Raw genomic sequence first — 60,948 nt, 5'->3', positions numbered from 1 at the left:
TTTAAGACTGGATTATAACTTTTAATACATTTGGATTCTGTTGAAATTTTACTTTATTATTTGGCTTACTCAATACTTACTCAACTAGTAACTTAATATAACCTAAAGTAATAAGTATCAGAAATTTTGTCTGATTGTGGGTCTAATTAAAGAATTGGTTTTTTGGTGTTTCTTATAGTGGTTCTGAAATCGAATTTCAGAACCACTTTAATTAATTTCTGTACTGTTTTCAATAATGTATTGTGGTAAGCCTCAATTGTTTATTATTTGTTTATTCTTATCGGTTTACAAACAATAAAATCATAAATCTATAATCTACATAGATCTAACTTATTATTATTACTCTAAACTCTATGGCAAACGAAATCGCAGGCTCGGTAGTCATTAATACATATAAATATTCATTAAATAACTATCACAGTGTACTACTGATAAAAACTTATGACGTATAGAAAAACAAAGGCTTTTCACACGGCCCTACTTCAGAGGCAGGCTGCAACCAGGCACAGTTGAAACCGCGTCGGCAACCAAGCACCACGCACCATTGGTTGCAGCACCCGCGAACGCTATCCAGGTCAAGTGTCAATATGGCCTGTGTTCAAGGCAAAAGCCTTATCATCTACTTCCAAGTGCATATCTTATTAAATTTGTGCTTCGCCGAACCCCAATTGGACTTACCCCCATTAAGCCAGTCGAGCACACCAAGATACGGTGGTTATGGATTACTATCCAGTACACAATCCTCAATAAACTCGCCAGGAAACCAGTTTGATAGGAACTTTCAATATTCAACAGCTCGCCCGAATCAGAACAGTCCCGGCGTATTCCCGGTGTCCTCAACGCCTTACAGCCAAATTAATCCTGATATCAGTAACAATGGTTATCCTAATAATAATTATGGAAGCTCCACGCTAAGACCTGATGATAGGAATCGGGATGACAGAATCGATGTAAACAACGATCCCAATTTCAGAAGGAATGACCCCAATTTTATAAGGAACGATCCAAATTACGTAGGTTCTAATCCATATGAGTTTAATAATAATAATATCGACGAGAGACTGCATGCAGTCAATTTGCAGCAGATAAGAGATTTTCTTTTGAAAGCTGATGACCAGGCATCGAAGGAGTGTACCAACAATGTGGCTGCCCAGTGGAACTTTGAGACGGATGTGAATGATGCTACTCAACATGCCGCAGTAAGTGTATAGTTTTTTTTAAAGAATATAAAATATATATTTGTGTACACAGAAACTATCTTGGGATTTTGTTTTATACATTGGAGTTTATTATTCCTTAAGTTTTAGTAGTAGATGCAAAATAATCGTAGATGAAAATCTAGAATTATTATTAGAAATTCTCACATATAATTTACAAATAATCCATTTGAACGGTTCTTCTAAAATTGCGGATTAAATAAAATTGAAGTGCAACAGCACTTTCACTTAATGCATATATACGGTACATACATCAAAAAATTGATTTTAACGATACATTTTTGTCTATTTTACTTGCTAATCTCTAAAACGGCGGGTTCTTTAAACAGGACTTCTCGCAAGGAGCTAATGTTATAGGGCACGTGGAAGAAGATTTGATATACTACATTACTAGTAGTCATGCGTCTAATCCCCATTACTGGGGGATGACGATTGTCAGCAATCTGCACACTGTGTAAAAACTTCATTTATAGCAATGTACGATATCAGGTTCAACTCCACTCGCTCCTGGAAACCATCTTGATAAATTCCTAGTGAATTTGCCTCGGCGGGGTAAGAGACCTCATGTCCATCTTATCATCCTTGTCACTGGTACACCCGCCAGCGTAAACCGATAGCGCAGGTGGGTCCTCCATTCCATTGTCATCTTCAAAAAATCCCAATTACTAATAATCCTTTCCCCTATAGAATAATATTACAATATGCAAATCGTACTCCAATAAATTAAAGTTTAGCAGCGGGCGGAGTTGAACTTACACCCACGCTAAGGCGGAGCCAGTAAATTAACTATAATACCATAGTACCTAAGCATTATCATCATTACATAATATAAAATAAAGTCGCTGTCGCTGCCTGTCCATCCCTATGTATTCTTTCTTAAATCTTTAAAACTACGCAACCGATTTTTATGCGTTTTTTTTTAATAGATAGAGTGATTCAAGAGGGAGGTTTATATGTATAATACATCCTGGCGAAGCCGGGGCCAGTAGCTAGTTATATTATATGTATAAGTAATAACCATTTGCTCTTCAAATATATTTTTCTTAATTTATAATTTACGTTCAATTATGATTCATTCAAACTTTGATTTTCTAATAAATATTTATTTATATATTTTAGTTATTGTAATGTGACAATTTTACACTACCAACAAAAATAATTCACGACATTTTTAGAGTAACAGATACACTTTATTACAATATTTACAAAAGAAAAAAAAAAATTCAAATTAAACAAGATGAATGCTTGTTAGTATGCCCAAGTATTGATACCACACCCTAATGGCCAAGCTAATATTGAAATAGAATTAGAAATACTATTTATATAAAAGAACTTAATATAAGCATTTTTGAATAGTCACCTTTTTTTAATCTACTCATTCGGAACGCAGACTCATCACAATTCCCCTGGTGTTGCGGGAGCTCATTGGCTGCGGTAATCACTTACCGTCACTTACTATCCGCAACCTCGTTTGTCCTCTGTGCTATAAAAAAACGTAAGAACAAGAACCCTGTGTGTTGCTCTTTAAATAGATGTTGTTCAGTTTCAATTTTAAGAATTTTCTGTTAATACAAATTGCTAAATAGAAAATAAATCAGTCCTAGTAATCAGAGCAGACCAGTCCCTACAAGCGGCACCCGTTCACGAGTATAACTGTTGATCATGATAGACTAAGTCTTAAATCTAAGGTATATTTCTACTAGAAATAACCTTAAAACTGCTTATTAACTGCCATATTCAAGTAGTTACAAACTAATCGCAGTGAATACACGAGATCGGTATCAAATAAACAATGCAGTAGCTCTTTATATTATATGACGTGTATAACAATAGTATGAGAGAATCACATGTTTACTGTTTGGATTTAACTGGTAGTAATCACATAATTCTTATAATATTATATGTAGACGCGGATGTTTGGTGTTTGTATCCGAATTCGCAATTAAACACCTTTTGATTGAACCTCGGTGGTCTAGTGGTTTAGCTAACTGCTTTATTTCCGATGGTCGCGGGTTTGATTTCTCGCACGTTGGCAACATTTATATTCATAAGTATGATAAAGTATATACAAACAATATAGGTTTGGGTATTTCTATGAATATAATGTATGTATTTGAATGAAAACGTATTTAAGTATTTGTATCTGTTGTCTAGTACCCATAACACAAGCTCTGCTTAACTTGGGACTAGATAACGCTCTGTTCATTGTCCAGGGTCATTATTATAGCTTAGCTACACTTACACATAACTTCGTATACAACTAGACCTCATTTAACATTAGGCAAATAAATACATAGAAAACACTCAGATCAATATACAATTATACTGATAGATACAAATGTTTGTACCGTGCGAGGAATTGAGCCCGCCACCGAAGTACAGCGTTGTGCTTATCCACTAAAACACCGAGGTCGTCTAATTATTTTGTAAATATAAATTCTTCTTGAATAATACGATTAAATACACTGTACAGCCGTGCGAACCCGTGTTGGATGGCTAGTACATGTATGTATGTACCACGTGCACTGGAAAGTTTCCGGGTGTGCACCGTGCACTAGTTTCTCACAAGCACACACAGAACAATGCACACGATTTCAATAGATATAAGTACAAGTTTCCTTGCAATATGAAACTCTCTTCGCATTTTTTTGTTCGAAGAGAGTCGGTATTGTACTGAGAAAATGTCAGGCCATCTTGTTTCTAATGGAAATGATTATTGTACTTGACGGGGGAAAGTTAATGAAGTCTAAAATAAGCGTAATTAACTGGCTAAATCCCATGGATTCGCGTGAAAATTCCGCTAAAAGCAGGCTGTATGTTATCAAATAAAAAAATCGTTTATTCATGTAGGACATTTTAGCTGCTTATGAACGTCAGGGTTTTTGTAATTAATATTTTTTTCCCTACCGTCCATTTCTATAGAAATCATTGAGAAGAACTGAAAGGCCGTAAACTCAACTGGTTTTTTTTTGTAAAAGGTCTGTTTATACGCGTTTTATGCTTATATAGGTTATATAAATATGTGTATGTATGACTAACATTAAATGACAATCCCGTGCATGAACGACTATTGCCATGCACGCTCGTCATTTAAGTAATCATGTAGTAAGTAATAGGCTTTGCTTAGTAAATATGATTTAACAGATGATTTAAATTTATTTAAAGATAATTCCAGTATATGCTTTGGTATTTTATTATAAAATTTTATATCCATTCCCATAAAAGGCCCATTGACTTTTCCTAAACAATACTTAGGTACAGCAAGTTTGTCTTTAAATCCTATACTAAGGTTATCGTAAGTTATAGTTAATTTTGTGTGACAAATATGAAATTCAAGTTTTATTGTTTTGCATATAAAAATACCCAGACGAATACATAAAACATACACATGTATAAAAATAGTTTCGAAAATCAAACCCGCGACCAATAAAACGTAAGGGCATATTTGTAACCGCTATAGGACCGTATTGAAAAAATATCAATAAAAACGTTAAGGACCTATCGCAGTTTGATAAGACTGACAAGTTCCCACGTTGTATGGTGTCATGCGTAACAAGAACTACCATAATCGAGCGAGATATTGATCTATGCAGACTCATGTGCGGTGTGAATAATTAAAATTATTAGTTTTTGCTCTATTATACCTTTATAATATACAAAAGTAATGATATAATTATTTACTTAATAAATAGCATGGTTAACCTACATAAAAGTAATTAGAATTGAAATAACTGTTTGTAATTTTAATTTAACAGCTTTACTTTGACAATGTGTATACTATACTTACGTAAATAATTTTGTCTGTCTGTTTATTCTTGCTAATCCCTGAAACGGCTGGGGTGATTTTGACGGGACTCTTACTAGCAAAAAAAAATGTTCCGTATTGAACATTTTTTTTAAGATAGCTATATATAATAAAAATATTTAGTATCTTAATAATGCATACCGTGCGAAAATCGAACCTGTAACCAGAAGTCAAGCAGTGTGTTGAACCGCTGGACAACGAATCGTTTAAAAAAGTAAATACCACTGTTTAAACTAAACTGTCATTCATAACGCGTAGGCCAATTGAAATCTATATCCTGAATGCTCCAGAACTAATTACAAATGATCAATCCACCATAAAGGTTAGCATGATTAGTTAATTTACTTACAAAACGTTCGTAACACCATTGTTTGGCGACAATGGACGCAATGGCGGACGTTGGGTACCAAATGGACAATATGACCGACAGAAATCGGTTATAGGACGCCTATAGTCTGTTACCTATATTGAAATTCATTAATCAGCATTAAAATCCAGATGTTCTAGATTTGAGTTGTTTGACTATGTAAGCTCAACAAAAATCTGCACATTTTGGTAAGCTGAAGATGAAACACCACTCTACATCTTATGTGTTTATAGCCCACTTATACATAAACAAAATTACTCCTTTGGTAAGTATATACTCTATCCTGAGGAAATAAACCATCGCTCCTAAGAATATCCTTCTATCCTTCGATTCTATCATTGGCGGATCTAGGTAGAGAACTTTGAAAAAGGTGGAGCACTGTAGATCTATATAGATCGCAGTGCTATAAGTCTAAAACAGATTGGTCCAAAACTAATTTAAAAAGAAATACTAAATGACTTGAAAATCAGTGTTTTTTTTTCATAATAATTAGGAAGGCAAAGAGTCTATTAGATTATTTGATGGAAAATGACAACCGTCGCGTGGTCTATATAAAAATTCAGGAACAACTGTTACTTAATGGATTTATACTTCTTTAGTTCCGCTACCATTCGCATGTGTGAGACCAGAAATATTCAGTGCGAAAATTTAATAGTCAACACTAGACTTCCAAAGATATATCCGATCTCTATTCAATTCCTGATGTTGATTCGTTTAGAAGCGAACAATGTCGCAATATGGGTGTAGATTCAATAACGGAATTTCACTAATAGATCACTAATAGAAAAGGTCGTGGCGCTTCCAGTAGCAGTAGTTAGGTTTCTGCACTGAATATTTGTGGTTTTACACATGCTAATGGTTGCGGAATTAATAATAAATAAATACATATATATAATAACAGCTAATTGAATAAATTATATACATGAACAGCAACTGTGAGAACATTAATTGTGATACCTAAATTACCTCATGTTTTGTCGTTTCTGAGAATTAAGGTGATGATGGGACTAAAAAATCGAAATATATATAACTCAAAGGTGACTGACATAGTGATCTATCAACGCACAGCCCAAACCACTGAACGGATCGGGCTGAAATTTGGCATGCAGGTAGATGTTATGACGTAGGTAGTAGCTAAGAAAGAATTTTGATTAATTCTACCTCCAAAGGGATAAATTAACGCGAGCGAAGCCTCGGGTAAAAGCTAGTATGGCATATAAATACAGTCTAAGTAGGCATATTACTTAGACTGTATTTATATGCCATATTTTTTAAACAACATAGCGCCATCTAGTCCCACGGTAAGACGAGCTTGTATTATGGGTGCTAGACAACTAATATAAATACTTATTTAGTTTTTATAAATATACATATAATATACATAGAAAACCAATACAAACAATCATAGTCATAAATACAAACGTTTGCACCGTGCGAGGAATCCAACCTGCGACCATCGGAACTAAAGCGGTGTGCTGAACCACTAGATCACCGAGACCAGCAATTTTACTCTTTATTAGATACAACTTAAAATCTTGCTATTGACGGCTAAATTTCGTGAAATATGTATTCATTGGTTAAAAGATAGAAACACTGTTACTGTTACCACCTTTTTCTCTTTTCTATGTTTTTCTATGACCTATACGTATTTTCCTCAGCTTATTTTAGATTCCACATATTCTTTAAAGAGTTCATCCTTTTTCTTGCAACCATTTTTATTCAGGTTAAACCTTAATACACGAACAGACAATTTTCGCTTAGTCACGATTTACTATCTTATTATATGTATAGAGAATATTATACTACAAATCGCAAATTTAACCTCGATAATACAAAATGGCTACCCAAAAATGGCGTCTGACCACACAAAATGGCGGTACGCCCTCGTCATTTATTGTCATATGCAACCGTAAGGGTTCGTGACCTATAAGGCCTGGGACCATGGAACAATAAGATAATTTATTGCTTCAAGGTTTGTCTTTGTGCGTTATTGTCTATGCGCTATTAAATGATCAGGTGTGGAAGGATTGTAACATGAATACAAAATGTAGTAGTCATCTTTGTATTATTGTGGTTATAAAAATAGTATCTTCAAATATTTTTGGCCAAGTTGCGTATATTATAAATGCGAAAGACTGTGAGTATGGATGGATGTTTGTTACTCTTTCACGCAAAAACTATTGAACGGATTTTGATGAAACTTTACAGTAATATAGCTTATATATCAGAATAACATATAGGCTATAAATTTCATACGGGTGAAACCGCGGGCACAGCTAATATATAATAATAGTATACGGTCTCGACTTTTATCCCAGATGGGATAATCTGTGGATTTTTGTTTTGCAGACGTCAAGATGAATGCAATACCTTGAAATAGCGTGTATACTGTGTATATGATTATTTTTTATTTTGTATTGGTGCAAAATTGACGCACTAAATGGAGCTAGCTACAATTGCGTTCACAATCTTTTGGAAGTAAGTCGGGGTATACATTAATTACTAGACTTACAAGCTAAAGATTATATTACATGTGTACATTATATGTAGAATAGAATAGAAAATATTTATTGGCCACAAACCAAAAATCAATGCACAACCGAGTAAACTCCATATGAAGTCATCTGGGCATACTTACCACTATCTTATAAGAAGCTAGCATAATTTAAAAGTTTCTGTAGTTGTCAGCATCTCTGCATTTATTCATTTAGTTAAACGGATTCTTATAATCATTATTTACCATAAAATTATTCTTGTTAAAACAAATAAGAACAATTTTATGGTAAATAAAGATGTTTATCTCTCTCGACGTTTCAATGCTGAATATACATATTAATAATGTGTACTAAACGAGAAAGTTAAAAAATAAGTATCTGTGATATTGTAGTTTCATTAAAAAAATTGCAATGACATGAGACTACGGGCATCACAATATACCTTTGCAATTGTTGCAATTGTTTGCAACTTCAGTTATAAAACAGAATATAAATTAATTAATGATTATCACCGATGTGATCAGAGGCTTTACTACTGTCGACGTTGTGACGAATGCAGCATTTGTTATGCCTACATTTCGCGAGTTTATATAAATCAATATCAAAATCAAATTATTTATGCAGATCTATTACAGACTCTTATGACATGTCAAATCTACCGTCAGTACGGAGTGTTTTCAAGCTGCGAAGAACTGACAAGATACTCAGCCCGTATTGTTTTCAAATAAAAGTGTACATGTTTACAATAATACAGATTTATTTTTAAATTTAAATTTGGGAGAATAGTATGCCCAATAGTGTGTGTATAGCATTGCAATGTTGTCAAAAGTAAATAATCAAATCAGTAATCCGAATTGACCAGGCCCCAGAAGCTGCAGCCATTCAGGAGTAAGACGGATAAAAAAATATTACGTATTTACCTATTTTTCTGTATTAGAAAAAAAAGTAATTGACGTAACAAAAAGGTATCTGGCCTGAATCACAATGGGTGCCTTAGAAAAACTTATACCAATAACAATATTACGTGATAAATAGCATCGTGTACCTACGTGACCGCACGCCGCAAGGCCCCTACATTTTTTCCTAATATTTTACTTTGACTTTTAGATAAGACACTTTTCTTATTTTTATCCAAAACTAGTTTCTCTTCGTGACTTTGTCCGAGTCTACACTCAAAATGTTACATATAATCTGTTCAGGATAACAAATAATGAGGATGATGGAATGGATTCTTAAGGAAGATCTAAGAGTTATCTCTTAGATCTTTCTAGATTTAAATCAGATAAGAATAAGATAAGATAATGCATCTTGGCGAATTAGACATAAATAAACCACCCAAATAAAACCATAAGGTTAAGAAATCAGGTCATGTAATGCGTCGTGGAAAAATAAATTGAGTTAAAAAAGTAAAACGACGGCAAAGCAATGTGCATCACAGTTTTATAATTGAGATTCAAAGTATGTAAGTGTGGTGAAAATATTCGTGCGGATTTAACACACTCAGCTCTATTACACCCTCGCCTTCGGCTTGGGTAGAAATTCCGCATCGTGTGTTATAACCATCATAACGCACTTCTATTGTGATATACAATTAGACAATATTTACTGAGAGGGGGAAAGGGGATTGTTAGTAATCTGGTTTCTTGATCACATTGCTAGCAATGTACCATGTTAGGTTGAACTCCACACGATTCCCCCTGAAAACCATCGTCACAAATTCCAAGTCAATTTATCCTGCTTCTGTTCTGTGCTAGCAGACCAAAATTAGAAATAACTGAAATATTGTATTATTTAATTAAACAATCCTGAATAGATAAAAACTATCGCTCCTTAGAATATCCTTCAATTCTTGCCCCTCACGGGTCTATGTAGCAAACTCTGAAAGAGAGCGAGCACACTTAATAGATCTATGTATTTCGCAGTGCTACAGGTCCAAGCACCTGACAAAGGGGGGAAGACGATAGTGTTAGTAATGTAAACTGATGATCTTAGCTAGATCTAGCAACGTACCATGTCAGGTTGACCTCCATGCGGTAACCATCGTGATACATTCTTGGTGAATTTGACACGATGGGCTAACTGACCTCATGCTCATTTTATCATCCACCACTGGTGATCCGCACCGTAAACCGTTAGCGAAGACGTGAAGCGCGTGCACAATTTTTTTATCATATATAAAAAAATAAAATATCTACTGAGATGTCACTACAGTTTCTAAACAATTAGTTGTACTTGCTAACGCGTGTGAATTACTTAGCCGTTGAGTGACGTAAGAGTTAGCCAATTCCACTCGACCGCACTTGTCATGTTTGTGCTCATTCATTCATAAAAAAGTGTTTACTGTGTCAAGTACGATTCTGTGCTGATTCATACTACAATTTATTTATGTTTCGCGTTATGTTAATTTAGATGTTCACAGGTTCTATCCTCGACAAATATTTACTTTTCGTATTTATGACTGTTTATATTGTCATAGGTGTTTTAATGTTTTTTATAAAATTAAATGATTTTAATTGATGGACAATTAATACATATATATATCAAATAAAAAAATAGCTTTAATCAGTTTGAGATTACATAGAGATAGTAGATATATTTTGTTTATTGTGAAAAATCTATTATTGATTTTTTTAATTATATTGCCATTTACTAATACTACAAAAAAATAATTCAGTTTTAATGAAGATATTAGAGTAACAGCGACAAGAGAACTAAGAGAACCGATATAGAATTAACAAATTTTTATCATACAATACAAAAAACATAAAAGTTAAATGCTAAGACTGACCCGTATTGTACCTGGCTTGGAGGTTCCCATAACACTCGCCGCATTTCCACGTTGAATTGCTAGGGAAATCCTTTGCGCCAGATACAATCTGGAACGTCGATCATGGCCTCTGTCGACAATATGCCGCCCCAACTCGTTTATAAATACTTTATTAACAAATTCCCTTAGGGATATGTATTTTATGCAGTGTGATCGTACGTCCACATAAAATGCAGATATATAAAGAATTCGAGGAGTCAATAAACATATAAGTTTGTACTGTTGAGGACCACAGCCGCAGTTACAAGTTGCATAAATGCCAACATCATAATGAGCAAAAACACCTGCTCGCCCATTTCTTGCTACTACTCCTCGTTAACATCTTCAACGTGATGCTGTCTAACGCCATACTCCCAGACTGCTGTAAAGAAGATATCCTCATGCCCGGTTAAATAATTTCGATCTCCACTAGCATCCTTAAGTCTACATTCTATCTTTGCAAATGTATCATTCTAGCTTACCCTCAAGAAGTACGTGCTAAGTTTACACCAAGGGCCTGCTAATCAGTGAGCAATTTGGCTGACCAATCAATCATCCATCAAGTGCACAGCATCCCTGAGCACATTTACCCTATACTTCGTCACTAAGTGCCCTAAAGGTGAGACAGATTCCTTACTTTTCGATGTCGCCAAAGCTTTCGACAAAGAAGCAACTCCTTAGAAAGCGATGAACATAAATGTAGCAGAAGGTCGTGCTATTAACTTAGTAACAGCATCAGTTAGTTATTTAATTTTTACGATTCCGTAACACAAATGATGTCACGAATTATGATGATCTGACTACACAATGGTGATGATGAATGTGACAAAATTATTACAAATGCACATAATTGTATCAAAAGAATACGAGAGAGAATTTCCCACCAAATATTTTGTGCCACATAATTTGGGTACCGCCTTCACCTTGAATTTAGCAATCTCACGGTCATGACACTGAGTACTGTGACGTCACATGCTCTCAATGGTTTGATTTTATGTTGTAGTAATATTTTATCACTATGATTCTAATAAGTATATATTAGAATTCTATACCAAATTATCCTATGAGCAGACGTGGAGAGCAGCTCCATCCAAATACTGACATCCCTGCTGCTCGAACCAACCGATTTGTATCATCTTTCCTCATGCGAGCAGCTAAGGAGTGGAACTCGCTCCCAACGTTAGTGTTTTCTGCTTCTTACAACATTGGGTCTTTTTGAAGATTTATACGAAGTAGAGAGAAGAGATTGCTTAGACCGCATCATCACTTATTAAAAGGAGAGATTGCGGTCAAACGCGCTTAAATTTAGAAATAAAAATAAAAAGAAAGAACTGACCCGATTTAATATTCCGAGATGACTTATTTTTTAGATATTATGATTATTTTAATCGAAATTTTTTTAACGTTTAATAATCGAACATTGCGTGTTATACTACCGAATATAATTACTTTATGGGCTAAGTCCTTTTGCCTTTCCCTGTGATTAGAAAACATATAAATATATCCAATTCCAAATTCAAATTTCCACACATATCTATTTCTTCACAACAACATTGTAGGATAAAGATTTATTCTGTACTACTCTACAATTTACTAAAATAGTTTGTTAATTATTAAGGATTTTTTAATAATATAAAGAAAATTTGAAATCTTCAATAACATGATATGACAGAAACTTCCGTGTCTCCTTAATGGGATATTTTTTAATTATAGCACGACATTTATTAACGACATCACATTTATTATACTCAAACTTACTAGCAAACGAACAAACGAATAATGGATGACTAGGTTTTGATGACGGAATGGAGAGTTTTTCTAATTAATGATGATGGAATGTTAATCCCGCCTGCGCTGGGGTCGAATATGATAGGCTAAGAATTGAAAAGTCTTTTAGTACATAGTAGCGAATTCACCAGGAATTAATCACGACTCATCATATCATCATCATCACAATCAATTAATCATTGATATCGGCTTGAGATAATAGATTATTAGCAATGGAGTGTAGTCCGATTATTATGTTGAGGATTATCAGGTCCACCTCCACGCGATGACATAACAGACCTGTCTTCATCCTCAAAATAATACTAAAGTCGTATCCGCCAAGCAGGAGGCAGTTCTTCAGCCGCTTAAGTTCTTCCGCTGGTTTGTGCAGTGCGATATGCTCTCGGTTTCTAACGTTTAAAGGGTAGCCTCATTTCTTCAATTACTCTTCCTCCAGCGTACAATTAGATGAACTACCTGCCAAGGTTTTCTCAAGAGACTACAGCATGGGGTTTTTTAAGAAGGTTTCTTAAGGGTCGACAACGCGCACTTGACACCCTACTCTTACAAGCGTTTATACGCTACGGTACATTTACCATTAGATGGGCCATAAGTTTGTTTGTCACCATCGTAGTATAGAAAAAATCAGACCGATACTGTGTATATGATAAAACTAACTTAAATAGCACTAGTAACAAAAAAAAGTACATTTAAATACAAAAGGATTAATAATAATTTAAAAAAAATCCCATTATAAACATCTCCTTTATATGAGTCTGTGGTGATTTTAGTTTTAGTACTTTTCAACTGCAGAATGTTCACACAGTACGAGTACACATACATACAAACATCTGATGTTAATTTAACGCTAATTACTTGCATCACAAGACAAGATCCTGACCTCTAAGTAATCGTAAAATATACCGCAGAATTCGACATGTACCGTACTAGAAATGGTTTGATACGTTATCAACCTTATGTTAATGAAAATTAGTGCTTTTATTATTTACATTAGGTAATATGAATATCTCAGATAACTCACACAGCGCTATCTAGTCCAAAGTTTAGTATAGCTTGTGGTATGGGTACCACTAATATAAATATATATGTACAAAGAAAACAGCCAGACAGATACAAATAATCGTACTGATGAGTAGGATGTTTGTACCGTGCAAGGAATCGAACCTAAATCGAAGTAAGGCGTTGTGTAACCTAAATCGAAGTAACCGCTAGATCAGCGTGGCCGTCGATAAGGGTATTATCAGTTCATTTTATATAGAGTTAAACTTATTACGCTATAAGTTTAACTCTATATAAAATGAACTTAGCTGATAGATAATTTATATTCTATAAAAAAGACAAAGTTATAAGTTACCTTCCTACCAACCGTAAATATAGATTGTATTGTATAGTAATACAATATGTATTTTAGAATTTTTTTTCCAAGATTTCAATAAGGATACGTCAAGAGTCGATAACCCTAGAGTTTCAGGCTAGTCTATACGCTACGATAACCGTTTACCATCAGATGGGCCGTATGCTTGCCATCATCGTTGTATAAAACAATCATCAGGATCCGTTCGACTGTTTAGTCCAAGAAATGCTAAGACACGACCAAACAGATGCACTTCCATTTTTTTATTTTGTTTTGCATTTATAATAAAAGTTTATAGATAGGATTAGTAATGGCGTTATACTGACCACATTTATTTAATGGATGATAATGGAATGGTGCATCCGTCTACGCAAAAGGTTTACGCTGGCAAGGGACAAGTGGAAGAACATCGTCTTAGATGAGCATGAGGTCAGGTTAGTTAACCCATCGTGGCAAATTCACCATGAATTTAATATGATGGTTTCCAAGGCGAACCGCGTCGAGGTCAACCTGATATGGTATATGGCTTGCAATAGAGTTTTTGACATAATCAATCATACATTGCTAGCAATAATTTTAAAGCAGATTACTAACAATCCTCTTCCCTCCAGTAATGGGTATTAGTGGCCTCTTAACTAGAAATATACTATTAGGTCGACCACAACGCTATTCTTCCAGGAAACCATCGCTTTCTGGTGAATTAAATACGATTAATTGATACGTTATCTGACCTGATGATACATTGCTCATCCCATCTTCCTTCGCTGGTATTCCACCAGCGATAAACATGTTTTCCTGGGGGGATGTTGATGTTGTTTGTGAATTCATGAACTCATTGCTAACAATGTGCGATATCAGTTGAACTATATGGTTCCCCTGGATACCACTGTGATAAGTTCCTGATAAATAGTCACAAGTAGTTGACTTGACCTAACGCACATCTTATTTTTCTCCCCTGGTGCCCTACCAGCGTAAAGCGGTAGCACAGGCGGGAGCACCATTCCATTATCATCAATTTAAAAAACATGTCATCCTTCTTTCGTATCGCCTTGACCTCATGCTCATCTTATCATCCTCCATTGGTGCCCCGTCAGAGTAAATCGTTAGTGTATTGGGTGCACCATTCCATTATCATCAATTAAAAAAACATGTTTTCCTTGTTTCGTCTCTCTCTAACGTCTTAGTACGTAACATCGTCACGTTTCGGTTGCGAAACAGCTTTGTGTCACTGTGGGAATGTCCTCTAATCTTCCACAATGGACACACAACGTACGCGTAAACTTTGTGTGAATTAATAGACGTCTCATTATTTTTATGTGCGGACATTGCTGATGGCATTGAATCCGGTAATTGTCATTTACTTGGTATCAAGAAATTGCTTTAAACAAATTACTTTATGTAATAATAGTAACAGTGCAATGTAATTATATTGTAATACTAAAGTAACTTGTTTTTTAAGTTTTTAATTAACTTTGTGATGTATTTCATCATATAATATAGAAGGGTCTCTTTAATTATGTATGTCTAAAACCTTAGTTTTATGTTCATTGTGTCTTTTTGTTTTATTGATGATTAATTTAATAAATAATAAAATAAAAATAATAGTGTTAATTATGAAAAATACAAAGAAAAGCTACAATATTGTTTTATGAAAAAATTGTATTATCCGAGATTTCGTCTTCTTTTTAGATATAAGGACGGACTCACGTGATATAAGCTAACTTCAAATGAAATTTCATTAAGATTTATGATATTAGTCAGAATTATCTTTTTGCTAAAAAAATTATAGTTTTCTATAATCTAATCAGAAGATCTAACGAACTTACCAAAATAAAGTTCGATATTGATTATATTAAGTATTTAGTCAAAGATATTATATTGTATTACTTAATCGTTTATATTATATTACTAACTTACTTATAATAAATTACTTACTTACTTACTATTACTTCCGCATAATCACAAGAAAGTATGGATACATATAGTTATCTTGGATTAAATCTATACATCTATACATATAAATAAAATTGGAGTGTCTGTTTGTAATATTGAAATAATCGTTTCTTACTATATGCATATGAATACGAATACGGTACATACGCCATAATAACATTTTTGATAATTTTTGTCTGTCTGTCTGTCTGTCTGTTTGTTTCGGCTAATCTCTGAAATGGCTGGACCAATTATGACGGTACTTTTTTTGGCAGGTATCTGATGTAATAAGGAGTAACTTAGGCTACATCTATTTTAGAAAAATACAGTTAAATTCCACGCACACGAAGTCTCCGGAACAGCTAGTATAAAATACATATTCTATTATTAGGATACGGTTATTTATAGACGAATTTAAAACATAAGAGTATAATAGGAAAAAGAAAATCCCATTAAAAGATGAATTATCAAAATGGACTAACTATTGATAAAGCACGCGCGTAACAGATAGAAAAAACACAGCCGAATTGAATTCCCATTTTTTAAATTGATTAAACTGTATTGGATTTCTTTTCTATGAATTTCTATTCTCAGTATATCGGGGTCCTGTGGACCTCATTAAAGTAGCAAAAAAAAGTTACTGATATGAGCAAAAAGCTATTGTGTACTTGTTTTCCTTGTCGATGCGAGATCGTGACAAGGCGAGGTAGATTAGATTTAATATACTTAAATAATTAACATGCAGGTTTCAAGATCAGCGGTGTGTCGTGGGAAACTGGTGTTAATAACTCAGAGTTATGTAAGATTTCCCAAAGTTACACTGCCATCTGTTGGGGTTTTCCGGTATTTAATTTTGGGTGGAAAATTTGATGGTTCTAAAAATATAGTAGGAATAGTTAGTTCAAATATTGTGATGATTAAATTTGAATTCACTTTTTGAATGTAAACTGTGGTAGTGGACAAAAGGGCTGATGATGCTTCCGTCTCCGTGTTGAATTGTTTTTGAGAATTTGCATAGAATGCAAAAGGTTTTTATTTTACTTCTTCAATCTTAATTTTACTTAGGATAATGGAAGAATTTTGAATGCATATGTTGCGACTGTAGGCTATGATGTTTTTGTCTTTATGTTTAATTGGTTTTGAGAATTAGCATAGAATGCAGAAGGTTTTTTCTTTTTCAATCTTAATTTTAATTAGGGACTTTTCAATGCAGAAATTGTGACTGCAGACTGTTATATTTTTTAGTTTAATAGTTTTTGACAATAATCACGGAATGCAAAAGGTTTTTCCTTCTTTAATCTTAATTTTATTTAGGAACTTTTTAATGTAGAATTTGCGACTGTAGACCATGATGCTCTTGTCTTCATATTGAATTATTTTTTAGAATTAGCACAGAATGCAGAAGGTTTTTTATTATTTCTATGTAGGGACTTTTGAATGCAAACGTGGCGACAGTATTCATGTTAATTGTATTTGAGAATTAGCATAGAATGCAGAAGGTTTTTTTCCTTTTCTATCTTAATTCTATTTAGGGATTTTTAAAAAAGAGAAGAACAGGAGTTGTTACTGTAGGCCGTAATACTTTTGTCTTAATGCTTAATTGTTTTTGAGAATTAGCACAGAATGCAAAGTTGCGTCTGAATCAGTATAATCCTAACAATGATAAGGAAGTAGTTATCTTACCATTTTAAACTTAATACAATTATCAATGATCACAAAGTCATGACTGGGAACAACCGTGAAGATCATTTAGATGGCTCATTATCTCACTCGACTTAATATCAAGTCAAGGTCGCAGCGTTAATGAATTTGGGTTTTGGTTATATAATTAAAAGTATTAATTAATACGTTTATTTTGAGAACATTAGAACTTGTCACTTTTTACATGTTTGTTTACTAGTACTGTTTGTATTACAGATAATTATACATAATTAATGTATATTAATAATAATTATTATTATTATGGATACTGGACAACTAATATAAATCTTATATATAAAATTCTAGTGTCACAATGTTCCATTCATTCACCATCACCGTTCACCATACTCCTCTGAAACGGCTTGATCGACTTTTATGAAATTTTATATGCATATTCAGTAGGTCTGAGAATCGGCTACTATCTATTTTTCATACCCCTAAGTGATAAGGGTTGTCCACCCCAAATACTATTTTTTTATTTTTTGGGCAAAATTTTTTATTCATATTTTTTTATTATGTGTCTTTAAAAAGTACATACAATCCTAAATTTTGACCCTTCTATCACCAACCCCTATTTTTTTATAGCGTTAGTAATTTATTTGGCAAAACAACGTTTGCCGGGACAGGTAGTACATAGATATTTTTTTAAATGCATACGTAATATACATAAAGAACATCGAGACCCATACAAACAATCATACAAAGAATACAAATGTTTGGACCGTGCGAGGAAACGAACCTGCGATCATCGGAAGTAAAGCGGTATCCTAAACCGCTAGACCGCGGTTGCAGTGATTTTTATATATAACTAGAATAAATATAAACTAGCAACCGTCTATATACAATGTATATTATACATGAATATCATCCATTATCATCTATAAAAAGTTTATATATTATTATATAATTACATGTCTGTAATAATAATTCTGCTCCTTGCAAAGATTGTCGTATGACAATAAATATAATGATTCGTCATCGTGATAATGACTCTGAGTGCAGCGATATAATCTGAGTCACCCAGTAATTATATGGTTAGCTGAAATGATGGTGATTACACGGCAGCCCCTACAGGGTGATGTCATTTAATCTATCTCAGTTTTAAGTAGTACCTATTGTTTTCTAGTTGACAGGCGTAATTTCGACTGCGTCATATTTTCCACGTATTTTCAACATTTTTTTTAAAACAACTAGAATCCTTACATAGTACAAAACAAAGTCGCTGTCGCTGTCTGTCCGTCCCTATGTATGTTTAAATTTTTAAAACAACGCAACGCATTTTGAAGCGGTATTTTTTAAATAGATATAGTGATTCTAGTGGAAGGTTTATATGTATAATACATGTATACCTGTGCGAAGCCGGGGCGTATAGCTAGAACTATATATAATCGTATGAAACTATATATGTCTGTACCGTACAAGAATCGAAGCCATTTTTTTTCGAACTATTCTAATGCTGTTGGCCGTAACTGGCCTTCAGCTTAACCGAACGATAGAGAGCAAGTTCAGATAACATACCAAATACACGTAAGGACTTATGGAGCGACGGAAGACCGACTCCTGACGGATACGACTGTAGTGTTTGAAATTAACGGATGTAACTTTAGTACTGAGGGCACTGTTAGGGGTTCGAAGCATGGTTTAAGCCATCTTAATTTCGATGCCCCTTGAATTGGACGGGAGATCGATCGGAGGGGAGGAATAAAACTCGCGACCATCGGAAGTAGGGCGGTGTACTAAACCGCTAGACTACCAAGGCCGAAAGTATTATATGATAGAAACAGAATACTGATATATAGAAATAGAAATAATGTTTATTCAAATAAACTTAATATAAGCACTTTTGAATAATCAAGTTTTTTTATTCTACCGCTTATTCGGAATGCAGATTCATCACAAGAAGAATAAGCAAGAAACTTGTGTGTTGCTATAGTCCACATAAATGGCAACACAAGCGAGAAACCTCAAGCATCACAATCTGTCCATGACGCCTGCAGTTTCTAACAATACAAATTCTCGAATTCGTAAAAACAGCTATTTCTAAGTCAGTGCTATGTATTCTCATGTCTTTGCGACATTATGCAAATTGTCACCTCGGTACACCATTTATGGATGTCATAAATGGTCTACAATGAGTACTGTGACGAACAGTTGCCAAGACTTGTTGACTGTTAGCAATCCATCACGATGACACTCACTGTTTACCATTGCGACCTTCATTTTGTTGTGGTCCAGTTAAATGGTGTAATGCGTGTATTTGAATGACGGAATTAATAGGTTTTTACTCCAATTTAGATGTGTTATGAGATATCCTTTAGGTACGTAATCTAAAGGTACATGTAAATATACATGGCTAGACCGATTTTGACGGGACTTTTTTTCGCAGGTAGCTGATGTAATAGAAGTAACTTAGGCTACTTTTATTTTAGAAAGATAAAGTTAAACTCCATGCGGACGAAGTCGCGTAGCTAGTTAAAAATAAAATAACAGTATTTATTACCAACAATGTAAGCAAATATGTTAACTCGAAAAGATATCTCTTATACTTAAAGATATTTTCTTATCTGTGGTTAAACTAAGATATCCTGGAATAGGCGGTGTGAATAGGTTGGGTTAAAAACAAAATAAAGCAAAAAAATTTAGTCATGATCACAAATTGTACGTAATTCACTTTTTGAATGTAAACCGTGGTAGTGGACAAAAAGGCTGATGATGTTTCCGTCTCCATGTTGAATTGTTTTTGAGAATTAGCATAGAATGCATTAAAAATTTTGCAATTTAAAATTTGCAATTATTTATTGTATTAAAAAGTAGCTTAATTCTATCACAGATAACATGTATTTTGTTATTATAATCTTTTATTTGTCGCATTGAAATATCTCCACATCCCAAAGGTTGACTGGGAGAGAATGGGCTAGCATTAAGTTCACCTTTTGTATCAATTATAGTGATCAAAAAACCAAATAAAAAGTAAATTTGTACAAGCAAATCTTATTTCGTTTTAAACATGATTAATCACATTACTTTACTTTCCTTCTCTTTTAACAGTAACTTACTGTATCTTTCAGTTGGATGCACAGCAGCGTTACACATTATTCCAGCGGGGACTATGGGAAGCCGCTCAGCAAATCCCCAGGGGCTTCATTAGGGATTACCCGACCTTCAGGCAGCTGAGGATGCTGTCCATCATCGGACCGGCTGCGCTACCACCTGATCAACTTGACCGAGTAAGAAGATATATTTTTTTATTTATATATTATAAATATCTTATAGACTATCTCACTTATGAAATATCAATAAAATCTTATTCATATTATAAATGAGAAAGTTTGTGAGTATGGATGGATGTTTTTTACTCTTTCATGTAAAATCTACTGAGCGCATTTCGATAAAATTTTACAGTAAAGAAACTTTACAGTACAGAAAGAGTAACAAAAATCCATCCGTACTTATAAATTTCGGGTTTATAATATTAGTAATATGTTTAATATTTATTTTTCAGTACAACAGGATCATTAACGACATGCTAGCTGTGTACAACACGGCTGAAATCTGCGCATACAACGAACCGTTCAAGTGTGGACTCCACTTACAACCTGAACTTCAATTCATCATGTCCCACTCGAGGGACTGGGACGAGCTGTCCCACGTGTGGACCGAATGGAGAAGGAATACGGGCAGACGTATCCGGGATCTGTATGAACAGCTGGTGGATTTGACCAATCAGGCGGCCAGATTGAATAGTAAGTAGATACTTTTTTTAACTATTATATTCACACTTTTGAGTATCTATTATATTTAAGTAGCTGTGTCCAGTTTTTCGTTTGAAATCTATGTGTCATTCTAATATATACAGTACTAGCTGTGCCCGAGACTTCGTCCGCGTAAAATGACAATACTTCCATATAACCTTTCAACCCCTTGCAACTCTTGTTTTTGTATAAATAGTAGCCTATGTCCTTTGTCAGGGTCTAGACTATCTGTGTACCAAATATCATTTAAATCGGTACAGTGGTTTCGGCATGAAAGCGAGACAGACAGACAGACAGAGTTACTTTCGCTTTTCTATTATTAATAAGGATAAGTTATATTATTGTAAAGTTTCATTAAAGTCCAGTTTTTGCGTTAAAGAGTAACAAACATCCATACAACAATTCACATTTGCAAACTTCGGCGTTTATAGTATTAAATTCGTTTTTTTTGTGCCACAACATCATGATATCATCACAATGGCGGCGGTGGGCTAGCGGTTAGGACACCAGGTTGCTTCCGATGGTCGCGGGTTCAATTCCTTGCACGGTCCAAACATTTGCACTGATGAGTATGATTGTATATCTGGGTATTTTCTATATATGTTATGTATATATTTAAAGAAATGTATCTAATCTAATCTTACTTACTAAGTATTTATATCAATTATCTAGTATCCATAACACAAAATCTGCTTAGCTTGAGACTAGATGGCACTGTATGATTTGTCCAGGATTAAGAAAGATTAATTTTATCAAAACTAAACTTGTCAGTACTCTGATATGGTAATATCACGGCTGTCACGTGATAACGTGATGTATATAGTTGAAGGGTACCCCTTACCATCAAGTAAGCAGTCATTTGTTTGGTAGTCCAAATTCATAAATAAATACCATTTTGAACTAAAATTAAACAAAGTTATTGTTTCGTCCATTTGATTCTCTCTACGCTTCTGTAGAAGCTGTGTACCAAATAACAGGTCGATACTGTTTTCATTATCATTAAGAGATATTTTCTGGAAATTTTATATGTATAATACTATATATATGGGTACTTTATTGTTTATTATTTTCGTCAATGACATCAATAATTTCTTCTGTGTTTTGCAGATGACATGAATTTTTTTTAAAAAATATCAATATATCTGATGCTGCAGCTCTGTCTGTCTGTTCTAGTCTAGTCTGATTTACAAAGGCTAGACAACTACTATGTCACTAACAAGCTAGATTTGAATCCGTCGAAGTATTTTGCGGTTACATTTACAAACTTAACTCTATTCATTATAATTATATACTTAAGGTTCCACAGCGTTCTGATTTAATTAAGTTTATAATTATGTTTGTAAATAGCCATGGTTTTCCGAAAATAAATAAATAAATATACTTGTGTAAAGCAAGGATCGGGTCATCATTAACTAAATATAATACGATGTTCTTGTTAATATTTCAAATGACTTGATAGCTCCTAAACTGGTTTGAGTTATGTGAGGTAAGTTAGTGTTATTGCTATCATATTTCTAACAGGCGTTTCTTATTTTTCCAGATTTCACTGACGCTTCCGCCTACTGGATGTTCCCTTATGAATCTGGTAATTTGAGACAAGAAGTTGAAGAAGTTTGGGAACAGGTAATGAATCTTACTCCGTAATAGTTTTTCTTATTATGTAGGTATATATAGAAATGAGTATATTTATAATTTTAGTACGTTTGTTTATTTAACCGTGAACCGTTAACATCTTGGTGTCTTAATAGTTTAATTTATCATACATACGGTGAATATTATTTTCAGTTCTAAGGTCGCCCAATTCAAATCTTTTTATCCTGAGTTTGGCCATCTTTTGCTAACAAATTAATCCAAATCCTTGAGTCTCTTTTGCTTCGGTCCACCACGATGTCGTTGCTCATAGGTTGGTGTTTAATACTTGAAGAGTTTGACTAAGCTATCAAATGCATTTTCATTAATAGTAAATCAATATTTCTTCTACATTGTTAATAACAATAAAAGCATTTTATAAACAAAAATAATAATAATTAATATTCCTTTTGAATGTCGTCATTATTTGTACGGGTAAGGAAATTTTCTTAGCCCGCTTTCCCAGGCGGGGTTCAATGAAATTTAGTATACAGATTATAATTTAAATAGAATGTCTAGGACACAGCTACATACAGATATTTTTTATGTTAATATTTTCATTTTCAGGTAAAGCCACTATACGACCTCCTTCATGCGTACGTCCGCCGGCGGCTCAGGGAAGCATACGGCCCTGAAAGAATATCTCGTTCTGCACCAATACCCGCCCACATTCTCGGAGACATGTGGGGACAGAGCTGGTCGGGCATTGTGCCATTCACCTTGCCGTACCCTGGGAAAACCCTGGTCGATGTTACACCGGAGATGATACAACAGGTAACTTGAATAATAAAACGAGTATATTACACAGCGCCATTTAGTGTAGACTCCACTAAATTATAGCACGCGTATTATTGGACGTTTTACTTTAGAATAAGAATGACTTTATTTATAGGAAAACTTAATCTAAGGTACCAAAGTAGGATTTGCCTTTATCGTGGAAAACAACAAGTGAAATTAACACTTAATGTTAAACGATAACGTTTAAACGTTTACCATCAGCTAGGTCATGCGCCAGTTTGCCACCGTCATAATTTAATAAAAATTAGTACAGTGGTGATGGTGAGAAAGATAATAATAATAATAATACTATTGCGTTTTATTGTAGTTAGACGGTTATCATCAGGTATGCCATCAGCTTGGAGTTACAATTACATAAAAAAAAACTACATGTAATGGGTATCAGAGGTTCTTATATTTAACTTACCTTTTCATTGACTTTATTTCCAGGGCTACACTCCACTGACCGTCTTCCAACTGGCCGAGGAGTTCTTTGTATCCATGAACATGTCTGCCATGCCACCTGACTTTTGGGCGCTGAGCGTGTTCGACCAACCCCAAGATAGGCACATCCACTGTCAGCCATCAGCTTGGGACTTTTGCAACCGGCACGATTATCGGTTAGTTCACGTTTTATATGTACATACATGACAATCTTCACAACTATAATGTTATGTGGAGTAGTCAGAGATATTGTCTAGTGTCGACGTTCTGAGAAAAATAAATGTTAACTTATATGTAGTATGACATTTTGAGTAATAATAACATTATCAGGACAATTCACACAGCGCCATCTAGTTCCAAGTTAAGCTAGCTAAAGCTTGTGTTATGGGTACTATATAACTGATACAAATACATAGGTACATATTTTTTTCGTAAATACATACATGTTATACATACTTCCGATAGTCGCGGGTTCGATTCCTAGCACGGCACAAATATGATTGTATTGATACATGAATATGATTGTCTGTATCGGTCTGGGTTTTTCTATGTATATTATGTATGTACATATTCACAAAAAAAATGTATCTAAGTATTTATGTCAGTTGTCTAATATGTTTGCTTAGCTTAAGACTAGATGGCGCTATGTGGATAGTCCTGGAATATTATTATTATATACTTATGTTTTTAACATATTTTCAGTATCAAAATGTGCACCCACGTAGATATGAAGGACTTGGTGACAGCGCATCATGAAATGGCACATATTGAATATTTCCTGGCGTACAGTAATCAACCCAAGGTGTTCCGAGATGGGGCTAATCCTGGTGAGTGAAATTATTTATTTTATTTACGACCTCGGTGGTGTAGCGGTTGAACACACTAATAGCGACGGTCGGGGGTTCGATTAGTTGCTAAACTAAGAAAGTGAGAAGTATTGCACATTAATCGACAAAGACCACAGTCAAGTGAGTTGCTTAAATTCTAATAAATCACTATATTAAACACGTGTAGTACAAATTTTGTACCCCTTTTTACGAAATTTCACGGGTAGAGTATGAAATTTCTCACACTTATAGTTTATATAGAGCTTCTTATCTAGAAAGCTATTTTTTTTTAATTATGCAAAAAATACATTCATTTAAACTTTATTGAATTTTACAATAGGTGGTCTTAATGCTATTAGCATTCTCTACGAGTGAGCCAACCTTAGCGAGTGCAGAAAAAAATGATTTAACTGAAAAAATACACTATATCAATATTATTACTGATATAGTGTATTTTTTCAGTTAAATAATTTTTTTCTGCACTCCCTAAGGTTGCTAATAACTTCGATTTATTTAACACTCACGTATATGTCAAATGATTATGTATATATTTATATTGTTTGTCTATAATAAATATTATTTGTATAGCCTATGAAGAATATGAAATATATCCAAAATGTATTTTAATTATGGTATATTTTTGACTATTAAGCAACCACAAATTTAAATAAAAACTTAAGAAACAATAAACTCTTTAATCAATCTAGACTAAATAACAATATACAAGCTAATGAAGAATAACATAGCTGTTTGTATTAATGTCTTTTGAGTATTAATTGAATGCGCTGAGTTGCAGAGATCTGTGGTACACGAACAGTAAGTGACGAAAACGTCTCCCGTACTGGCTTGTCTATGACATGACTTTTCCTCAGCATCTTCATCAGCTATGTAGCCACATTGCCGTACCACGCGGACTTTTCCGTAAACTGAAATTATCATAAAAAAGATATATTAAGAGAGAATACGAGCTGAGTTTCTTGTCACTTCTCATCTTGAAAGCATTCCGCACTGACGGTAGATTAGATATATCATAAGAGTCTGTAATAGAGCGACATGAATAAAAATTGATTGATTAAGTCGGCCTTATTACAAAAAGATAAACCTGGTTTAGCACTAGTAATAAACCATTCACCAATGTATTCCTTATTACAAAATGAAGTTTATCTCTAAATCGTGATTCGTCTATGGTCTAAAGTTAGACCTGCGATGCCCCTAGTTTAACAGTGGTCTAAATGCAAAAATACAAACTCCATTTTAAAAATTCTATTGTAAGTTGTAGTTTTTGGAAAAATATTTTAACTAAATTAAAAATATATTAACTAAAAATATTTAAAGCAAATTTTACGACAATAAAAATATATAAAAGACGTTATTTGTTATTTTTTCACTCATTTGACTTTGAAATAGTCACCATTCGAACGATCCAATAAAAATATCTCGCCGTTCCTTTTCTCCGTATAGGACTCCTACTTGTAATTTAAAACTGATTTTCAGCCTAATAGTACATTAATAAATATTATATATTAATGAAATAGTTATAATGAAGACATAGATGAATAGAAATAAATTTATTTTTAGTTTACACATTTTTCTTTGAACTAATATTATTTTTGATCTTTTCAGTTTTCTGGTAAAATGGAACGTAATTGTACGGTGACAGACATGAGTGACTGATTTCTGTATGGAATACATAATGAACGATTTAACAGTAGTACTAAGTAGTCCTCTGTTAGATCTGGATTCGTAATAATGTTAGGTTTATTCCAAGTATTAACTTTAGGAATGGTTTAAACCACGACCATTTAGACCACGTTTCGTCCGAGTTTTAACAGATTTTTTGTAATAAGACCGAGTGAGTCCACGCAATAAAATTACGATGTAGGTATTAGAAATAGAAATAATCATTTCAAAGAAATTTAATACAAGCACTTTTGGATAGTCATATTTTTTTTATTTCGGAACTCTTTACAAGAAGAACGATAGAGAATCTTGTGTGTTGCTAAGCTTGAAACAAAGGAATGTTGATTTTTTGTGTATAAAGAGGTATGGGGAAAAAAGGTGTATGGTATTGCTATGTATGTGTGTGAATATTTGTATATGTCTGTATGCGTATTCATTTTGCAGAACTGAGTGTGAAGTTTTTATACCGGTTCGTCATTATTTAGATTCATCAGGCAATCTTTTGATAACTGTATGCTAATTCATTTTAGACCTTACAGTATAGAACTTACTTTCCATTTTGATTGAGCGGCACAACGTAGGTTCTATAGGAGGGAGGTGCTCCAAAGGATCTCGTAAAGAACAGTTGACTATTCCCAAACTGAAGGAATCAAACTCCTCCCCGCAGCGAGGATCAAATGCACTGTTGCAATCGTAGCAGAGAATTGAAGATGCTGAAAACAAAGCTTATTGTTAGTTTATGTTTGCCTCAAGGTGTTAAGTTACTAGACACATTGATTGTGGAATAAAAAGTATAATTCATCACATTCAAATCAAATCATATCAAAAAATCATGTAAGACATTTTAGTCGCTTATGAGCGTCGATTTTTTTTTAATTAAATTTTTTTCCTACCAAACAGTTCCGTACACAGATTCAATTGAGAAGAACTGGCAAGAAACTTAACTGAATTTCTTTTTTTATAAGCTGATTTATTTACTTTATGTACTTATGTATTTTTATTTAAAGTTAAACAGATACCTATGTCTAACATTAAATGAAAATCCCGTACATGAACTACTATTGTCATGCACATTTGTCATTCAAGTAATTTTATCATTTAAAATTAGCATTGTTATTGCTAAGAAACGGGCAACTTTGAAGAAATCAAGAATAAATTTAATTTAATTATTATTTTTACTGCGGTATATCAAGAAACATGCACATCCTAAATCTGCCATGTTCAACTTTATTTGTGTATCTGTGGATTGAAGTGTTAACAAATAAAATAAATAAATTGTGTAGTGAACAGTATATATATAATTATATCAGTACAGTATACACTTATTCTAAAACATAGTCCACAGCCGCGTTTTTCTATATGTTTTGGATATTGTCTAAAAAATTCTGATGAAGAAAACTATACAACATTGTATGTATGATTTTCTCCATCAACAAATTCACCTATTGCACACGTTTTATATAGAATAATCTTTATCTATACATATAAATAAAATTGGAGTGTCTGTTTGTAATATTGAAATAACCATTTTTTACTACATGCATATGAATACGGAACATACACCAAAAAAGCGTATTATTTTTAACAGAGTTTAAATGTAACCATCAGATGGGTCGTATGCTTCTTTGTCACCATCTTGGTATAAAAAACTAATAATGTATTTATTTATTAATGTATAAAAACTTCAATGTACAATGCTAATATTTGTGATCTTACGTAGTTAGTGAGTGTGGATGAAAAACTACTTACTGGAATGAAACTTTACAACAATATAGCTTAAACATCAAAATAACAAATAGGCTAACTTCACGCGAATGAAACCACGGGCACAGCTTATACATAAATAAAGGAGCACGTCCACCAGACTTAACACCTCGAGGCATTTTCTACCATTCAATCATAGGGCGAAAAGAGATTCATGTGTACTAATTAGACTAGATTTTAACTTATCTTTTCTTTTATATGATAAAAGATAATTAAGAATTAAGAATCTAATAATCTGTCAAATTGCGAGATAACAGAATGATTTTTTTTTATTTTTTTTATGGATGATAATGGGATGGTGTCCCCGCCTGCGCTAACGGTTTACTCTGGTGGGGCACCAGTGGAGGATGATAAGATGAGCATGAGGTCAGGTCAGGTAACCCATCGTGACAAATTCCCCAGGAATTTATCACGATGGTTTCCAGGGGGAACCGCGTGGAGGTCAACCTGAAATGCTACATTGTTAGTAATGGGTTCATGAGTCCACATTTGCAGAGGAGCGAGGACCATGTTCTAAAAAAAGTGTTTAAATAAACATGGATGGATGGAAAGGGAGAAGACGACGAATTATAGAATGTATGGATTGTATGAAAGATGATATATATAAAAGGAGAGTAAGCTCAGATATGAAGGTCGATAGGGACTAGTGGAAGAAGAGAGAATATTACCTCAAGTAACGGGATGAAAGCAAGGCAATGATGAATCCATAATTTTTTTTACAACTACTCACTTACCATATTTTAAACTGCAACTCAAAGTTAAAATAAATGTAACTGTAACGGTATTAGATATTGAAAACATAGTAATAGTAGAATAACTGGGACACTGTAAGACACTGAACTGGATTCGGTATGCGAGGCGCCTATAGTACAGTAATTAAGTTAAGGATGACCAATATAAGAGGTAGGTACGGTTAAACTACAGTATATAGTTAACTTTAACGTACTACATTATTGATCTGACGGCCTCGATGGTTAGCGGTTTATGTAGCTATTACACCGCATTACTTTTATTGGTGTTAGATTCGATTCCGGTTCGTTGCAAACTTGTATTCATGAGTATGATTGTTTGTATCAGTCTGGCTGTTTTCTAAGTATATGTATTTAGAAACACAAAAATCTTTGTTTTCATATCAATTGTCAGTTAATATTTTTAATAATATCTCAGAATAATTTACACAGCGTTATCTAGTCAGAAGTTAAGCAGATTTTGTATTATGGATAGTAGATAACAGATATGAATAGATACAAAATATAATAAAATACTCAGACCAATACAATCATGCTCATGAATGTGTGCAAGGATTCGAACCCGTAACCGTCGGAAGTAAGTGCTAAAACGCTAGAACATCGAGATAGTCCAATGCACAGCTATATGGCAGAAAATTATATCGAAATCCATTACGTAGTTAGAAGTTTAAATCAACAAACAGCCATACACGGATATTAATTTTGTTTTGAACTGTTAAGAGAAACGCGTGGATGCTGTAACACTTATCTGACTATGTACTCGACAATCAATAAAAGTACAAATCCAGTTAGAAATTCCATTAGAACCGGCCGCGGAATGGGAAGTAAGGTGACATTATTTCATCTTACATCAGACCAAGTTGTTATCTAAGGACACTCTATAACAGGGGTGACCAACTTGATTAGACCCAAGTTCTCCTGTGTACTATTGAAACCCTGTGCGATCTACCAATTACATACTTATTCAAATCTAAATATATAACTGACATAGTGATCTATCAACGCACAGCCCAAACGACTGGACGGATCGGGCTGAAATTTGGCATGCAGGTACATGTTATGACGTAGGCATCCGCTAAGAAAGGATTTTGATTAATTCTACCCCCAAGGGGATAAAATAGGGGTTGAAAGATTGTATGAAACTTTGTCAATTTTAAATCGATCGGGCTGAGACTTTGCATGCATAAAGCTACTATGACGTAGGCATCCTCTAAGGAAGGATTTTGATAAATTCCACCCCTAAGGAGATAAATTAACGCGATCGAAACCGCGGGTAAAAGCTAGTCTTAAATAAAGCATAGTTCAGTACACAATCATGTAGTATTTTTTTTATTTTATTAAGAGAAAAAACATAAATGTGAAAATTATTCTTAGTAACTCGGTACTTATTTACTTTTATATTAGTGTGAGTATTGCGTCTGAGCATCTTCCACTAGTTTAGTTTGAGTTTAGTTAATCAGGTTTGTAGTTGGAAATTGCCAACCTTTTTTACGTTGCGCAGTCTTGTCTACGTATTCATGAGTAATCATGCTCACTAAAATGTCCAGACATGTGACGGCGTGATGGGCCGGGTTATTGGGCTCCCTAAAATATGGTCGAGCGCAGTGATGGCTGGCTCATCCGTCATACTCATGAACGAGTGCTGCTTGTAGGGACTGGTCTGCTCTTATTATTAAGACTGATTTAATCTTATTGTGTACTTATATATAAACCTAATAAATTGGTTGGTAATTTGTATTCACACGTTTCGAATTATGTAATGTGAACTTACAAGGATTATTTAAAAGAGTAATACACAAGTTTCTTGCTCGTTCTTCTTGTGATGTGACAGCTTTCCGAATGAGTGGTAGATTGAAAAATGCTTAAATTAAGTTTATTTGAATAAATGATTTTCTATTCTATTCTATTCTATTCTATTCTATACTATATTTTTCCATTGCCACGATTTACTGGACTAACATTCGCGATCGACCTGCTGGCCACCCTTGCTCTATATACTTTAATCATGAATATATACTTGGATTAAAGTTTCAACTTTAATCCAAGTATACTAAAGTGTAGAGTATAGGTTTAAGAATTCTATCCTAGCCGAACTGGATGGTAGTCCCTTCAGGAATAGTCACTTGAGTTAAAATAATGGATTTGATGCAAAGGACAGAGATCGAAGACGAGACGAGCAAACAAAGGGCACCGGTATAGTCGAAAAATATTGTATTGACTTATGTCATATATGTAAAACAATATAGTTATTATAGAATAGAATAGAAATAATCTTTATTCAAATAAACTTAATATAAGCATTTTGAATAGTCACTTTTTTTTTATTCTACCACTCATTCGGAATGCATACTCATCACAAGAAGAATGAACAAGAAACTTGTTTGTTGTTCTTTTAAATAAATGTTGTTTTAAGTAGATTTAAATTAACAATGATTAGGCATATGACAATCAATGTAGAAATCACTACGCACTCATATAAAAACATAGGCAAAAAAAAAATTGTTTCCAACTTCGAACTCGTATGAAACTGGGACGGCCGATGATATTTTTTTTTAATTACGCTTTTCCTTTCCTTAGATAACCATTTAATTTATTTCTTATATTTACATTGTGATATTATGAATGTAATGAATATTTTATATTAAAAATTGAATAGTATTTCTGTCTGTCTTATATTTTCACAACGGAACGATGTCACTTATGAACTTTAATGATAAATTTTTTTTTTAAGATAATTGTAGTAATAATTTTATAATATAATTTTATGTGGGTATGTTGCATTTGTTGTATTGCTTTAGAATATAGAATTACCTAATTAAAATAAAATTAGTTCGCAAATTATCTGACATGGTGATAGTGGTGGGATCCGAATCTACACCCTTTCGGTCTGGTGCCTAAAACCAGCCTACAATGATGTACAAAAATTTTTTAAATTAAAATAGAAAGTAAAAGCAACCGCGGCAAGTAACTAGTATCGTATAAATACCGTATAGGAATATTGATTGTACATTACTCTGTAACGAAGGCTATAAATTCTGATCGCGTTCTAGCGCAGTCGAGAAACGCGTTAGGTAACAGTTAAATAACTATTATCTCAACTAGAGTCACTTCATTTTACATAATTAGAGCCAAAACAGCGTACGTTCCGATCTTGCGAAATATAGAACATGGTGCGTGTTGGGCAACCATTATAATACAGTTTTAATTGCGTATACGCACGACAAACTAGAGTGCACCTTTAATATTTAAAAACCTAACGACCCGTCCCGGCTCCACACGATTACATTACAAATCTATTAATTTTTCGGCTTTTTTGTAGTATAATATACATATATTATAAATATAAACTTACCTCTTAAACACTGTTTTTAATGCTGATAACTGCTTTAAAATTGATTGAGTAGTTTAAATCATGAAGCGAACTAACTAAGAAGCGAATTAATTTGAATTATTGTAAATGGCTTTAAGAAAAAAGAAATTTGTTTGAATTTCTTGCCAGTTCTTCACAATTGAATCTGTATACTGAAATGGATGGTAACTAAGGAGAAGAGAACTAGGGAATGAAATGAAAGAATATTAATACAAAAACTTAACGTTCAAACAACGGTAAAAATTTTTAAAATTTAAAATAAATGATTTTTTATTTTAAATTTAATAATACAAGTAGTCTCCCAATGATCAAAATTCTATCATAATTATTTCGTATTAGAAGTTTGAACATTATGATTTTTTTTCTACGAGGTTCGTTACTATACTTCTAAAAGCGATGAATAATTGATTGACTTTGAATTTGAATGAAACTTTTATCATAAAAGTAATAAGATTAATTAAAGATAATAAAACGAGGTGTTTTGTAAGAAGATTCGTCTTTTTTTATAATATTTACATTATACCTATATTTAAGTTACTTGAATAGATCAATGCAGGTCGCAGTGCTACAGGTTTTAGCCCCAAAGTAATTACTTATGTACTTATAACACCTAGGTACTTATATTGAGTTAGTCCATAGTTTAAAAAAAATAAAATTTATTCAGCATAAAAAAGAGTACAGAGTAAAAAAGAAAACATAAAAACTAATATTTCGCTGTGCTGAAAAGGCTTCCACTCAGCTGGTGTCGCAGCGTGTCACTACAGCGCTGATTTTCAGTGGAGCTATTTGAAAAAAAGAAATAGCATTCATGATGAATTTAAATATGTAAAATGAAGAATCAGTTAAATGGATGAATAATAAGTATGTGTGATAAATAGAAGAAAAATATATAAGGATAACATTTCGTAAAATTGAAATGATTGAAAGACTTTTGTGTAATATAATATAGCTTGAATATAATATAAGTAACATATTTATTTATTTAATCAATATATATGTGTATATATTTATCTACTATATTTATCTGCCACGTTTAAGATTTTTGTACTTTGAGTAAATATTTTTAAAATGATGTTTAAAAGACGAAACTGACTGAATAGTATTAAAATATGAGCCTTTCATACAATAAATGTTCAGTTTATATAATTATTTTTAAAACCATAAGCTTTAAGCCATTAATAGAAATAAGTAATAATTGAAAATATATCTCACTCTAATTGATCGAGTGTAGTATAGAAAATGTACGGAAATTAATTCATAAATGATTACAGTGTCGTTACGCAATTCACGCGCATCTCAAGCACTATTCATGACGTGAGATAGTGTGTGTATGTGTGACTGGAAGAGACAAGACACATACATTTTATATTATTAAAGAAACATATTTTCTTAATCGGTATTTATTTTTTACAAATTCAATATTAGATACGTATAATTAGTAAAAATCACAGGATTTTATCAAGTTTTATTTTTAATTCAATTAAAAGTTCAAATAAATTTTAAGTTTTATTTTTTTGAAGCCGATGTTTCCGATATTTCAGCATGATCACGGGTAAATTCATTACAATATTGGAGTTTGTAGCACGAGACATACTATTAAACAGTTTTAAAAACTTATTTTATAATTTTCAAACAAAGAACTCTGTGTGTTCTCGAGAGTAAGATCGTCTTTTGTTTTTCATTCTTCACATTATTGTTACATCGCTGATTGTATTAAAATGATTGTAAAAATATATAATTACGAGTTAATTTATAATTTTGATGTTTTTATTTATTTTCAATGACCATATCTACGGACGTCGATGCGAAATGACAGACAAATACACAACAAATGCAAAAATAAATCTATCTGCATTTGTCCTTATAGAAATTATTTTTGAAATTGGGTCTTTGCTAGCTGGGTCTTTTTGAAATGGCTGATATACTATATAACTAGCGTTGAGAGAGTTAAAAGTGATATTGAATTTCAATAATCTTATTTAACTAACATCTAAGTTTGTATTTTTTTAATGGATCACCTTGTAATTGTTCAGCCACCTTCCCTAATTGTATACGCTGGCGGTTCCAGCGATTGATGATAAAATGAGAAAGATGTTTCCAGTGGGAACCGTGTGGAGGTAGATCTAACATTACTAGCAGTATTGTTCTAGTCCGCATTACTAACATCTCCTTGCATCCATGTACCTACATCCAAGCTGTCGCATCTAGTCTTACTATATCTGTTTTTATCACTTTACTTTTTATGCGGTTCGCGTGGTTCATACAAGCAGGTCAAGTTCAGTTATTCTGAGCTCCACTCGACCGTAATCTTTAGTACAATTTTTAAATAAAAAAATAATGTAGCCAATGAATTCTTTTGAAGAATTGACACGTAACTTCGAAGGTCGATATTACGTGTATTGGTCTAGTATTTCATTAATGACCTTATGTATAGGAAGGATATTCTACTGATTTTGGTTAATGTTGTTGGCCGCAGCTGGCTTTTAAAACTTCGCTGAATGATAGAGATACGCGGCTGTAGGCGAACTCCTACCTGACTACGACTTCAGTCTGAGGGCACCGCTGGTAATTCGAACCTCGTTTCGATCCCCGTTTGAATTGGATGAGAGATCGGAGATGGTTCTTAATAAGTAACATCGAATTACAATCGAAATTGCGCCACTCTTTATAATTTCTTTCGGATGACGGAATCCGTTGGTTAACATAGCTATATATATATATATAGATATCTACGACTTCGTATGCATGTATATTTATTGTTATTGTAAGTCTATTGATGGTAATTAAATAACAAGAATAAATAAAACATCTGTTATTTGATTGGTTATAAAATTTTGACAGAATTAATTACTTATGTGAATAGTTAATTAATTTTGCCAAAATTTTCAAATGGAATGAATGAATGGTTTTGGAACCATTTCAATTAGTCCTTATTTATGTAAAACTTAACACACAAAAAGGTTGCTTTCACCCCGTTATGATATAACGATTTTATTATATAGAGTCTTATGTTAGACTTTATTATACTTTGTTCTGTTTAGTATCAATCGGTACCAGGTTCATTTCCGTAAGCACTTTCTCCGCGGTCGTGTTTACGTATCTGGGAGTTCAATGAATTGTTTCACGTTCAGATAAAGACTGCAATAGTTCATAGATAAATTGTATAACCCACATTATATTATGTATCTTTCTGGACGACAGGGAAAACATTTAAATAAAAAAAAATTGACGTTCATAAGCGGCTAAAATTTCTTATATGAATAAATGATATTTTTATTTCATTTGATTCAAATTAAACCTAATGTAATAAAATACACGTTTTTTTAATTCGTTAAATTCATTAATTTAATAAATTTTAAATTAATGAATTTAACAAAAACGAATATGACAATATTAAATATACAACCAACTGGTTGAGTAACAAATTAGGAGTAAATTGGTCGTACAGATTAGAGCAGATCAGTCCTGCAGGGACTGATTCACGAGCAGCACTCGTTCACGAGTATGACGGATATTACTCTAAATAAATTGGCATGATTATATAATTATTGTCTTACGTAAACTGTGATTGAGATATATATATATATATATATATATATATATATATATATATATATATATAATATTGTATTACTGTTTGTTAGTCCTAAATAAATTAAAAAAAAATTAAAATATTACGAATAGTTCTAAATAAAAGCATATAGTTTTTAGTGTTTCTTGTAAAATAAATTGAAACCGGCTCGATTATGTAGTTTGAATGTAATAACATAAACTAAAAACAGTTGAACAATAGAATGATAAAAATTTATTTGCAGAACTCGTAATTAGAGCATAGCTCTAAACAATGCATACTTGTTTTGTTATATTTCAGATACCTAATGTTAAGCCGAGCATGTTTGTTATTATGTGATGAGCATACACTTATATATCTATTTGTATAAAAAAGATATTATGTTTTGAGAATTTTGCAAATTTCATATGTATTTCAGAAATTTGCAAGTAATTGTGTACAGTTTTTATTGTGATTACGTTGATCTGACCTGACTGACCTGGATGTTTGTAATAGTGTCGAATTTCGTACCACGTTTTTAAACTACTACTAGCTGTGCCCGCGACTTCGTCCGCGTGTTATAGTAATCTCGACCAAATAAAGAAATAATATTAGGGGAATGAAAAAGTTTCATAGTTCTAGCTTTAAAAACGACGATTCTCCGTACAAACTTTAATCCCTTGTTTTCTTTTAACCCCTTAACGGTTAGAGTTTTACAAACTTTCAATGTCATATTTATTCATATTTCATCAACAGTCTAAAAAATAAATTTCAAACCTATATCTTTAAACATGAAAATATCTCCAATTTTTCATTACCCTTTCAACCCTTTATTCTTTATTTATATTTAATAAATAGCCTAGAAGTTACAATACTCTAAATAAAATTTTCGTGTCACAGTTTTTGTAACAATACTATTCTGAAATGGTTCGACAGATTCTTATGAGATTTTGTGCATATTTTCAGTAGGTCTGAGAATAAAGACGTAAAAGTACTTCATATTTTTTTAATGGAAACCTTAGTAATGAAAACCATAGCAAGGAAGGATTAGCTGTTCTGAAATGATGCTGTTATACCTATTTTAGATAGTTATATTGATAGAGCCTAGTTATACGGTAAATTAGGCAATTTTTTTTACAGATAGATGTTTACATTTCTGTTACTCTTCCCAGGTTTCCATGAGGCGATTGGCGAGGCTATCGCTCTCTCGGTGTCATCACCGCGCCATCTCCAAACCCTGGGCCTGGTGCAGCGTTCTGTTGATGACACAGCCCACGATACCAACTATCTGTTCACTCAGGCTATGGACAAGCTTGCCTTCCTACCATTCGCATTGGTCATGGACAGGTGGAGATGGGATGTGTTCACGGGCGATGTGAGGAAGGAACAGTATAACTGTCATTGGTGGAGATTGAGGTTGGTATTTTTTTTTAATTCACTGATAGTGTTTTAGGACAATGTCTATGCTGTCTTTTCATTGTAGCTATGGAAAGGTATTTCTTCACTACGTGGTTTTCGGGTTTTCGCAAAATATGTCCATATCACCTAAATTCACTCTGAGCTTTTCGGTATCACTCCGAACCTGCCCGTTACATGCTCATTCATTAAACAATATCTATTATATTTAATGTTTTGTTTTCGGATTATTCTAATGCTGTTCGCCGCAGTTGGCCTTTACAGCTTCACCGAAAGATAGGGGCGAGTGCAAATGGCACACAAGTCCAAACCCTCGGAAGGACTTATGGAGCGGCTGAAGGCCAACTCCCGCCTGACGGATACAACTTTAGTCTCGGCTCAGGCTGTAATTTCGATACCTGTTTGAATTGGACGGGGGATCTATTAGAAGGATTATATTTAATGTCAGTTCTAAAGTTCATTTATCTCGATCTATACAAAGAGAGAGTACGTTATTTACGTGCTACGTAATACGATTACCTTTTTTATCTATGATAATATGAAGATCTACTCCGTAATTAGCTGTCCCACAAGTAACAGATAATTACTTAGGACGCACGAGCGGATATTACGTCACGACTACATGGCGTTATGTGGCTCATAAAAGTATACGAGAAAGAAATGTAAATAGTCTATCGATTGGTAAAAAGTTATACTTAAAAATGGTAAGAGATATCTAATTTTAAATAATAATTAAATTAAAAAAATAACTGTTTCAACACACTACGTAAAAATATAAGAAGTAAAATTGTATGATTTTATGTTGTTCTGGAAAGATAGTAAAAGTTGGAACTTCGTAACTCTTAAATTTTCGTAAATATTAAAAAACATTTGACGTAATTAACGACATATATTTATTAACTCCAGATAATATTACAGGAATCATAATAAATATAGTGAAAAGATATTATAATACTAATGACGACATTTGAATTAATTGTGAAAAAAATTGCCTAGTATAGGAATAGAAATAATTATATTACATTACATTTTTTTTAATAACATTTTTTCGAGGGTTCTACGTCCAATTATATCGTGCAACATATTCCTTGGATATGTGATAATAAATTGCACTTATGAAAGTCAACTGCTGATATTTTCAATATTTTACGGGTCTATGATTTTATGAGAATATTATTAGCAAAAAGCAATCTGCAATAAAATCTATTAAAAAAAACATACTGGAATGATTACAACAAAACTTGTTGTATCAAAACTAAATATATCTGTAAAAATATATTATAAAGAAAAGATCGTCAAAAACTATCCAGAAATAGATTTAGTAAATAAAATACAATGAAACAATACTAACGTAACAATAATCTTGTTTCTAAAGCCTTACGCAATTTTGGAGTTACATTTAAAAATCCTTTTGTTCTTCAGCAGAAGAATGAGCGGTTACAGATAACAATGTATACTTAGGTTAAAGTGATATTTAAAATAGGACTAACAAATTATAGTACTGTAGTATTTATATATGAATATGGATGGTTATAAGGGCAGAGGAAGACCGAAAAAGAGATGAATGGACTGTGTGAAGGATGATATGATAAGAAAGGAAGTGAATAACAAGATGAATACGATATTATATTCAATTCTAATGCTTGTAAGATGTTTAATATAGTAGTACACAGTGACAGAAGTGTATATAAAACATCCATCCATCCATCTATCCATCCATCTATACTTCCATACTCACAAACTTTCGCGTTTTTAATATTAGTAAGAATTGAGAAACACCATCTTTCAAATAAAAATGGAGTAAAGAAAATCGTTGAACCTACATTAAAATTTAAGGTAATACACAAGAAAATGTTGTCTAAATGGGAACCTCCTGTATTTTATAGTCGTTTAAAAAAATATCACTATTGCATGCGTGACACAGACTAAAATGCTAAACGATGCTTTCCGTCACATTTCATGCAAGCGGAAGTAACTTAATAATTCGTTTACTATTTATTAAGGCATTCACAAGAAATCATATGATGAGCATCTCAATTAAGTTGACTGAAAGTCAAAGTTCGTTGCTGTAATTGTACATACGAGTACATGCAACGTTATCTAGTTGCATAATTAATACCAACATAGATTCATTTGCCGTTCAGATGTGAAATCATAAAAAATTTTAATTTCGGCACTGTTTGGTCTTTTCTATCAACATATTGTTATATTATATTACTTGTATATGTATTGACAGTTATGTGCCAAAATAAAATAAAAAAAAATATGATGAACATTAACTTAACCTCTATGAAGCCAATTATTGGTCTCGGAGACTATAGCCCCATCCTTGAGAAGTCTTATAATTGGTCTTACAGGTGATAATAATAATAAGTATATTGTGCAAAAAATAGTTACAAAATGTACTTAAATAAGATCCTAAATCTATTTCCATATGATACCAAGTCAGTGTAGTAGTATCTAAACTAGGCCAAGTTGGTGTTTCAGACACCATTGCCCTTCTAAAGATAATATAAAATTTTTACAGCTACTATATAATTTTTAAAAGTTGAATGAAAAAACAAAACCGTAGTTGTATGTCATTTTGAAAGCTAACTGTTGAAGGGATAAGTTTACTGCAAGTCAAAGTTACAGAAGTTTGTAAAAACAGATAAAAAGTGGTCTCCGTGGAAACCTCAGGCTCTCTTATTTTAACTGCTATACTTGTAAGCTGTGTTTAGGTTGTAGAATTAGAACAGGGAATAAAATTACAGAATAAGAGACGTATGCAACAGTTTATTGCTTACACTTATATACAAATCATTTTATTTTATTACAATTCATTCATTAGATTTTTACATGAAATAAAAGTTTTTAAATTTTATATTATTTTTTAAGTTAGGTACTTTAACCTCAGCATCCTATCTGAGCTATTCCCCTTTAGCTTTACCTTATACCTAGCGTCGGATTCCAAGTTATAAGCCGTGACAATCCATTTTATGTCCGACCAACTTTAAAAAAGTTAGTTTCTGTAATTTTACACACATACATGCAACTGTGTCTAGTTGTGTAACTAATACTTATTAGTTCCATTACAATGATTTGTAAAAACTTTCCAAAAGTCATCAAGAAATTTAAATGTCAATACACAATTGTAAAACTGACATAAATGTCAAAAGAATGAGATGGTTGAACTAGATCTGTTGTAGAAAAGTGATGGAATTGCGGTCGTCTGTCGGCCTTGACTGTAACGGGTTCAATTCTCATGCGAAAACAAAAACAAAAGTGAATGGTATAAGTCATAAGCGGAAGCAGATTACATAAGGTATATGGAATTCTTACATCTAAATGCGATTCTAATAAAAGTGTACTTAAATATATTTGATAATTGATAGAAATGTAAAAATAAAATTTACTACAACATTCATAGTATCATATGTATGTATAATTTCTCTAATTTATGACGTGCGTCTTTCATTATTGATTTTACGCATTCTTCTTTCTTTCTCACTCTCCCCTTCCCTCTTTTTGTCTGTAGTGTGACATCAAATATTTTGCTATTTTACACTAGTGAAGTAACAATTTAAACTTTATGTTTATATGGATGAAGTTGGAAATATTTTGTCGGTAGTCCTAATGCATAAAATAATATGGAATCTTCGCCATTTATTTTTACCCTTGCTTGGAGGATAGCACAAAAAAATATATTTATTGTTTAATTGCACGATATAATTTATTTTTGAACAGATTATTAAAAAAATGCACTGTAAAATTAAATAATAAATTACAGAAATTGTTTGACTACAATTACCCTGATAGTATAGATGAAGAAATAATAAAAAAAAACTACGAAACATAACAATCGTGCATAACAAATTTCACATCTTCTATTTTGAAAAGCACAAAAAATAAAGGCTATGAATACTTAAAATCACAGATTACACAGTATTACATATTTAAAATACACACACAAAATTTATCCGTTAGCGTTTGTAACTTGCACCGGTAATTACTTTCATTTTATTTATTTTTTCAGCTGCATTTTATTGCATGCATCGAAATTGGTTAAGCATTTACGTAACAGCTAAAACCATGTATACGTTGACAAATTGACCCGATTTTTTACTGTTTGCACACACTTATTACGTTATGTACGTACAAAAATAAATCTCATTAGACTAATGAATTATACACCGGTTTGTAACCTTGAGTAACAAGATTCGATCCCTGTTATCAATGGCATTGCAAAAATTTCAGCTTCCGAAATACTAGTACTTTCATAGTTGTGTGTCTGTTGATACATCACTACTTATAACTATATTAATCTGTTTACTCTAAAACCATCTATTTAATATTATAACATAAAAGTTTGTGAGTTTGGATGAATGTTAGTTACTCTTTCACGCAAAAACTATTGAACGGATTTTGATGAAACTTTACAGTAACATAGCTTATATATCAGAATAACATATAGGCTATAAATTTTACGCGAGAGCAACCGCGGGCACTGCTAGTACTTTATAAATATATATAAGCAATTCAAATCTTTTGTTTTGGTAATACAATATTTAATTAATTAATCTAAATAAAAATAGAAATAATCTTTATTCAAATAAACTTAATGTAAGCACTTTTGCATAGTCACATTATTTTATTCTACACTCATTCGGAATGCAGACTCATCACAAGAAGAATGAGCTAGAAACTTATGTGTTGCTGTTTTAAATAAATAGTACAAGTTGAGGTTTCCTTTTAAGCTTAAAAATGGCTGTGCGAGGAGGCTACACTTTTCCATAGCTTATTTATAAAAATTATGGAAGAGTAGAGAGAAGTAACTACAGATAGAGAGAGAGAGAGAGAGAAAGAGAGAGAGAGAGAGAGTGTGTGCGTATACGCCTGTATATTATTTTGAAAAAGTAATTTTAAGGATTAATGTATATAATGCAGAAATAACTCAAGATGCAATAGAGAAAGTCCTATCAAAATCAGTCTAACTATTTCAGAGTATTTAGTTAGAACAGATACACAGATATTTTTTTATGAATTTTTTTATTACCCTATGTACTTTCATTTAGTAAAAAGCCGTTAATTTAAAAATACAATTAGACATTTCATTTTTTTTTGTTTGTATAGATTATCACAATAATATCCCATTTTATAGTCTGTACAATAATTATTTTCATTGTTAACAGGGAGCAGTATCAGGGAATCAAACCTCCGGTTCTCCGTTCCGAGTTGGACTTCGATCCCGGCGCGAAATATCACATTCCAGCCAACATTCCATATATAAGGTAAGTCATTTTTAATCTGTAGTAAATATAAATTGTTATTTTTAATTATATACTCGTACATATTTTTTTATTATTTTAAATGCACCAATGTATTTTGTATGCATTTGTGCATTAAAGTTTTAATAAATAAATAAAAATAAATGTAAAGTCGACTCCATTTTCCGCATTCATCCTCACGTTTTTAAATAAAGGCGAGATTAAAGTTCCATTTTCTGAATTCATCCTCACCTTTGTGAATAGAGCCGAGACTACTAGTAGCCAGCGAAACTCCTTCCAGAAGTGCAATTTAATATATTTTTATATATATATCTGGTTTTTATTTATGAAGAACTATATCCAAATAAATTTTACTGTTATATTTCGTTTATTGAACAATAAGAAAACTTCTTTAATATAATTACTTTTTGTTATAGCAAGTCAATATGCGGTATTTATATTTACATTTTTTTTCCTATATCTAAATCTAGAGAGATCAGGAATAAAAAAACAATAAATAAATAAAAAAACTAGTGGTACAATTTTTTTTTCTACTTGGTGGCAAACTCTCATACCATATACCATAACTATTTACATAATATTAAATACACAACATTAATTTATAACTATTTAGTTGGGCGTGATGGTAAATAGTTACGTAGCCTATGGATGCCTGAAACACTAGGAGTGCCACGTGCGCGTTGCCGATTATACACTATTGTCAAACCTATCTAGTACATATACATATAAAATTTTATCTATATTCATTAAAAAACTGTTGCTAATATACCTGATTGTCCGCTCCAGAGGCACTGGATAACGTTGCATTGTGGACCCAGTGCTTCTGGACGTGGACACAGATATATGAATTAAATATATCTACGTATATGTATATTATAAGTTACTAACATAGTTTTATAAGTTTTTACTAACACAATATGGATGTAATCCGAATTAAAATTAAATAAATAAATAAATAAATTAAGCCGCCGGCAACTAATATTGTGACACGAGACTTCTATATATTTGAGTTAATATATTTTAGTCATCATATCATATTTTTTAATCTTTTTAATTTTAGGTTCATAGTTGTACAATTAGGTTATGTAAATAATAATAATAAATGTCAAACTTTGAGATAATTAAATATATATATATGTATATATTACTATCTATATGTAATGAAAAATCAAAATGACCAATTGTTAGCCGACGATTTAGGCGTAAAAGCGTAACTCAAACTCAGACAGACAGAAATACTTTGCATATATATTAGTGCAGTTACAGTAAACCGGTTTCGTAACAATATTATTACTAACATAAAGACGTATGTTATTATTTATCACGCTGTAACGTTATGTGGAGGCATCAACCTCTTGCGATAGGTTGCGTAAGTATTATATAACTAGGCAGTAATATATACGTTTTCCTAAGTAATTACGAATAGGAAATTAATGGGTAATGGTGTACATACATATTTTATTTTCCCTCCAATCGATCTACCGTCCAATTCAAACGGGGGTCGAAGTTACGACGGCCTGAACCGAGGTTCAAACCTCTGTCGGTGCCCAGCCGTTCCATAAATCCATCGGCGGGTTGGCAGTACCATCTGCACTCGCACTCTATCATCCGTTGAAGTTGTAAAGGCCAATATTTTTTTTCGCACTACTCTAATGCTGTTGGCCGTAGAACAGCATTAGAGTAGTGTGAAAAAATTAGAATTAATCAAACAATGAAATCTTCGAACTTTATGTTGCACTAAAGTATATAAACTCTATTTTTTTTTATAATGGAATGATGCATCCGTCTGAATTGGTGCATGCCGGCGGGGCACCAGTGGAGGATGATAGAAATATTATGAAGTTAGGTCGTGGTGAATTCACTACAAATTGACCACAATGGTTTTCAGGGGACCGCGTGGAGGTCGAAGTAATATTACCTTGCTAGCAATATGGCCCATTACTAACAATAATCTTAACTTTTAGATAATTGTCGTTTGAATGCTTCAAGTATTCGTCGTTAGATTATTATGAATACGGCATTAAATTTTATGGTAAATAAAATGAATTGCGGTTAGGAAAAGAAAGTACAGTTATATTTTATCACATTTTTAATACTTTTTTATTACACACATCGACTCGTATGCAGTCGATATTGACCAGTCGCAAAACAACTTAGAGGAACTAAAAACAAGTTAACAGTTAAAGCTAAAACAAAAACAAAGAGATCAGTTCTGTTAATGGTGGTATTCGTCGCCACCCCCATATCCGCCTTCGTATCCACCCTCGTACCCACCCTCGCTGCCACCCTCAGAACCACTCCAACCGTGGCTTTCGTGAGAGATTTCGTGCTTTTCCTCATGTACTACTGGCACTGAAACCTTAACTGGGTAAGGTACGTGTTTCTCTACATGGTATGGCACGTGTTTCTCAATGTGCACGGGGTAAGGCCTTGGCACTGGAATTTTAACAGGGACTGGCACCTTCTTCTCCACTGGGTAAGGGATGACCTTCTCCACGGGGTAAGGAGCTGGCACAGGAACCTTTACGTGGTAAGGTACTGGCTTCTCAACGTGGACGGGCACTGGGTTGTCGTAAGGCACTTTGACTGGGTAGGGTACTTTCTTCTCCACTGGGTACGGCACTGGCTTCTCCACATGAACAGGGACAGGTTTCTCAACGTGCACTGGGACTGGGTTGTCAACGGGTACCTTCACTGGATAGTGGACGATCTTCTCAACTGGATAGGGTACATGTACCTTCACTGGGACCTTGTATGGGACGTGCACTTTCTTCTCTACTGGGTATGGGTGTGGTACTGGGACCTTAACGGGTACATGGATGTGTTTCTCCACAGGGTAGGGTACTTTTTCGTATACTTTTACTGGAACTGGTCGGTCAACGTGCACTTTGACAGGTACAGGTATGTGCTTTGTAACCGGGTAGGGTTTAGGGATGTATTCAGGCACTTTAATGTATTCCTTTACGGGAAAGTGAACAGTTTTCACGACTGGGTACGGCTGTGGGTAGGGCACTTTCACTGGTACAGGCACATGTTTCTCGACGGGTACCGGAATGTGTTTCTCCACTGGGTAAGGCACTTGCACTTTCTTCACGACTGTGACAGTTTTGACGTGTTCGTCATGACCGCCTTCGTATCCACCGAGCTCGGCATGACCTCCTATGTCACCGCCACTAGTATCGCCTCCGATGTCACCGTGCCCCCCAATGTCACCTCCGATGTCACCCCCGATGTCGCCGTGACCACCGATGTCGCCTCCAATGTCACCATGACCACCAATATCACCATGACCTCCGATATCGCCATATCCGAAATCTGACAGACCTCTCTTCTCTTGTTTTTTTCCTTCTACAGCCTTTGTGTTCTTCCCCGCCTTTTCCTCTGCCGTGGCCAGGCTCAAAGCCACGGCCAGGATTAAGACCGACCTCTGAAATTGAGAATAGAATTTTAAAGAAAATAATATAAATATATTTTTTAATATAAGGTTAATCGTATTGATTATTATTTAATGAGATTAATCATTTAAACACTTTATCACTTCGACATAAGGACACTTTTTCACTGCAGTCCAGAATATTTTTTTTATTATTATGTTAATTTTACTAACCAATAGCTTCATGTTCGCTTTGCTTGTACGTGTTCAGCGAATATTGCGCTGGAGTGTGTTGCTGTGACGCCGCTCTCCGGTTTTATACCTCGTGTAGTAGTTTAGTAGATCTATGTTGCAAACACTTTCGCCCGTAGTCACTGCGCTGTCCATGTGTGCGTGTTCTTTAAATTTTTTTCAAAGATGTACATTTTGATTTGAGAATGTAACCCCGTTTTGTTGGATTATCAATCAATCGACCTGTAAATGGAGCAATAAATGTTTTTAGAAAAATGTACTTTCACAAGACTTTATGAATATATATATAATTAAAAATATATGACTTATCAAATGGTTATAATTTATTAGAACAAAGACTACTATATCTAATTCTATTTTTAATAAATAATATTATTTATAAAATAATAATAATTGCAATTGTTTTCATAAAGAAATTTATTCGTTGGAAACTTCTTAATAAACGTATATATAGATTATATTTTATAATTAGAAACTACTACTATTACTTTATATTACTCTCATTCAAAATATTGAGACGTTAATAATCATATGAATTCTTTACACTGAACATACTTTTCCAAATGTATGTATTTTAGTTATATAATCTGAATATTGTTAAAAAAAAGATTTTATTTTTTTATGATTTTATGATTTGCATACAAATAACATAATTTAAATTTCCTTGCTCTATATTTTTTATGATATCTCTATATATTTTATGATTTAGTGACAAATGTATTAAGGAAGGAGGAGTATTCACTAAATACGTGATTATCTAATTGTCAAAAATCTATATATGTAGATTTTTTTTCATAACTATCATTGCAGACATAGGTCTAACACAGTTCGTAAACAACATAGTGTAAATCTTCTTGCTCTATATTTTGATGTATCCATAATACATTTGTCACTAAATATGTGAATATATCTTTGTCAAAAATCCACTTATGTAGATTTTTATTTAAATAACTATCACTACATGCATAGGCCTAATACAATAGTGTATCTATCTGTAGACATATATAATATTTAAGAATTCTATCAACATCTTAACATAGTATAAAATGAAGTTGCTTCAGCTGTCTGTTCGCTTAGATCCTTAAAATTACTCAACGGATTTTAATAAAGTTAGTAGCAATAGATAGAGTGATTCAAGAGGAAGGTTTATATGTATAATACATGTATACCTGTACGAAGCCGGAGCGAATAGCTAGTATTTTATAAAACAAACATTAAAGCCTAAAATACCATCTCATCATAGACAAATGATACTATTAAAAGTAGTAATTAAAACTATAACGAGTACATTTAATCGATATAAGTAAAACATGCATCTCATATAGAAAGTAACGGGTATTTTGTATGATTGATGCTAGAGTTATGATCGAAATAGTAATGTTATTATATCACAGATCGGAATAATCGATTACAATTCGATTGATTTAGATGTGATTAGATTTGTATAGGAATCAATTGGGTGCTTATCAATCAGATTAAAGTATTTTCTCTTTGTGATTACTGCTTGTTAGAGGCTACACAAATAAGATATAGAAAAAAACCTCTGTTTTTAATGTATTCGATAAGTTCGAATTATGATTTGTATATCTCTAATATGAAATATAATTTATATATATGTATATATATGTACTTTTTTCAATACTATATTATATTCCAATAGAGTTTATTTCCATGTTGACATCAATACTTTATTATTATTCTTATTCTTTTAATAGTTCAACTTCTGTTTATACATTTGATTTTCTTTTGTTTATTTAGTAATTAAATTAGAAGCTAACTTTACTGAATTTTTATTTTCTAGCAGAAGGAAAATAATATATATACAAGAAATAATATTACTAATACAATCAAAGCAGGAGAAACATAGACAGAAATAATGAAAATAATAATAAAATGACAACAAAAGTATAAAAAAATAACAAAATATTATTATATTTTGTTATTTTTTTATTAAACATTTATGTTTTGTATATTAACGTGCTCGTATCTGTAAGCCTACATTCTTCATATAAAAACTCTACTAGTTTAGGATATAGGATAGAGGATAGGATAGATTTAGGATATAGCCTTTCAACATGTAGATAACATACGGATATTAATTCTTACGTACCCAATTATTCGTTTAAATAATTGATATTCTTACCAGTTCATCTTCTTTATGACTTTATAGAAAAAATCATCTATATACTTTTAATATACATCTCGTCTAATTTCCTGCAATGAAATGTTGTAACTGGCTAATCAAAAATGTATTTTATATTCTAAATTTGTATTTAAATTTATAGTTCCTTTTATTGTACATTCTTGTTTTGTTACATCACTTCTGAACAGAAGTGGATTAATATTGTCCATAACATTACAATTAACATTGACAATATAAATACTGTAAATGCTATCCAAATATATATTTTCTCCATATACCTAGTCTTTATTCCTTTACCTATATACAAATATAATAAAACTACAACAAAGAACAATTCAAAAACATACTTAAACATATTGCATACAAAAGAAATTGAAGTAACAATATTAGTTTGAAACTTTTTTGGTTTTATTATTAGTACTTTTTATGTGATGAGAATTTTATGCTGATGATAAAGTTGATGGTCTGCGTCACAAACATCACGTCATCTGATGCTACAGGCGGTGTCATTCCGGAAGATAAAAAACGTCATGCTTCGGTAACCAATAATTCCACTGCCACATAATACCGTTTAAATTACTTCTGCTTAGGCATAAGGAAGGTGTTACATATGAATGCGAATGGTTATAAGGGCAGAGGAAGGCCGAAAAAGAGATGGATGTACTGTGTGAAAGATATGGTAAGAAAGAGAGTAAATAATGAAATGACTGCGAGCAGAGATGAATGGAAGCGAAAGACATATTATGCCGATCCCAAATAAATGCGATAAGAAAGAAGCAGGTGATGATGATCATGTTCCAATTATTACTGAATAACGAGATGACTGCGAACAGGGATGAATGGAAGAGAAAAACATATTACGCCTAATTAATGGATCAAGGAAGAAGCAAATGATGATGATGACGATCCATTTATCACTTATGATGTTATGAAGTATCATATATACATACTTACGTGCGTAGACAACACATTTTGGTACAGATAAAAGTAACAATAATCGATTTTTACGATTAACATCCACGGAATATGAAGCTATAGCGTTTGATACGTAACAAAGCTACACATGAATGACGTGTGTCAATCCATTACTTGTTTTTTTATACCCATAACAATCGAGTAATTACGGTGTAATTTTTCCCCACCTTATGAATGGATTACCGTGTAATTCTGTAATTTCATTACAATGCTTCGTTTATTATCTAAGCAATTCATAATTGTACTAGAAATATCCGATTTTATTTGCATATTACACTAATTATGTGCTCACGTTAAGGCTGCATGTTCCCGATCACTCTCCATACAAAATGTGCTACTATGAAAATTTTCTGCAATAATCGATTTAATTTGATGTAATTTTGTTCATAGGATAAGGTAACTAATATCAAAGTTCATACTAGTCACATTTTCAGTAAACATGTTTGTGTTAAAATTACACGCAATTCGAATTTTCGCCAGAAAAAGCTATTCATATGCATGGATATGCATACAAAAGATACTCTCTTTTGTATGCATATCCATGCATATGAATAGTTCATTACAATAAAAAAATTGCAAGTCATTAACATTATGAGGAATTTTCAAAATAACGAAAAAATGCCTTTATTATTACTATAATAATAGAGTAATTCGAGTATAGCGGAACGTAAATATTTACGACAAAATTTCGATTGAAAGCGCATCTATCGCATATGGGTGAGAGGAGACGTCAGGTATGTGTAACGGATAGGTGTATTATATGAATGACAAAATGATGTAAATACGTAGATTATGACAATAAAATATATTAATATACCGCATCCGAACTATGGTAAAGACAAAGATACAATAAGTGAAATATATCAAATAACATGAAATATAAAAAGATGTAAATTTAAAAATAATAAAAAATATCAAAATAGTTTACCGCGATCGGTCGCCAATAGCATATAGAGGTAGAATGATTCCTGAAGAATACCTACATCGTAATCAGATTGCGTGGACACAGTCCCCTTAATGTGAGATTTGGTTGAATAAGTTCTAAGCAATTAGAATATGCTTTCATATTATTAGATTAATACGTGAAGCAAAAACTTTATACCTTTTTAATGGAAAAATTACATTGGCAAGAAGTCCGAAATTTGGTACATTTAAAATTTATATTGTGAGAGGGATTTCTTGAGCTACTTCAAAGGTAAATATGTCGTACCGTGATCTAGCGGTTTATCACACTACCTTACGCTACGTTTACATTCAGCCGCTTCCCTTGCCACTCGCGCTGCCGGAAATATTGCCGGGCAACAACTGAGCGAGAGGGCTGAATGTAAAAACACGCTGCCACTCGCGCTGCCAGTCCTTTGACTCGCGCACGAAAAACCGACAAACGAGGGAACGCCGTGCAGCGCAAGTGGCAGCGCCAATGGCATGAGAAGCGTTTACACTTTCGCGCTGCTCACTTCCCTGCCCACTCGGGCTGAGTGTAAATTGGGCATTACTTCTGATGATCGTGGATTCTAACATATAACATACTTCTCTAAATCTTTCATGCTTCAGGCTATTAAACACTGGAATGCTTTGCCCCTTGACGTAAATTCTAGTACTACCATATTTACCTTTAAATCCAGTAAGTAAACATCTTTCCAAGGACATCGGTAATTAAAAAAACGATATTAATTTATGGAAAATTGTCAAACTAATCTCTCGCTTTTACTGCACTATTCATTGTTGATGTGTTTTTAGTATGTATGTATTTGTGTATCAATATATGTATATATGTTTTTATATATTATGTATTATATATAAGTATGTATGAATTTGGATATATATGTTCAATTTATTAATTTACTTTATATATACCTACTTACTTGTATTTTTTTTTATCTTTAGACAATGTGGGCAATAGAATGAGACTGTACATGTGGGATGTATGAAATAACAGGTAAAAAAATGTAAATACTTGTAATTATGAAGGGAATTGTATTTAGCTTCTTAAAAGTGAGACGCGTTCCTTTATGAGGTAAATGTTTGACTTCAGCTTCAAGAGCAAAAACCGTAATACGAAAATGGCATTAATAAAACAATCGCTATAAAGAAAAGGAACATAACGTCAAGATATAAAATATATCAAAGAAACTATCAAACTACGGCAACACTTTAATATACATATAGGTACTAGCTGACCCCGCAAACTTTGTTATGTCATATAAATTAAAGTCCTATTAAAAAATAGGCATTAATGATAGAAGGGTGAAAATTTAGGGTTGTGTGTATTTTTAATGCCACAATATAAAAAAATAATATGTTATGCAAAAATTAAAAAAAAAACAAATGTGAGAGGCGGACAACCCTTATTACTTAGGGGTATAAAAATAGATAATCTCAGACCTGTTGAATATGCATAAAAAAATTCATAAAAATCGGTCAAGCCGTTTCGGAGCAGTATGGTAACTAGCATTGTGACACGAGAATTTTCACTCTAAAACTGTAAAAAAAGATCTGTATCGACCAGCAATACAAAAATAAATATTGTAGAAATGTACAAAGAATTATTTTATCGATACATCTATACATATAAATAAAATTGGAGTGTCTGTTTGTAGTAATGAAATTACCGTATTTTACTACATGCATATGAATATAAATACGGGACATACACCAAAATAACATTTTTTTCAACATTTGTTTGTCTGTCTTTGTTCCGGCTAACTCTGAAATGGCTGGACTGATTTCGACGGGACTTTTATTGGCAAGTAGCTGATGTAATAAGGATAGTACTTAGGTTATTTTTATTTTAGAAAAATAAAGTTAAATTCCACGCGGATGAATATGATATACCTATATGTCGTGGGTACATAATAATATTATATACAAAAATGGTTTCATTGTTCAATTATGTTATCTACTAATATGCAATGTTTAATATAGGCATCATAACGCAATTACTGTGTATTATGTCATAGTACAGTATAACATAAGTGCTCATAACATTTACACTCGTTTGATGATGTCGGTTAAGTAACGCGTACCCCAATCAATTAATGTATGAGATAATATTTTACATATGCTCACAACTGAAATGAAAATTCTTTAGTGTTCTCCTCACAGAATACAAAAAACATTTATATATACTATTAGTATATAAATATGTATAAACATACAACATTGATAAATGAAAGAGACAACAATATCGCGGAAAAGCGACTGGTACACTGTCTGGCACCATAGTAGTATAAAAAAAAATTGTTGAGGTCGTGGTGAATGCATTTTTTTTTAAAATAATAATAATAATATATATTTATATATTATTATAAATGTAATAATATAAATATTATTATATCACCTTGATTTTTTTTATTATGACTATTTTTGCACCGCCAACAATTTTTCTCTATACTACCCTTTGGTTGACTAGTAGAAAATACCGCATGGTGTTAAGTCCGCCAAATGTACTATTAATTTTGTATGTAAAGCGGTGTACTAAATCTCTAGACTATTGAGGCCGTCACTAAGAATTAAAAATATATAGTAACTAGCTACTCGCCCCGGCTTTGCCCGGGTGTACATGTGTTATACATATAAACCTTCCTCTTGAATCACTGATAGAGTGATTTAAAAAGAAACCACTTCAAAATACGTTGCGTAGTTTTAAAGATTTAAGCATACATAGAGACGGATAGACAGCGACAGCGACTTTGTTTTATACTATGTAATGATGTTATAAATACATAAAAATTACACTCAGAAATGACTGATTACTACAATTCTTTCAGTTAGATAGTGACATTATTAGAGAGTGACGCAGACAGTATTGGAACATGGACATGGACAACGCCGCAGGGCAGAAATAGTATAAAATAGTAGATAAAAGCGCCCTACGACCCAGATTCTATCGGAAATCCGTTGTCGGTTGTTAAGAAATTCATTCGTATGACAGACAGTCTTAATTCAGGCAGACAGAATAATTATGACATGGCGGATTTCCTATTTAATAATGCAGAGGATTTTATGTTTCACTAACTGGCCCGGCAAATGTTGTTTTGCCATATAAATTACCATTGCTATTAAAGAAACAGCAGTGGAAGGTACAGTGATAGAAGGGTAAAAACATTGGTTTTTATATCAATCACCCCGTCTACGCCTGGATGTACATGTATGATATATATAAACCTTCCTCTAGAATCATTCTAACTATTAAAAAAAAACCGCTTCAAAATCCGTTGTGTAGTTTTAAAGATTTAAGCATACATAGGGACGGACAGACGGCGACCGCGACTTTGTTTTATACTATTTAATGATTTATGAACAATAAAAACTTTAAATAAGAAAATTACCAAAAAAAGAAAAAAAATCTTGAGGTTGACTATCCTTACCGGAACCAAAAAAATCTTGAGGTGGACCACCTTTTAGCGGAAAAGCGACCAAGAAAGCGCTATCCGAATGTCCAGGGGTTAGTTATCCGTGGTATTGAAGCTGGGGCACAGGGGTGTCCCTAATGCCCACATCTTTCTCACATATATAATGTTGAAAGAAACATAAAGCGCCATCTAGTCCCAAGATCAGCAGACCTTGTCTTATAGGCACTACATATCTATTATAAATATATTCAGATACTTTTTTATTATAAATACATATTATACATAGAAAACAACAAGATAAATATACGGATGAATACAAATGTTTGTACCATACGAGAATCGAACCTGCGACCATCGGAAGTAAGACGGCGCGGCGGCGTGCTAACCGCTAAACCACCGAGGTTTGTTATGAATTGTGGTATACGTTAGTTGTTTACGAAATTGTTTGTCCCAGTATAGATAAGTGTTGCTTTAATTTCCTTTTACCATTGCAAATCGAATATTAATTTACCCATATGACAAAACTGTAACAAGGTTAAATTGATATATTTTTAATTACAGTTCAATTTTCATAAGCTACTTTCAACGTGTATGTCATTTAACAGAAGTAACTTTCTGATGTGTATAATCAAGGCCAGGAAAGGTGACCATTGCGGAGTTTACATTTCTACAGATTTCGTTGTTATAATGTATATGTAGATAGATAGATAGATCGTTTATATTAATGTTAATTATCATATACATTAACACCTTTATAATAATATATAATAATCATATCGCAGGACAATTCACATAGCACCATCTAGCCCAAGTTAAGCTAGCTAAATCTTGTGTTACGGGTACTAGATAACTGATACAAATACATAGATATTTTTCGTACATATCATACGTAGAAAACACCCAGACGTATACAAATAATCATACTCATGAATGTTTGTGCCGTGCGAGTAACCGAACTCACAACCATCGGAAGTAAGGCGGTGTGCTAAACCGATAGACTATCGAGGCCATCAAAAAAAACTTAATAAATAAAACACAAATTTTTTACTTTATTTTCTTTTTTATTTAATTAAAGATCGATGAAATGTAAAGCGCTAGATCCAAGCATTGCTTCTTAATGGATCGCGACTCTATAGTATCTTGTCGACCAGCTGTTGCCATCTGTTACGCTCAGACGCCTGGTGTAGTACGGCGCTGACAGTAATGTTTAGCTGACGGGATACCTGGTCTGACCATCGAGTGGAACTTCGGCATCGAGGTTTCTTACCCTCTATTATCCTTGTTATCATTAGTATCTCTATATTGTCCAAACTCTAGAGTCTTAAGTTAACATAATGTGTAATTTGACGACCTCGGTGGTCTAGCGGTCAAGCACACCGCTTTACGACCGATGGTCGCGGGTTCGATTCCTCGCACGGCACAAACATTTGTATTCATGAGTATGATTGTTTGTATCGGTCTGGGTGTTTTCTATGTATAATATGTATGTATTTACAAAAAAAAAATATCTATGTATATGTATCAGTTATCTAGTACCCATAACACAAGCTCTAGCTAGCTTAACTTGGGTCTAGATGGCTCTGTGTGAATTGTCCTGAGTTTATTATTATTATTATTGTTGTCTTGTTAGATTGTACGATTATTTATAATAATTATTTAAAAGAGCTACACACAAGTTTCTTGCTCGTTCTTCTTGTGATGAGACAGCTTTCCGAACGAGCGGTAGATAAGAAAAATTGTTATGACTGTTCAAAAGTGTTTAAATTAAGTTTATTTGAAATGTTTTTCTATTCTATTCTATTATTGATTGATCACTCCGGAACCAACGTGCATGCATAAGACAAACTAGACAAATGATAATGAATGAAAACTGTCATTATGATTAGAAGTTAGTTGCACATGGTTCTCTGCCAACCCCGAAAAGAATATGGCGTGAATGTAGATACAATTAGAAACTATTATGATTATATTTTTTTCGTCAACTCCCAATTATTAAATTTCATATTCAATATTGGTCATTAGGTTGAAATTATATGCGAAATATTAGCGAATTCTGACATTTGGAATCGATTTATTATAATTTAAATGTTACTTATATAATGTTTGACCGAAACATATTGAACTTGACCTAACGTAAATTGAATAACGAAATATCAATTTCCAACGCGTCTGTATCGACATAAATGAATTATGTATTATTCAATGCATATTCATTGCTGTCTATACTGCATTACATTAAAGTTCTATACATAAAATTCAAACAATACAAATATAGCTATATATAAAATTCTAAAACAATATCTCGTTATGTATGTACGATTTAGCGTAATCGCGATAATCTCAATTAAATTATTGAACAGATTGACATGCGGTTTTCATTCATATAGAGTGATTTCTGAGATAGGTTTAGTTGTATAATTCGTTAAGATTTTGTGTAAATTAATTGAAACTGGTCTGCTTTGATAGTTATGGCTGATTTATTTTGTTACTCAAGTTCATTAATTTATATATATTAACTTTGTTATTATATGGCAAATTATATAACAACAAATTATACAATATTCTTAAAAATGTAATTATAAACAATATTTATTAAAAAGAGCAACATGCAAGGTTCTTTGTCGTCTTCTTGTGATGAATGTGTTCTGAATGAGGTAGAATAAAATATGACTATTCAAAAGTGCTTATATTAAGTTTATTTGAATAAAGATTAATATATAGAAATACCGAGCGACTTATACACTAAACCAATTTAATAGGTTTTGATAAAAAAGAAATCATGTTGAAATTCTCCTTCAATTGAAGTGTATTGAAAACAAGGAGCGAAACTGGGACAGTATGTTATTATAGTTTGTAAATTATATTATGTAATAGATAGTATCCGTCATAGTACACTTGCTTGCAAATTATCTAGACTCTACGATAGCAAAATACGTAATAGTATTGCTTGTGTTCGTGCATGATGCGACGCGGCCGGCGTGCGAAACTAGCTGACTGTACACTTGAGTGCATATGTATGTGATATATATTGTGTCTTAAATAAATATATTTAATTTACAAGCAGCTGCCAAAAGGCCATTCTTACAATTACAACGTAAATCTTATATATAAATTTCTCGTGTCACAGTTTTCGTTCCCATACTCCTCCGGATCCGGAACGGCTTGACCGATTCTCATGAAATTTTGTGAGCGTATTAAGTAGGTCTGAGATCCGGCCAACATCTATTTTTCATCCCCCTAAATGTTAAGGGTAGTCCACCCCTAAATTTTTTTTTTAGACTTAATTTTTAGATTCTATTTTTTTTATGATACAACATACGAGTACAAAATACATACAATCAAAAATTTTCACCCTTCTATCATCAACCCCTATTTTTTTATAGCGTTATTAATTTATATGGCAAAACAACGTTTGCCGGGACAGTTAGTTTAAATATAAAATGACTTCTATTTACACTTAGCCTGGTCTTTTGGTCGTTGTGGCTATTGAGTCGACTACTATATTTTATAAAGTAGCTCGACAGCGCTCAATGGTCTAGGAGTTTACCACACCGTCTTACATTTAATGGTCACTAGTTCCATTCTTCCTACGGTACAATTATGTGTATTTATGAGTACAATTGTTTATATCAATAACAATATCCGCTTAGCTAAGGACTAAATGGCACTGTGGGAATTGTCCAGTGGTCTTATACTTTGTTAACTATACTAAGTCTCGTTTAGCAACTTCAGTCAAAGTCTTCCTAGAAGTGCACTTCAAGACATACCTCGTAATTTAGAGGTATTTCTTATACGTATGTTGTGTAATATTTATATATGTATATTATTTATATACTTCTTAAATTCAATAGAGTTTATTCGATCGATTCTGTAAGAAAATTTACACAAAATTTCACTATTTTGTGGGATTTGTTATATAAAATAGAGAATATAATAAAAAAATATATATAAATATATTTTGACACTATATTTTAAGACGGGTTTTTTTAAGTATAGTACATAATTAAGTTATTGTGTTAGAAGAGATATTATCTCCATTTTTAATACATTACATGTGGTGCCTAAACTATTGGTAGTTTATTTTGTATTCCTACTGTATAAAAATCAGAGCAAATAGCTACATAGAATATTTATATATATACATCAAATCACAACAACAAAAACATTTATTTTATACTTAAACTTTATACTTATCATAAGATATCAAGTAGCTGCTATAATTATTTTTTGTAAGACATTATATTGCACTCAAGTGTACAAGTTATTACGGTCACTGCTGTTTTAATTAGTATTAGATGTTGTTACACTTTTTATACATGTTTGGGACACGCATGCGCTTTGTAACTCATACTATTTTTATTGGATTTCCGATAGTTCACCTCAATCTTTAGGGAAAGAAAATTCATTTAGGATATTAAATTGTGTATACCATTTTTTTTACTTTTGAATACCAGTATTCTTTTTATTTCTACGTGATTATTACCTTGCCTTTATCACATTATTTGTGTTCCTCTACTTCCACTAGAATTAGAAATAGGAATAATCTCTATTCAAATTAATTTAATAAAAGCACTTTTAAATAATCATATTCTTTTTATTTTATCACTCATTCGGAACACAGACTCATTACAAGAAGAATGAGCGAGAAACTTTTGTGTTAAACTTTGCAATATTTGTATTCATATCACCTGAGCTCACTCTCCTTTTATACATATCTACGTAATACAATATGAGACTAGTGGACCGTCCCGGCTTCTTCCGGGTACCTATAATTTTGTATAACATAATGTACAACATGTACATAATGTTTCAGTGCAGTTCCGGAGTTAACTTTCCTCATATCAAAATACGATCTTTCTTCACTAAATGGTATAGATTTAATATATCTTTCATATATAATATGAAACACATTTTATGTCGTTATTGACGGTCTCGGCAATCTAGCAGTTTAGCACACCGCTTTACTATCGATGGTCGCGGGTTCGAGTTCCCCGGAGGGTACAAACATTTGTATTCAAGTAGTTGTATCTGTCTGGGAGTTTTCTATGTATTTACATAAAAAAAGTATCTATATGTTAATATCAGTTGTCTAGTACCCGTAACACAAGGTTTGCTTATCTTGGGATTAGATGTCCTCTGTGAATTATCCTAAGATATATTGTATTGAATTACATTTATCTTAATTTATCAAAAAACTACACTACTACCAGTTTAAGAGCGCAATAATAACTGATTATTATTTCTGAACTGAAACTAATTGGTGTTCAACAGTATATTATAAAGGCACTAATGGCGTCTCGATTTCATAAAATTTAATGGCCGCCAACGTGTACTCTCACATTAGCGATTTACTCAAGATGCCGATGTAATATCGTGGATAGCGGGTGGGGCACCAGTAGAAGCGATAAATATAAGAATTTTCTATATATATATATATTATCTCTAAAAGAGATCTCTACCACTGGACCTAACAGTGAGGCATAGCTATTAGTGAGTGGGTAACACATGTGCAATTAACAATATTATGTTGAAATGTCCAAAATTTGAGAAAAAAATAAATTTAAAATAATACATATATATGTGTTAAACACGCACAATTATTATAGATATCTATACATATTACACAAAATACAAATAAATACACATATATATTTCTTTTTTCAAAATCTAAACCTACCTTCTAAATGTTCAAAGTTTTCAAATTTTAATCATATCATATTTTTTTCGAAAATAGTTTTATTAATAGAACAAACAAAACCTTTTAATCGTTAGCAAAGAGAACACAATGTTAATTGTCGCCAATTATCGTAGGAAATTGAGGTGTCACTGTGTAATACTAAGGAATCAGCAGCACATAATTTTCACATTACCTATCCAGAATGCATGTGATTAAATGTGAAAAGAATGTAATACAAAAAACTTGACTTTAATAGACGACTATAATACTGTATACTATATTTTTTGTTTGTTGACTTGACATTCCTTCTCCAATACGTAACAAAACGTGATAGGATAATATCGACTGGCAGGGATACAATGTATTTTGAGGAACTCCACAACACCGAGTGGGTACATAACGTTCGGAAGGTGGACAAGTAAATTTCGGTCACTTATGCACTTCTTTTTATTACTAAACTAATTATCTATTCTTATTGTAATTTTCAAAAAAGTGCAGATATGACATTATTTTTAATTTTTTTGACAGTTGTTTACAATTCTACAAATCGTATAAACAGATCCGAGTTGCCGATATTTCGACACTATTACAAGTGTTCTGTTATTGGTATAGGGAGCTTAAATATAATAAATTCGTTAAATATTATAAGTAGAAATGTCTATAGTGAGACCGAATAGGCATATAAATAAATAATAAGAATTATTTCTTATTATTATATTATTAAGAATCTATACATATAACACATATTTTTAGAGTATCAATCGAAATTTTTCGAATTATTTTCAGTACCTCATATCCATTGAAGCTGAAAAATTTCTGATCATGTAAAAATTCTATAATCTTTTAATTCATAATGAAATATTTCATAATAGTACAGCGATAAAAAAATATGAAAGTTATGTATTAATATCAGCCTCGCTAACACTGGAGACTTACAATTGCCGCGGTGTAATATATATATGTATATACTTGTTAGTATACTTGCACAACGCCCGCTATTCCGCATTCGAGAGAATAATCTAGAACCCTGGTTTATATTCAATTATTTAAAACCTAGGGCATTAGTTTATCTGTTGCTAAGCTAAAAAATTTTTTTTCATTAGAATTTTGACCAGTAATCATGGTAAATATATCGTTTATGTGTACACTCGGTAGAATTGTTTGAAGGTTAATTATCCTAACGTATATTATGAATGCGAAAGTAACACTGTCTGTCTCGCTTTCACGCCAAAACTACTGAACCGATTTAAATTAAATTAGGTACACAAATAGTTTAGACCCTGTGAAAGACTACTTTTTAATGCAAAAAAAAATGTTGTAAGAGGTTGAAACGGGGAAATGAAAGGTTGTATGGAACAATCGTCATTTTTAAAGCTAGAAATTAGATTTATTTCTTAGGCTGTAGATTAAATATAAATAAATATGACAATCAAAGTTTGTAAACAGAAATCCCTTAAAGTGGTAAAATAAAATAGGGTATGAA

General features: G+C 32.6%; 3 protein-coding genes across 3 annotated transcripts; 1 reads left to right on the top strand and 2 right to left on the bottom strand.

Annotated features, from left to right (window-relative positions):
• The first annotated feature begins 540 nt into the window (after positions 1-540).
• On the top strand, positions 541-42,697 carry LOC131850497 (angiotensin-converting enzyme). The gene is made up of 9 exons (XM_059200730.1): positions 541-1,199; positions 20,534-20,692; positions 20,968-21,208; positions 22,758-22,840; positions 23,414-23,620; positions 24,074-24,243; positions 24,770-24,894; positions 37,180-37,423; positions 42,595-42,697. The coding sequence occupies exons 1-9, from the start codon at positions 588-590 to the stop codon at positions 42,695-42,697; spliced, it is 1,944 nt and encodes a 647-aa protein (XP_059056713.1). The 5' UTR covers positions 541-587.
• Positions 25,603-29,139, bottom strand: LOC131850542 (uncharacterized). The gene is made up of 3 exons (XM_059200794.1): positions 29,073-29,139; positions 27,126-27,287; positions 25,603-25,820 (listed from the first exon to the last, which is right to left on the bottom strand). Exons 1-3 carry the CDS (start codon positions 29,137-29,139, stop codon positions 25,603-25,605), a joined length of 447 nt encoding a protein of 148 aa, XP_059056777.1.
• A 2,208-nt stretch (positions 42,698-44,905) lies between the features above and the next one.
• LOC131850493 (uncharacterized) lies at positions 44,906-46,389 on the bottom strand. The gene is made up of 2 exons (XM_059200727.1): positions 46,298-46,389; positions 44,906-46,117 (listed from the first exon to the last, which is right to left on the bottom strand). Exons 1-2 carry the CDS (start codon positions 46,307-46,309, stop codon positions 44,906-44,908), a joined length of 1,224 nt encoding a protein of 407 aa, XP_059056710.1. The 5' UTR covers positions 46,310-46,389.
• Between the last annotated feature and the right edge of the window lie 14,559 nt (positions 46,390-60,948).

This window comes from Achroia grisella, unplaced genomic scaffold (genome assembly GCF_030625045.1).
Source record: "Achroia grisella isolate CSIRO2021 unplaced genomic scaffold, CSIRO_AGI_Agris_v1 utg770, whole genome shotgun sequence".
Classification (NCBI taxonomy): Eukaryota; Metazoa; Arthropoda; class Insecta; order Lepidoptera; family Pyralidae; genus Achroia; species Achroia grisella.
Note: the sequence above shows the minus strand (reverse complement) of the source record. Positions and strands in the feature narration are given on the sequence as shown.

What these genes read in the sequence shown, in the direction of transcription:
- LOC131850497 (XM_059200730.1), top strand. Translation starts at nt 588, where the DNA reads ATGGCCTGTGTTCAAGGCAAAAGCCTTATCATCTACTTCCAAGTGCAT. An exon ending in CACCTGATCAACTTGACCGA is followed by an intron (nt 20,693 to 20,967) that starts GTAAGAAGATAT and finishes TTTATTTTTCAG; the next exon opens with TACAACAGGATCATTAACGA. An exon ending in CCGAGATGGGGCTAATCCTG is followed by an intron (nt 24,895 to 37,179) that starts GTGAGTGAAATT and finishes TACTCTTCCCAG; the next exon opens with GTTTCCATGAGGCGATTGGC.
- LOC131850542 (XM_059200794.1), bottom strand. Translation starts at nt 29,139, where the DNA reads ATGTTTTCAATATCTAATACCGTTACAGTTACATTTATTTTAACTTTG. An exon ending in GAGTTGCAGTTTAAAATATG is followed by an intron (nt 27,288 to 29,072) that starts GTAAGTGAGTAG and finishes CTTTGTTTTCAG; the next exon opens with CATCTTCAATTCTCTGCTAC. An exon ending in CCGCTCAATCAAAATGGAAA is followed by an intron (nt 25,821 to 27,125) that starts GTAAGTTCTATA and finishes TGATAATTTCAG; the next exon opens with TTTACGGAAAAGTCCGCGTG.